The sequence below is a fragment of the Gymnogyps californianus genome, chromosome 1 (assembly GCF_018139145.2).
Source record: "Gymnogyps californianus isolate 813 chromosome 1, ASM1813914v2, whole genome shotgun sequence".
NCBI lineage: Eukaryota > Metazoa > Chordata > Aves > Accipitriformes > Cathartidae > Gymnogyps > Gymnogyps californianus.
In genome coordinates this window covers 11,783,094-11,853,266 of record NC_059471.1, presented here as the reverse complement: position 1 = coordinate 11,853,266, position 70,173 = coordinate 11,783,094, and the positions used below count along the sequence as shown (strand labels likewise).

The 70,173-nt window shown below is 42.8% G+C and overlaps 5 protein-coding genes across 8 annotated transcripts in view; 2 read left to right on the top strand and 3 right to left on the bottom strand.

The window, feature by feature from the left end:
• Window positions 1-16,948: 16,948 nt before the first annotated feature.
• Window positions 16,949-18,196, bottom strand: FUT4 (fucosyltransferase 4). The gene has a single exon (XM_050913868.1). It carries the CDS (start codon window positions 18,038-18,040, stop codon window positions 16,949-16,951), a length of 1,092 nt encoding a protein of 363 aa, XP_050769825.1. The 5' UTR covers window positions 18,041-18,196.
• Window positions 18,197-26,355: 8,159 nt separating this feature from the next.
• On the bottom strand, window positions 26,356-33,113 carry C1H11orf97 (chromosome 1 C11orf97 homolog). Its single transcript, XM_050914062.1, has 4 exons — window positions 33,023-33,113; window positions 32,224-32,328; window positions 29,199-29,324; window positions 26,356-27,220 (listed from the first exon to the last, which is right to left on the bottom strand). Exons 1-4 carry the CDS (start codon window positions 33,111-33,113, stop codon window positions 27,216-27,218), a joined length of 327 nt encoding a protein of 108 aa, XP_050770019.1. The 3' UTR covers window positions 26,356-27,215.
• Window positions 33,114-35,857: 2,744 nt separating this feature from the next.
• ANKRD49 (ankyrin repeat domain 49) lies at window positions 35,858-38,696 on the bottom strand. Its single transcript, XM_050906627.1, has 3 exons — window positions 38,640-38,696; window positions 37,640-37,910; window positions 35,858-36,806 (listed from the first exon to the last, which is right to left on the bottom strand). The coding sequence occupies exons 2-3, from the start codon at window positions 37,895-37,897 to the stop codon at window positions 36,348-36,350; spliced, it is 717 nt and encodes a 238-aa protein (XP_050762584.1). The 5' UTR covers window positions 37,898-37,910; window positions 38,640-38,696; the 3' UTR covers window positions 35,858-36,347.
• Window positions 38,697-38,765: 69 nt separating this feature from the next.
• MRE11 (MRE11 homolog, double strand break repair nuclease) lies at window positions 38,766-63,355 on the top strand. 4 transcript variants are annotated; one of them, XM_050913096.1, is made up of 20 exons: window positions 38,766-38,829; window positions 39,530-39,644; window positions 40,153-40,285; window positions 44,959-45,119; window positions 45,754-45,841; window positions 46,778-46,919; window positions 48,625-48,739; window positions 49,789-49,974; window positions 50,444-50,615; window positions 51,353-51,433; window positions 51,997-52,123; window positions 53,993-54,096; window positions 56,258-56,431; window positions 57,619-57,681; window positions 58,700-58,916; window positions 59,858-59,941; window positions 60,977-61,032; window positions 61,490-61,557; window positions 61,950-62,028; window positions 63,173-63,355. In XM_050913096.1, exons 2-20 carry the CDS (start codon window positions 39,625-39,627, stop codon window positions 63,221-63,223), a joined length of 2,121 nt encoding a protein of 706 aa, XP_050769053.1. In that variant the 5' UTR covers window positions 38,766-38,829; window positions 39,530-39,624; the 3' UTR covers window positions 63,224-63,355. The 4 variants fall into 4 exon arrangements, with proteins under 4 accessions (XP_050769053.1, XP_050769061.1, XP_050769068.1 ...); XM_050913104.1 differs by lacking the exon at window positions 38,766-38,829 and adding an exon at window positions 38,948-38,960; XM_050913111.1 differs by lacking the exon at window positions 38,766-38,829 and having other exon boundaries at window positions 39,399-39,644.
• Window positions 63,356-66,993: 3,638 nt separating this feature from the next.
• GPR83 (G protein-coupled receptor 83) overlaps window positions 66,994-70,173 on the top strand; it is a 3,865-nt gene continuing 685 nt past the window's right edge. Inside the window, exons 1-3 of the mRNA XM_050914421.1 lie at window positions 66,994-67,380; window positions 68,139-68,264; window positions 69,298-69,431. Of these exons, the coding sequence (XP_050770378.1) occupies window positions 66,994-67,380; window positions 68,139-68,264; window positions 69,298-69,431 (647 nt within the window). The remainder of the gene's footprint in view (window positions 67,381-68,138; window positions 68,265-69,297; window positions 69,432-70,173) is intronic.

Genomic DNA, 70,173 nt, shown 5'->3' with positions numbered 1-70,173 from the left:
ATTACACCAAAAATATTGGAGGCTAGATGAAGATTTGGCAAAAAAACCCCAAACAGTTGTCAAACCTCTTGATCTCAGTCTCTTTGGGCATGTTCTAAGGAAAAAAGGTTGTCAGTGAACAGCGATCTGATTATTTGCTCCTTGTCTGACCCAAGGAAGGGCAGTGGAACAAAGGATTCAGTGTTCAGCTGAGTCCTGGCCTCGGGTGAGAGCCACCTGGCAATGCCTCGGCGCGGCGAGGACTGAGATAACCTACCTCATTTCTGGAAAGGAACCAGAAGCAAAAGTGACAATTATATCCGTGTACCCGACTGATGGGACTCAGCTACCACTTGTAATCTAAGTACCTAACAAAACAGAAGCATTGTGATAGCCTGACCTGCTCCTGGAGAAAGAGGAGTGTTCGGCGTACCTAGGCATTTTTCCAACCACGCCTTTTTCTATGCAGGCTTTGTCTCAGTTATCTGTGCTTATCTTACATTAGGACTGGATCACAGCAACAGAAGGTAATACATAGCCAGGCCAGAAAACTGCTCTCAAATAAGGCCAACGGTATGAAAACCAGGTCAACTGAGATGTAGGGTGGTCTCCAAACTTTTCCCAAGGTGACCCCATGGGTCTGGATTTCACTTCTGTAATTGAATTTCACCTGTGTCTTTGACCCCTCTGTTCTAGGAGACACTGACCATTTCAAGTCATAGATAAAATCCAAGATGCTGATTTTAACTCAAAACGTCCAGAATGGTCTTTGGGACCTGGTATGGGCTACCAAAGAGCCTGTGATTCTTCTTGTTCAATGCTGTCTTTTTTAAAATTGGTAGTAGCTTTTGAGCAAGAAGCCCACCCTTCCTATAAAAGAAGGACATTGCCAGCAGTAAGTTTCATTAGCTAGTATATCTATTACTCTTCAGGGCACTTTTATCTCCAAAGCTGGGCTGAGGATTAAGGAAAGTTGTTCTTCACTTTGTAGGTCAAGTTTCTTCTGTTCACTTTAGCCCGTTATTTTGAGGTTTTACTCTGGATACCCATGCATGGGAGAGTAAATTAATTCTCTACTAAACTTCAAAGAGAATAGGGAACACCATCTTCAGAGATGAAGAAAATCACTTCATTTTACCCACAATATGTAGTAGCCTGGCCAAGGATGGGTGACAATGGCTGCCACCGGCACCGAGCAGCTCACTGCATCGCTGTTTGCTCTGAGAGGCAAGGGCCCACTGTTCTGATCCAGCACCTCCTCTTCCCCGTGGCCCCCGAGATCGTACATGCTTTGCTGTGTGCGGACACAAACACATCCTCCATTGCCAGAGTGTGTTCCCGGGGTGGCAAATGAAATGTAGCAGATGATGGGTAGAGCATCAGGTCATTGAAAATCTTGGTGTGTCCCCTGAAAATCAGAACACGATGAGACACGACCAACTGACACCTCTTTTTATACAGGGTGTATCTAAGTGGTGAAGAATAGAAACCTTCTGCTCTGGGGCTATGGGTTTCTCTGGCACTTTGAGCTTCTTTGCTTCATTAGTTTCAAGGAAAATTCCCTAAAATTTTGCTAAGAACCTATGGTGACTTATATTGCTCCTGTTAAGAATCAGCTTGAGGTATTGAAGAAAAGTTGCCTTTTAAATGCAGGACAAAGCTTATTTTACAGCCCAGAATCCCACAGTATTGTATTTGTGATGTTAAGTACTTTGACTACATTTTTCATGATTCAAAGTTTGCCTAAAATACCTTGCCACATGCCCTTTGTAGGACATTCCACTGGAAAATAGCAGAGCAAGTTGTTTTACTATTTTTATTCTGCAGTACCCGTTTCTCAACACAGCCAAGGTTCTTGTATTGTAGACCCATCTGAAATGCAATCCATGAGGTCATGCTCGCTGCAAACAAAGGCACACATCACAGTATTATTTCCTGCAGACCCTGTTCTGTTCGTGCTGTAACTTGTGCGATTGCAAAGATCAAAGAGATGCAAAGCATTGGGAGTAGGTAAACATATTACTAAATTAATACAATGTAAACAGTGCGCATGGACAGAACAGTTTGACCTCATTTGACTTTCTGCTGCTTTCAGAACAAACATCACATCAGCGTGGTCACTCCGGTTAGTATTGGAGCAGTCCTATTGCTGTGTCCCCTGCAATAATTTCTGTGGTCATGTAGGCAAATACAGCACTTACGCGTAGGGTGATACACCAAGAAAGTCTCTGGAGAGATTTCCCTTCTGCTTTGGTGAGACTTGGGTGAATAGGCACCTTTAACTGAACCAGGTCAAGCTTACGGGGAAGCGCTGGCACGAAGGAGACGTTCCCATCTCCATCATGCCACGAGGTTCCTGTCAAAGGCAAAACGCAGGGGATGGGCATGAGGATGGGGATGGGGATGGGCATGAGGATGGGGATGAGGATAGGGATGAAGAAGGTAGCATACACTGCGCTGACAGGGCAGAAGTGACAACTCCTGTCAGAGCCTCAGCTTAGCAAAGATGCATGTGACTTATCCCAGCAGAGGTCACGGATCCAGGCTGCTTTAATACAGCACTCCTTTCTTTTTTTTTTGACTGCCATGCACTCCTTTAGTCTCTAGCATCAGCTCCCTCGTACCACCGTGGTAGCTTTTTCTTTGTAGATCTCAAAGCACTTTATTAATGGGGAAAAATATCTCACAATCCCCCTAGGAAACAAGGTTAATATTAGGTCCATTTACAAACAGAGGGGTTCTTTGCAGCTTACTGTGATCAAAGTGAGGGGAAAATAAGAACAGGGAATGCTCTGGGTAGGTCCCATCTTACTCCACTGCAGTGTTCCCGGGGGGAAGGAGCCAGCTCTCCCAAACCCACCAGCACCCCACCACCATTAATTACTACCATCTCGGAGCTCAGATAAGAACTGATCATGAGCTACATCTACCTCTTTCGAGTACAGTTTTGTGTGAAGGACAGTTGTGAGCATGCACACGGATCTGCAGTGTAAGGCTGAGTGGAGACCCTCCCCACCGCAATTCACATGCTGGGTCACCGACTGAAGCAGGAGGTTAAGTGCAGGAAAGGTACCTATCCTAGAAACTAGCACTGCTATCTCCAGGAAAGTCAGACAAGAATGACTTCCAATGAGTTAAAAATATGTAAGACTTTAGAAAAAGATGAATCTACTTGTGCCTCCTGGACTATTCTTTACAGGAGACTCTCTATACAGCTAGCTTGCCTTCTATGCTGCTGCTTCTATGCTTTTTGTGACTTGAACGAATATACTGCCTTAATGCCTTAAAGGATGTTTTAAATTAATAGGTACTTCACTTGCATTCTACTTCAATCTGGCTTGGGATAAGAATGATTTCTAGGTTACTGGCTAATGATGAGGCACTTCTCACACAAATCATGGTGAATCTGTATCCCAGAATACCAGGACACTTGAACAAAAGCCCTAGTTCCCAGCACTTTCTCCAGCGGAACAAAAGGATGAAAAATGACTGCCTTATATAAATTGCAGAGATTAGTTTAAGAGCTGTTATCATAAGACAAGAGCAGAAAAAAATGTATAACTGGCATAGAGAGAGGATCACACCTGGATCCTGTGAGTTCCCAAGGAGCTTGTCACACCCAGGGAGGCAGCAAGCAGATCCACCTTGTTGCACTGGGAAGGGCAGAAGACACAGATGAAGCTCTTTCCACTCCATTGGGCAGCTGGAGTAAGTCCAAGGATCAAATGAAATAGTTTCAAGAAGATGGTGTCCCCTTCTGCACCAGCTGTGTGTAGATAGCATGTTCATATACTCTCACGGCTTGAAGAAAATGAATTCCTGTTATCAACAACAAGCACATAGCACAAATTGCCTTTAGAGGAGACAATGAAATGTCTAGAATATGGTCTTAAGAGTCAAGGTCAGGAAAGATGCCATGGCTGGTCACAGGACTTTGAAACCCTTCAGATACCTCTCTCGTGTTTTATATCAGACTTTGTGGAGGCTGAAGCAAAGATAAATTTCTGTGACATTTTCACTAAAGCCGTACATTCTTTTAGCTTAATGCTACTACTGAGTTTTCATCATATAAACCAAGTAACCTGAGATGTAATTGAACTTATTTTCTTTTAGCAGAATGGAGAACTACCTGTAAAATCAGATGATTGACAGCCCTGGAAACTAAATAGACTGCCTCGCTGCTGTTTCTTATCCTGCTCTCGTAAAACCAGACGGGTGAGATGCCACTGAAACAAATGCATACTTTTCCTTTGATCCAGCAGTAGCATTTCAGAAGGATCAATATAGAAGGCTTTAATGTACTGTAAACACCATGAGAAACAAGATGAATCCAGGAGGCACAAGGTGGTCAGACCCCCTCAGTGAGAACAAAGCCAGTGTTCCCTTGTGGTGAGGTCTTGGGCCAGATTCAGGCTCCAGACAACCAACCAGATATTTTTTGTTCTGTTACTGACCTGTCAGTCACCCAGGCCATATTCTTTCAGCATTTACATGTGCATAAGTATATCTAGATTGCAAGTCCAAGGGAGGACTTCAGTCTTCCTAAGAACACCCTGGTGAATGCAGTAGGGATGCACGGAGACAGGACTCGAAGCGGGTGCTTCCAATCTAAATACAGATTCCTACAGACGTGCAAATCAGGTTTAATTTCAGTATCAAGTGAAACGCCCAAGTCCTTCCGGGTCCAAGTCTTAATGGTACAGCAGTCTACTTTGTCTGTGGGATCTTTGATGCTGAAGCATCTTGCAGCAAACTCACACATTTGTAAAATGTAGAAATTACATCCATGTTGCTCTTTCATAACAAACTTCAAACTAAAGCCTGTAGGTAAGCTGTAGGGAATCAACATACGCATCCATATGACACATTAAAGCTGTAAATAAATAAGCACTGGTTAGGATCTCTGGTTTCACCTGAAGAGCATCAAAAATGAGCTTGCAAGCACAAAACCTCATAACCTCCACCTCACCAGAGATGGACCTGCCATCCAGCCTAAAAATTGATAACCAGTAATGGGAAATCACAGGGTAGTGATGAAATTCATTGTCCACTTCTCACTTGTATTCTGTCACGCAAGACCTGCCTTAGCATATGGGCTCTCATCCAGCTTGAAGCTGAAAGGGTCAGATTTAAACTTGAGTGGAAGTGACAGTAGAATCACTTGAACACAAGACAGCAGGTTCCCAGTCCCAAAGTTGCCTTTTATTTATGTAACTTCAGATAAACCATTGGAAATTATCCTCTTCATTCTTAAGTTTTAACCTAAGGGTTATAAAGGGACAGTTTCATCTGAACTGATGAAATCTATTCTATTTCTTTGCTCATTTGCACGTATTTTTGTGGCAGCCTTAAAGCTGCTAGACTGTGCCAGATATGCAAAAGCAGCAGAGCACAGTACACCAGTGCAGTAATTGTGCTCTCCCAGCATGATTTAAAATACTGATCCCAATCTAGACCAAGAGAGATGGACATGACACAGAAAAGTTTATCTATTTTTAGAAGTCTCGCTCAAATTGCCGGCTTCCTACCATATAGTGTGGTCTAGACTGATAATAAGCAGGAATTTCCACAAGAGCTGACGACACTGTATATAGTCCAAAATCACTTGTGAAATCCATGGGATATGTGTATGTTGACAGAGCAATACAAGCAGCACGTGGCTGATCAATATCCCAAGCAGCCAGATTTTTTTTTGGCAGCCTGCACACACTCAAGCAGTTAACATCAGGAAAAACAGCAAACTACTTTCTCTTCGGACAATATAACACTCTGCCTTCTTAAAGTAGCCTTTGTAAAAAAAAATTAGGCCATTCATGAGCAAGCAAACAGGAGATGGCCTAAATGATAGTCTTTCTGAGGTATCTGACACCTTGTAAACGGTGTATCTAGAGATATCTGCGCTAATTTGTGGGTTTGGCTTGTGGGCTTGATTAAGGATGTGGGGCCAAGAAATGATCTGCCACTGCACTCACTGCTTTTCTGCGCAGAGCCAGCGTACCCACAAGTAACACTGCCCAAGTATTTAGACAAGCTACAAGATGCAGGTACATAGCGATGCCTGGGAGGAGCAGGCATCTCAGAGCTGAACTGTCCGGTCAGGTCTGTCTTTGCATCCCCTAGGTAGATGTGGGCATGGGATCTGAGCCGTCAGCACTCCCACACAGAGCTCACTGCCTGCTCCAGGCCCTACGCATCTGCTAGAGGAAAGCGGATGGCCTCAAGGGCAGGTTATAACAGTCCAGATCCCCTTGCAGTTAAGCAGGATCAAGCAGGTGAACAAGTTATGGGAAGAGGCACAAGATGAGGGAGTGCTCTGAGGCAGTCAAGGATCAAACCTAAATTTGTGGAGAAGCAGGTGTTCAGAAAAAAGAAACTGAGATTTCTCCATCCCTATTTCTGCTACTGTCATGAGGAACATTACAGTGCAAATACGGAGAGCTTCTTCAATTTGCCATTTAGGGACACTTGCCTCCTAGAAGCTCTTCTGTTCTTTGGGTGTGATTAGCTTTGGTTAAGGCAAGGAGATACAATGTTCAGTTGTTCATCTCACTTTCCTTCTATTCCCAGCCACTTGGTAACTCCCCAGCCTGGCTATCCACAATCCCAAAAGGCCACCAAAATAGAAAATCACATATGTGCCTGTAGTTTCATGATGCTGCTCTTCCATTGAGTATCACAACCTGCCAGACCAGACTAACCTGCCCAGGCGGCTGAGCTGGCGAGCAGTCCATTAAGAGGGAAACGAGAGCAAGATGGCCCAGCAGATGGAAGATGGCCGGCAGCGAAATGTAACAGATAAGTGCACAGGGAGACACATCAATTACTAGAGCAATAGGAAGAGAGAAAACATTTAAAACTGTAAAAAGTCTATCCAAATGCCTCCATAGCATATCTAGCTGTCCCACAGCCAGCAGACACTGTTTAAAGAGTCCATAGCTTAGCCAGCTGGAGAGGTTAGACAGTTGAGAGCTTGTAGAGTTGTAAGACCATTGGTTATACAAAAAGGTTGGTTAAAATCGCTTCTGCCCTTGAGGCAACATTGGGAAAAGGATTTTTTCCACAATATGTTGCAAGTCAGTAACCAGTGCGAAGGAAGAGGCCTATGCCTCTGTGCCTCATGCATCTACAAAAGGGAGGAGCGAGATTCACCTTTCTTCTGAAACACTGGAGATGAACCTTTACTTGTTGTTCAGTGCCCTGATGGTCCTACTAATGATACTGAACCTAGTGGTGGAGTGGATCATATATCTCATGTGTATGCTCAGGGTAAAATTACTTCCAGATGTGAGATGAAAAAGGAAACCCTCTCCAGCCCCTGCCCTGATCAGGTCACTAGGGCTGCTAGTCAGCCTCCCAGGCTCCTGCAAGCTTTTCATCGAACACATTTCTTTTACAGCCTTGGTGATGTCCTTGCTTTCTCCTGCTCTCTTCCGGCTGCTGCACATGGGAAAAAGCTTATGCAGCTGTGCTGGTTTTGGCTGGGATAGAGTTCATTTTCTTCATAGTAGCCAGTATGGGGCTATGTTTTGGATTTGTGCTGAAAACAGTGTTGATAGCACAGGGATGTTTTCGTTATTGCTGAGCAGTGCTTACACAGAGTCAAGGCCTTTTCTGCTCCTCACCCCACCCCACCAGCGAGTAGGCTGGGGGTGCACAAGAAGCTGGGAGGGGACACAGCCGGGACAGCTGACCCCAACTGACCAAAGGGATATTCCATACCATATGACATCGTGCTCAGCATATAAAGCTGGGGGAAGAAGAAGGAAGGGGGGATGTTCAGAGAGATGGCGTTTGTCTTCCCAAGTAACCGCTATGCGTGATGGAGCCCTGCTTTCCTGGAGATGGCTGAACACCTGCCTGCCGATGGGAAGCAGCAAATGAATTCCTTGTTTTGCTTTGCTTGTGTGCGTGGCTTTTGCTTTACTTATTAAACTGTCTTTATCTCAACCCACGAGTTTTCTCATTTTGACTCTTCCGATTCTCTCCCCCATCCCACTGCGGGGGGAGTTAGCGAGCGGCTGCGTGGTGCTTAGTTTGCCGGCTGGGGTTAAACCACAACAGGGGCTTTTCCGGCTTGTTTCTACAGGTTTTAGGCATGGGAACATTTTGAGGCTATGGAAAAGTCTGTGCCTGTGACCAAAAGGGTCTCCTCTTGTGTTTTGTTGTGAAGTTCCTTGCATTCCTCAAATTCTTTAGGCAAGGGGGTTCAAAGTACTTCAACAACTTAAAAAAAAAAATCTTTGGTGATATTTGTTTATCTTCTCCATCTCACACATGGAGTCCAGGCCAGGTCTCCCACTCATTCATACCACCTGCAGTGATGGTGCCCTGGGGGGTTGCTCCAGAATGACCTAAGCCAGTGGTTCAGAAGGGACCGAAGATGCCCCAAGCTTCAGCAGCTGCCTAAGTACTGTGTGGACAGAAACATGGACCAGAATCCTCCCATCACTCTGTCCCACGTGTCCCGATGCTGCCACACAGTAGAGAGCAGGCACGGGGTACGTTCCCGAAGCCCTGTACAACATTGCTGCAAGGGCTAGGCAGGATTTGTCAGCAACTTGAATGGGGTAAGAAGACAGAGTTTTGGGGTGTGTATTGGACTTTGGACCACTCCTGACAAACCAGTTATTAATGGTATCCCACTAGTGCTTCTCAGTAATCTGCAACCCACCATGAAGCAGAGCTATAATAAGAACATGGGTCTTCCTCACTCCTTGACTCTGAGCAGGAGGCCAGATTTCCTCTCCTCTGTATTGGTAGGCGCAGAAAAAAAAATGTTTCCTAAGAACTCACCAGCTCCTGTGGATTACTCCTCACTTCAATAAATTTCTAATTAGTAGAAACAGAAATGACTAAAGTGTAATGACAAACTACAACACAACTTCAGGCAAAGAATCTAAAGGGAAAACTAAATACCAAAACCAAAGGAATGATATGTTCTATAAACCTGAAGTTATTTCTTTAATGTGGCTTTCTGAAGACATAAGTAATTGGTACATAATATTCCAAGAATGAAATGAAGCACCTCAGGAGGTAAAGGTGGGCATGCTGATTTCCATCAGTTGAGAGCTTGACCTCGTATTTCTAGTTATTCGTAAACTCCAAAGCAGAAAGATACCTCCTACAGGAGAGGTTACCCACAAGGGGACTGCTAGAATCAATGAAGTTCTAGGAAGCGTCTTTCCCTCTAGGGTTAATATGGAAATAAAACAAAAGAAACAAAATAGACTCCTTGGTTTTTTCATATTAATTTGGGCTCTCCAAGTGAACATTTCAGTTGCTATCCCTGCCCCAGCTAACCTCTCCTTTTCTGGTTTTCCTGACGTGAATTGCCTCCTTTCTTTTGCTGCTGATATGCAACCTACTTCTTCCTGTGCTGAGCATGGCCATCCTAGTCCTCTCCTTCTAGCAGGTTTTACGAGATATAATGGGTATTTGATTGAAAGTTGAATATTCAGCACTGAGGACCAAAATAAAGAAAATGGTCATAACTTGTAGGATTAAGTTACCTTAATAACTTGACAAGAACTCAGCAGAATGCTCAGTTTTTACATTCTGGACAAACCATAATTTTTAGTGATTCATTTTATCCATTACTAAGGGCAGCACAAGCTGAGTGAAACCCTGTTTCCAATGAGAGCAGCGTCAAAACTCCTACTGACGTTAAGCGGAGCAATAAGCACCTTATCTTCCAACAAGTAGCCATAGTTTTAGTTGGATTAGTGCCTTCTGTGACATTTTGAAGGCTCATATTCCACAGGGCAGTTGTGCTTCACCAGAGGCAACCTCAGCCTACAAGAGGGAAGAAGGCAGGAGAAGGGATGCATTTTCTCTCCTCTCCTACAATGATCCCAGATAAACTAGCAATTCTCCAGGTGTGAAAAAGGACTGAAACTAGCCTGTGCCTTCCCTTGCCTTCAGTCATCTTTCTTCCAAAGGTTGAAGAAGGTTGTATGTTGGGAAGCATGATTAGGAAGATCTCTCTCCCTCTTTCTCTTTCCCTTCATTAACCTGCTGCACACTCAAGCTCTCTCTTGAGCTCACACATATGTTGGCTCTCATAGATGTTTCCATCTTCACCCTCCTCCAGCACTAAGAGCATTGTCCAGAACGAGGATGGGAAAGGGACAGAAGATTGCAAGAGAAGAGACAGAGGAGCTGGTGGTAGCCTTGTTCTCCTCTTTTTGTCATGCAGGGGCAGATGTTGAAACAAGCAGATAAAGCCCAGGATGCACGCAGCTGACTGCAGCAGTGTATGCCTGGAGTACCTCTGGAAATCAAGGGTGCTCCTGCAAAAGCGAGGATCAGTCCCAGAGAACCGAAAGTGAAGTCTGCAGAAGACAGGACCCAGTGCTTCAGACCAGCCCTATATTCACAAATAACTTGTTCACAACTACAGCAGAAACTTCTACAGCAAAAACCTCCTGGTTCTTAGCTCAGTGCTATAAATCCACGAACAACTTCCTTTTCCCAGTTACATCAGTGAAATATATTTTTTAATTCTTGTTATTATTTCAAAGTACTTTTGTAAAATGGTAGAATACATTTAATATCTCTATTTAAGAATAAAATCTAGGTTTGACGTAATGGCAGCACAATGGAATAAAATGCCACTCTGAATTATGAGGAAGAGTAATTCAGCGTCATGCATGCTCTAGCTTTTCTCCAAAGATTCAGTGCAGAAAACATTCCTCTCCACGGTTACTGTAACAGACAGGGTGGTGAACCTGTGTTTTTTCATAAATATGCCTGATGGTACTTTATCAGAGCCTGAACCCAGCACAAATTCTGCTCTAATTAACTCATTTTTTCACAGCACAGGCATACTGAATGAAGTCTTTGTGTTCATAGTCCATCTCTATGATTCTATGATTCTGAGATAATATAGCAGTGGGAATCTTCAGGGGTACCTGGTAAAATAATCTTCACCAATAAATAGAAATCTCACAGCATAAAGTCTCAGCCTTAAAATCTGATGAGATGTTTCACTCCAGGCTGGGGTCTCGGACAAAATACTACCACAAAACCTGCCTCTCTATTTTGTCTTCAGCCTCTACCACTTACTTGCATTTATCCCAGGACTACTGCAAAAGCCGACCAAAATTCTCAGCAAACATCCATATATTAACTTTTCTCTTCTTAGCTCTGCTTCTCCAAAGTGAGAAGCTCTGCTCTCCAAAGTGAGAATCCATCAGAGCCACAGGCCTGTGCACATTTGAGGAGCAACGTGTGAATGACAGAGAAGGGAAACTAGCATTAAGCCAAGCAAAATGCAGGTTTGGGACTGGAAGGGAAATAAAAATGTTCAGAGCTCTGCCTTAATCTCAGGAGGCCATTCCTATTCAGAAACAGATGTAAGCATGAGCACAAGCATGACTCTGAACCCACGTTCTCTGTTTTTAATTGGGGCTACAGTCAGCATCTCCAAGAAAATTCTCTTTGTTCACAGTTAAGAATTTAAAATGTATATCCATGCTTTCCTGCAATTGCAAGCCTTTTTTTTTTTTTTTTTTAATTTCAGTATCATTTTTCCATTTTAAATCCAACTTTGCCTTTAGGACAATTACTTCACTGTATTTCACGTAGTCCTGTTGTGCTTGCTTCAAATAAATCAATCATCTTTAACACTGCACAAAATTATTTGGCAGCATTACGAATACACCAAAATATATCCACAATCCGATAATCTACGCTTTCTATTTGCAATCATCTTTCTGCTTTCTGCTCATAAACAAGATGGCCAATTTCCAGTCATAGGCACTTTTGTGATCAGGATCTCAGAGCCATAGTATGCCACAACTTGGGCATTGCTAGTGCTGTTTCTTCCTGGACTGAGCCTCCCATCATCCAAAATACCTAGAGCGTCTTTTACACCAGTAGCAAATTTGAGGATGCAAATGCAGAATTGTCTTCCATAATGCATATAACGAACCCGTGGGCTGATTAACTTCAAAAGATAGTTTAATAAATAGAGAGAAATGCAAGTTTCAAATTTTGGACTATCTTTTGATAGTTATTAAAAGAATATTATTAAAATATTGAGCGTTACTGAAATAAAGTCCAATTTTAACTCTGTTTGCAAAATTCAAACCCTTGCAATTATAATTCCAAGGACGTAAAATCATTGAAGGACTTTAGAGAAGTATTTACTCCTTAAGAGAAGATTTTCCAGTTAGAAGGGGCTCATAGCTTCAGGATGCTTCCTGAACACACTGAACACCTTACCGCCGGCGGTGCCAAATGCCTGCAGCTCTCAAAGCACTCCTGAAAACCAGGCTTTGTCTTATTCCTCTCAGATATTCTTTGGGGTGAGACTCTCAGGAATAGCCGCCACTGTGTCAAATTTAGGCTTAAGTAATTAGCTCAAGATCATAAAGCAAAACATCTGCAGAATGTAGAGTAGACATAGATACTCTGGCCTCAAGTATTGGTTTTAAACTGACCATACAGAAGAAAATACAGAATTATACAGATCATAATTGTTAAACCGAGTTGGTTACAAGCGATACCTGAGTTATTCAAATAACGACTTTTTTTACTGACTAGAAATAGGCTTTTATACTTGGATCCTGATTTATCTTTAGTTAAATACCACTTAAATCCATGTTAAGTCATTGTGTTCTCATCAACAGATTTTAGATTGAGTCAGCTCTAAGCTCCCTACAAAGGACTGTTTACACTCTTAAAACAAATACCATTGTACATGACTGTTGGATAGAGAGCTGTGCAAATGAGTTTAATCAGGCATAACTCACTTCTCAAGAGTCACCAAACAAGCTTGAACAAATGGTACCCAATGTTTGGCAGCAAAATATTTCCACCAGTTTCCCCAACCCAGAGTTCAATCACAAAGCAAAAAAACGTTTCCCCTCTCAGGCACGAGTAAACAAGCAGTCAGTTTAAGCTCTACTTACAAAAGTTAAATGTGATGGTGATACAACATCAGTCACCTGAGGGGGAAAAGTGAGGACTGTAGCACTTACCCCATCCTGGCTGGGCAGGAAGTTTCAGAAATGCTGAAATTTCTCAATACTATGCACCAAGCAGTACAGAAGATGAGTAAAGAGAGAGGTAAGCAATCGCCTGTGCTGCAATCGGTGTCAACAAAAGCTTAGGGAAAAGAGCTTTGGGCCCTTTGCCATTTGTTGCTCAGTTGAAGACAATGAACAAGCATGAAAAAAGCTGCAGCTTAAAAAGGTAGCCGTAGCACTACGTGCTGAATATCAAAATAAACACAATCTCAATTTCATTTTGAAATTTAAGGGGGAAAAAAAATCCAACCACATTCAAATTCTCTGTAGGTCAAGAGAAAGTTTGTTTTTTGGTTTTGTTTGAAATTACATTTTTCCAGAAGACATCCAACTTCAATAAATGCTCCTTTTCATACAGAAAATAACTCAGCACAGCCTCTCCTATGAAAATATTTTTCTCCTGGCACAACCAGGTTTCATTCCTAACCTCAGATGGTCTGACTACTTTGAGAACAATCAGCCACTTCTATTGATTAAACAAACATGAAAAGAAATTCATTCTCTCTAAAAAGCAGTTTTCTACAGCTTTCATAACACAGAAGATGAAATAAAAATATAGGGTCATTTTGTGCTACTTCCTTTCTTTAATTTTATTGAGTGTCAATCTAAATAATCAATACAAAGTTACTTCATTCTATGAAGATTAAGAGACTTTACAGTATAAAATTCCCTGAGATACAACATGTAACTTAAAGGATCACATAATTCTCTATTCCATTTACACCATAATCAAAAAGTAATATTATTTCTTCTCCTTACAAAAACCAGAAGATGATGATCTTCCTTTCTCTCCCTCCACCCCAATATTTTAAGGCATGGAATAAAACACTGTTTCAAAATGTATTCAAAAAGACTTTTCTACTTAAAATAGAAAAATAACTTTGCTTAATTTTTACAGATGGATTATATACATCACCTGCAATATCTTGTGGTACCTGATCTACAATCCAATTTGCTCAGGCAAACTTTTTATTCATCATTGAACTTGAGCTCTACAAAGTGAATTACAAAAGCCAGTCCTTAGCTTTTAATGATACACTATTAGCCGGTGGAGTGGATGAGCCAAAAATCAAAGCAGATTTATAGAGATGCTGTATTACTGACTTCAGCAGCTGTAGACCAGGGCTGAACTTCCTCCCAAATCTAACGGGAAAAGTGTGCAACGTTCACCCAAGAACGATGAAACTAGAAAAGGCTTCTTTTCTCCCAATGCAACTGCTCTGCAATAATTATTGCAAGCCTGCAGTTTTCATTATACAATTCTTGAAAATACTCAATGCATAACTTACAAATACAGCACAATTGTGATCACCTTATTCAAACATGATGCTTTAATTATTGTATAGCTCTTTTTTGAATTTTATAAAACTCTAGTTCATCAAAGATTTCAACTGCTTTTCTTAGAGGGGCTGAGAAAAAAGTATCAGTTGCGATCTTTGGAAAATCCCATGCTCCTGTAGCCTGATCTTCTGCCTATGGCATTACTAATGATTACACAGAAGAACTGTGTGCCTGGAAACTTTCAGAAAATGCTAAAAAATTTAGGAGGACTGAAAAAAATGCACTAGTTTCAGCAGACCGATAAAAAGTAATGCAATCTTAAATATTAGTTCACCACTTTTAAGATCGGGGGTTTGTATACATTTACATGAACTGTGATAAAAACTGAACAGAAAAAAAGGATAATTCAAAGAGAGGCAGATTCTATCATCCTGACACAGCTATTACTGTTAATGCTATATTTAAATTAGATTTTTAAAACTATCAAAACTAATTTTATGGGAGTAGTTAGTAACCGTTGGTAGAGAAACAGATGAGCATGCCATGAAGAACATGCTTTTGCTTTAAACAATCACTTAAGACCTGTTCAAGTGAAAATGCAGCGTTAGGGACCATCCCTCCTACACTCCACATTGCATTGACTGTCGTCTCTCCTTTCCGAATAAAATTTCTACAGTAACTCTGGCATTAACAACAGAAAGGTTCATGAAGTACTTTCAGCCATCCTTCCTTGCACAAAAGCAGAAGGGAATAAACATAGGAGCCAGCAAGATCCAATCTGGTAAATTCGTGCAAATTATTAATATGAACTTCATTATTATTAGATTTTTTTCAATAATCCTCGGTTCCATGCTTAGCTAATCATGGGAAACATCTAATTTAAAATGAATTACAGCAGCCTGCCAGCTCATAAATCTTAAAAGCACCTACCCGACATCCCTTACTGCTCAAGTCAAATCTAATCCTTTTCTAACCCTAAATATGACTCGCAAATGCCAGCACACTCACCTGTTCTGATGCCCATCTTTTATTTGCAACTGACTTTGTTCTTTCCCCACCTGTTCTGTGCCCATGATTTTATTCCAAGTGAAGTCTCTGGGTAACTCCATGGATTATTCAGCTCCTTAAACAGGAGCTGGACGAATGTCTTAATCATTTTTTGCCACCAAAGCTTACAGTTGCAAAGAGCAGGGAGGGCTCAGCATCCTGAGGATGTGTAATTGCAATTGAAGTTTCTTTCTGGATTTCACCAAGCAAGATTACACGTAACCAAAAAGTAACCATACACTGACTGCTAGGAAGACTCCAGCAAAACGGCAGAGTCTGAAAGGGAATAACTACTGTAAATGTTCCCGGTGGCACTCAGTAGGCACTGAGAGAAAGAAGTTTTATCTTAGGAACCTATTTATAGATTAAAAAACTGAGCCGGAAAACCCCCTCAAAACCAAAGGAAAAAAAACAGTAAATCCTTCTGTTTTCATATTCTTTCCTCACACAACCTGTATTTTACCAACAGTTTAGATCTTAATCTCTACAGTAATTTTCTTTTTGAAAGGCAGTGATTTGGGACTTGAGTTTTGGGGTTGGGGTTTTTTTTGGCAATTATTATTTTACAAACAGCAAAGCAGCACTCTGAGTAGTCTGTCAGCCAGCAGAATTTTTAAGAACGCATGTCATAAACCAAAACAATTGCTACACAACAGGACTGTCTAACGATACTAGAGAAATAAATTAGCCTTTCTGTATACATATTCAATATAGTAATAAAAACCCTGTAGTTCTGAGCCTTTCCCTGCTTTTTCCTATATGGCAGTAATTTTGCAGAGAAAAACATGCAGATTCCTGTAAACATTTTCTAATTCCTGAATAAAAGGAGGGTGGAAATGTTCCAACCTTTTTTCTACAGTCTGTCTTTTCCTGTACTTAAAGTTCTTCTCCACCCTCATACAGGATAAACGTACCTATGGTTTCGGTAGGCAGTGGAAGAAATACTCTACATCATCTGAGCTGTTTGTTCCACTCGGATCCAATCCCCTCCATACACTTTTTCCTAAATGGAATTATTATTTGGCTCAAAGCATTATTAGTTGGCTGCTGCAATTTCAAACATTGCTAAAAAGTGCTACTGTATCATCACATTCTTACATTCAACACTTGCGGCTCAGAATTTGTCTGCAAATAGCTTTCACACGCATAACAATCACGGTTAAAAATATTCACTTTTGTCTTCGGAGTACAGAAAGCCAGCGCTGATCATGTACCCCCTGTAAGCAGAAGAAAGTTTCATGGTCCAGGAAGCTGTCATAGCCGACAAAATTGGTTTCAGCTGCACAGCTGAAGAATTTGGCATCAGTTATTTATGTCGAGCTGTGCACAACTGTAAACGTTTCAGATCTGTACAACTTCTGGAAATCTAACTTTGCTCTTTAAGAATCATCTTGCCTGATGTTTCTTTGTACTTTGCACTTCAATAAAAAATCTTCCTTTTGTAGGCTTCTCACAGCTTGTTTACCTGTACCTGTATGCTTCTCTCACTGATGACAGCCTTCTATGTACCACCCCGGCTAATGATCTCTGCGAGACCCATCCTTCCCTACGCCTTGATGCAGTCCACTGCTGGCACAGGCGGGCCAAGCAAGCCTCACCCGCCAGGAACATCAGCTTTCAAACCAGCTGGCCAGATTTCGTACAGTCTTGATTTGATTCCCGGCTGTCCTCACGGCCTCGCAAACTTTGCAGAAATGCTCGTCCCAGAATGAGGTGACGTGGACCTCGTACTTCTTCCTCCAGGCAAAATACCTCCTGTAGCTGGGTTTGTTTTTATCGAGGAATTTCAGGTAGGTGGCGAGCAGCCGGGGACTGGGGAAGTCGTCAACGTGGATGAAGGAGTCGGGGGGGATGAAGCGCTCATAGTTGGCCCTGCGGGGTCCGAGGACGATGGGCACGGCGCTGGCGGCGAAGGCGTTTCTCCAGAGTTTCTCAGTGATGTAGTCAGTGTGCTGGGAGTTCTCGAAGGCCAGGTAGAACTTGTAGGCCGAGACGGTCTCCACCACGCCGCCCTCGGCCAGCGCCAGCCCCCGCGCCCCGTACACGTCGATGGCGAGGTGCTCCTTCAGCTGGCGGTAGTAGCGCACCCGGGCGTGCTCCTCGTTCCAGTTGCTGATGACCCAGGCCACCAGCCGCGTCTTGCGGGGCAGGACGAAGGGCCGGGGCGCCGGCAGGGCGTAGAGGTACCCGTAGGGCACGAAGACGTCCGAGTCCCGCCGGTAGGACATGGTCCAGTTGAAGAGGCCGGCCAGCCCCCGCAAGCCGGGCGAGTGCGAGGGCGACTCGAAGTTCATCCACACCCAGAGCTGCCGCGGGGGCCGCGGCGGGGGCCCGCGGGGCAGCCCCTCAGCGCCGTGCAGCGCCAGGTCGCGGTGGTGGAAGAGCACCGCCTGCGCCTCGCCGTAGCGGCTCCGGTCGGCGCTGAGGCGGCAGCCGGTGATGTTGTAGCGCCGCCGGCAGTCGCCCATGCGCCGCGGGCGGCCGAAGGGCTCCCACCACAGCAGCACGGTCACCTCGCCGCCGGCCCGGCCTCCCGCTGCCGCCGCCGCCGCCGGCTCCGGCAGGCAGGCGTAGACGGCGAAGGCGGCGGCGGCGCCCAGCAGCCCGGCCGCCAGCGCCCACCGCCGCCCGCGCAGCGGCCGGCGCCACCGCCGCGGGCAGCCGGGCCGCCCGGCGGGCCAGCGGCACGGGGCCGCCTCCATCCAGGCCGCCAGCTGCCGCCGCTCTGCCCTCGGCGGCCGCCGCGGGGCAGCCGCGGGGCCGGGGCCGGCCGGCACATGCTGCGGCTGGGGCTGCGGCCGCCGCCGCCGCCTCTCAGCCCCCACCCCCAGCCCCGGCGGCGGGGAGGTGCCCGTGCCGCCGCCGCTCCCGGCCGTGCCCGCCCGCCCGTCCTCCGCGGGCGGCCGGCCGCCAGCCCCCGCTGCCTCCCGGCCCCGCGGCCGCCCGCCCATCGCCGCGGCGCGCCCCTGGGCGCCGCCCTGCCCCGACCGCGCTGGACCGCCGCCGCTTCCCCCGCGGCGGAGAGCGGTCCTCAGGGCCCCGGCAGGGCTCCGGCGCCTCGCAGGTGCCGCGATGGCAGCCCCGGCAGTCGCTGAGGTGGCTGCGGGCAGCGTGTGGGCAATGGCAGCCCGGGGCTCGCTGAGGTGGCTGCGGGCAGCGTGTGGGCAATGGCAGCCCCGGCAGTCGCTGAGGTGGCTGCGGGCAGCGTGCGGGCAATGGCAGCCCCGGCAGTCGCTGAGGTGGCTGCGGGCAGCGTGCGGGCAATGGCAGCCCGGGGCTCGCTGAGGTGGCTGCGGGCAGCGTGTGGGCAATGGCAGCCCCGGCAGTCGCTGAGGTGGCTGCGGGCAGCGTGTGGGCAATGGCAGCCCGGGGCTCGCTGAGGTGGCTGCGGGCAGCGTGTGGGCAATGGCAGCCCCGGCAGTCGCTGAGGTGGCTGCGGGCAGCGTGCGGGCAATGGCAGCCCGGGGCTCGCTGAGGTGGCCGCGGGCAGGTGCAGACAACGGCAGGCCTTCCTCCCTGCTCGGTTCCTCACGTGCGGCTGGGGGCTGCAGACGGAATTCGTGGCTCCACACTGGGGAAGGGGCCCCCTGCCCCAAGCCCAGACCCTGGCACACACAAGGAGGGGGGTGAGGACGGTTCGCAGGGGGCTTCGGGGCACCTGCACCCTGTGAACGCAGGTAGGAGCGTGGGGCAGAGGACCACGGGCGGAGGAGAGCCCTGCCACGCATGCCACGAAGACTGACATGGTCACGTCTTCCTGCCCTCTTGCCCAGGAGAGAGCTGGACTGCTCCACTGCTTCCCATGCGCCTTCTCACTTATTTCTTCCAGTCCACGCTTGAAAGAGTCAGAGGTTTTAAACTCCGGCAAAACGGTTTTCCCACACCAGCTGAGCTACGGGTCACATGCTGTATTCGGTGGCCTTGCAGCGAAGTACTTTAGAAGAGGCAGGGGAATTTCTTTTACAACAGTTGCAATTTAGAGAGTGAAGTTGAGAGAAGGTTTGAATAAATCACTTATTTAGCAAAAAAAAGAAGTGACAGCAGCCACAGTAGCTTTGAATTCCTGCCAAATTCAAACAGTTTCAAGCACCTTGAAAAGGATTAACAATTTGGAAAACTAGAAGAAAATAAATTAGAGGATTTTTTTTGTCCTTTTAAAACTTTCTTGGAACGTAAGTTTACATTAAAATTTTTAAATCTCACAGCTATTTAAAAACTACAAAACCTTATAGTTACCAGAAAATTACTTTTTCCAGCTGTTTCACAGAGCTGGCGTGAAAAAGTATATCAGATACGCTTGAAACTTTTTTCCCAAGTCATTTGCTTCAGTGAACTAAGAGATCATTGATTCACACAGTTCAGAGAGTGTTTGTACAGAACTGGAGAGGTTCCAGCTCTGACGCTACACATTTGCATATCCCACAGCTATAGATCCAAGGTCCTCTCATATAGATCTACTGAAGGCAGCGGACTTACACCAGGCATAAATTCTCACTGACCATTTGGATTGCAGCATAGTTTTTACATACCACATAGGTCAAGGCCCTGTGACTTGGCTCTATGTTAGTAAAAGAAGTGATTCAAGCCTGTTTACCCCCAAAAATAAAGAACAGTTGTGTGTGAGGTTGTTGTTACGTTAGTAACTAGGTCGTGTGCATCCATAAACTTACTAATTGTACATAAAAGTGCTTGCAGACTTCCATTGTCCATGTTGTAAGCACTCATAAAATACAAGAAACGCCAACAGCTGTGGTTACAGTCGGTATCTTACTGCCTCTGCTCCAACATCCAGTGTTGGTTGGAAGGGATCTCTGGAGGTCACAAATCCACCCTCCCACTCAGAGGAGCACCATTGCCAGCACTAGCCAAGGTGCCCACCTAGCTGCTGGCTGGACTAGCACCAAGGTGTCAAAAATATTCAAGGATAGAGACTCCGCAACACCTCTGGCAGCCTGTCCCAGGGCTGCGCCACCCTCTCGGTGCAGAATTTTTTCCTAATGTCCAGCTGTGAACCTCCCAACCTGTAATTTGTGGCTGTTGTCCCTTGTTGTATCCAAAGAGTCTGGCTCCATCATCTTCATAACTTACCTTCAGGTAGTTGCTGGCTCCCATTAAATCATCCAGTCACCTCCTCTTCACATGACTAAACAAGACCACCTCCCTCAACCTCTCCTCTTAGCTTGTGTGCTGTAGGGTCTCTCATCATCTTGGTAGCCTTCCACTGGACCATGTTCTCAACATCCTTCTTGAACTGGGAGGCTGGAAACTGGAGACAGTATTCCAAGTGCTGCTTCACCAGTGGGGGATAACTACTTTCCTCAACCTGCTCGACGTACTTGTGATGTTGCCCAGCACGTGGCTTGCTTTATTTTTGAGGAGAGCTCACATTCAGCCTGGTGTTCATGTAGACCCCAAGTCCTTTCCAGCATGGTTGTTTATCAGCCAGCCAGTTCCCAGCCTGTATCACTGCATGGGGGTTTTCTGCTCCACATGCAGAACTTGCTCTTTCTCCTTGCTGAACTTCCCAAGGTTTCTGTTGGCTCACTCCAAGTTTATCAAGGCCTCTCTGAATTGAAGTTGTACAAGCCAGGACGTCAACCTCGCTTTCTAATTTAGTATTGTCTGCAAAATAGTGTGCTAGCCAATAGTAGCAAAAAAATCTCTTACTGCAATAAACATAGGATCTGTCTTGACAAATAACACTGATTTTAGTGACAAAATGGGAATCTGGGAAAATTATTTTACCGCAGTAGAAAACTGCAAACAAATGTAGAAATACAACACTAAGGGAGAGTCAAATCCTCTGAGGGCATGAGCTGTATCTAGAATCAATCCAGAATCCATCCAATACAATGAACACCACCTAAAATGAGCACAATCCCCAGTCTGCCTTAATTAAGGAGTCAAAGTGGTCCAAAAGCTCTACTGTTAGTCATTTTACCCATTTCTACAGATAACGTGAGAAATTTGGGACCCATGAAAGTCAGCAGGAGAGCTCAGTTGACTTCTGTGGAATTCTGATTCACTCAATAACTTTGATCGTATCAGCTACAATGGCAGTTCTTATTTTCCTTCAGGAACTTAAATTTCAGCATTGATATATGGCTTTGGAGGAGTCTTTGTCTAGTCAAGTTTTCATTTCCTGAATTGCTTGAAGATTTGATGCTAAGCCATTCCAATTCCAAAGCCTAGCCAATTACATTGATGATGCCAGGCCTGATCCTGCAACTGGTAAAGTCAACAAAAATGTTGGCATTAATTCAGGGTTTAGGAAATGTTTCAGGACAACTCAACATGGAAGTCTTTATAAGGCAAGTAGTGACAAATTGGAGGGGGGAGGAAGCTTTCCTTGTGAAGATTAATAGCAAGAGTTGGCTAATTACTTTTGATTTTTTGCAGTCCCCCAGTGAAACTTCAGCATGACGTTAAGCTGCACTGCAATGGCATCCATTTTAGGATTATTGTCATACGGGAAAAAATGTGTTGAGTTATTCAGCATGAGATCAAAATGAGGCTTTCTGTGTTCATCAACTCACCTAGAGCTAAAGCTCTACACTGCATATTGAAGAAAGCTATTACTGAAATCCACAGTAAGTTCCAATGGTATATAAAGTATGGAAATCCAGTATTATAACATTTCCTATGTGTCTTATTATGGCAAATAAGCATTAGATCAATTCAGATGAGAGGACAGTAGCCTAAAATGTTTCTATGAGTAATACTGTCACCGTAAGTTCCTTTTTATGTTACACCTGCCTCTGTGGAGACTAAATACATGTTTACATTTACATGTTGTGAGGAGTCCACTAGTTCAGAAGTCTTTATAGAATTTGTATCTACAGCATGATGAAACCTATTTTCAAGGCATATTTTAGAATTTTTACAAATTACAGACCCAATTGTTTTGCTATTGCTATGTGTTCTTCAAACTCCTCACAATGTGGGAGATAGCACAGAAATACATTTTAGTTAGATATTCATCATAGTCACTACTGAAAGTAACGATAGGTGTGTCTTCAGCTCAGAGTCCAGCAGCCTCCTAGAAATTTTGTTGTAATAAACTTACAAGCAAGATGTGGTGTGTTGCTGTAGAGTGAGGGATACAGAGAGCGTCCTCACTGTCAGGACCAGGGTTAGAAGTCAGGTGTCCTCAGACCTGTGTGTAGGCAAGGGATTTCTCTTTCCTTTTTAATGTCTCATTTCTCTTCACGAGAAGAAATACCAGCCTGGCAGTAACCCACGTCAGCTCCAGTTTGCCTCATTTCTGCCGTAAGACACGGTGTGTCAGTGGCACGACTGTGATCAGCTACTCTGCGCTGGTAGGGTTTTGCCAAGCAGTTTTGTTCACTCTGACTTGGGAAAAACTCCACAGACGTCACTGGGAAGTACAACATGATGAAGGTTGAGTAGCATTACCAGATGCCTGCAGACCTTCCAGAGGAAACACACCTGGTTTTGTCTGCTTTGGAGGTAAACCATCCCAGGAGATAGCTGAGGGCCACACAGACTTCTTGGTACTGTATACACAAATTGGGGAACTGTGGTTTATCTGCTCTGTGGAAACCACAGTAAGCTCCACTGTTGCTTATAGTCAGGAATTTAAAATAAAATGCTGGCCGTTAGTAATGAAGCCGTTGCAAAATAAAAAATATTTTGCTTATTTGAAGGTCAAATGTTTGCCGTTTCTAACAGCAGTAAATGTTTTTGCCTAGAGCTTCCCAGCTGGCTTCCTCTTCTACTCTGACTCACTCTGTTTTGTCACACTTGAGAAGTATTTAAGCCTAGAAAAGTCTTTGAAGTTATTTGTCAACTGTCTTGCAAATGCAGCTTAAAAGGTACTGCAAGATGTGGTTGTATTTTCAGCCACAGCTATCAAGCCAGACATTCTATCAGCCAGGAAAACCCTGTGGAGTTTTTTATCCTAAGAAAATGTGATCAGCCTCAAAGAGTAGCAGGATGCTATCTGGTACCAAAACGACACTAAGAATGACTTTGAAATCTCCTCTTCATAAATAGTCCCCATGGTTTCAACAGAAGTTTTTGCTAAGTAAGAACCTAAATCCTGTACGAAAAAGAGTGATAAAAGTTCTGTTCTGTGGAAATTGCATGCTGTATTTTAGCATAAAATTTAAATGCCTGTAATTTGATTACCTAGTGTTTCATATTCAGGATTATGATCTTCCTGCTTGGAAGTTTAGAATTCTGAAATATGACGAGAGATAAAAGATTCAGTTGAAAGTTGATGCCTGCCTTGTTGGATGAACAGCTTCTGGACAGACAAGCCCACATTATTGCACATGCAGCAAATGTGATGTTAAAATATTCTGCCCGGCTACAGTTCTGCTTGTGACTGTGAGCAGGGTTGGATTAAAACTATGCAAAGTGGACATTTCCAGGTCAAGGCACAAGCATGAACAAATGTGCTGTGCACACTGTGGATGGAGAATCCTGTCCCAGAACGCTCTTTGACCTTCCATTGCAGCACACATCTTTGTTGTTCACCAGTGTAGACCAGAGCCAAAATCAGAGCAGAAAACTTTCCTACCAAAACCACATGATCCTCAGACACTTTGACATGCGTGTGTGTACCAGCCAGTCCAAATTTGGCTCCATGGATATTTGTTAGCAGTTATCATGGATTTCAATCTTCCTTGTTTTTTGGAGCACTGGACTGCATCAGTGGCAGGGGCAGTGATGTGCAACCAGCTCTGATGCTCTCATTTTACCGAGTGAGCATCCCCCAGGCCAGAGGGCAAGGGTTCGTGCTAGAGCTTTTCTTCAGATATCTTTGAACCTCAAGCATCGAGGTGACGTTTCAGTCCAGGAGACAAGACTAGCTCTAGTTTGAAATAAATCTCCTAAACCACATATAGTCTAGTTATGGGGCTCTCAATACCAATTGCTTTAATAATTTGACCCCTTCCTATTGGCCTTCATTGCTTGACAATGTAGACGTAACCTTTGAAAGATGTCAGTGTTTGAACACTGTTATTAATACATGGAAGCAATGATAACATTTGTCTTTTAAAACAGTAGTGTTTAGTTTGGAAATGAAATAATATGAAAAAGCTAAGAGAAAAGGGTAGCTGAACAGTTAGTAAAAAATCACTATGATAAAATGTGAGCACAGTTAATTTAAATTACCTGAAAGCCCATTTAATGAAATATTATAAATATTATAAATATAATAGTAATATTAATAACATTACTATAATAGTATGCAACATTATTATATTTAAACAAATTGTTTCATTTTATTCAAATGAAAGATGAAACACATAAAAAGGTCACGAACGTGAATATATCAGACTAGCTAAGAATTACCCAAGCCTTGGAACTGAAATAAAATATTCAGTAGAGAAGATCTAAAAGGCATTTCTCCGTTGTACAAGGTTGCACAAAAAGGAAGAGGGAGCAAAGGCACAAATGAGATTCACAAATCTGCCTTTGTTGCAGCAAAACTGAGCTAGTGCAGGAATCCAGGATAGACCCAGAAAGTCTTTTCATTTGGAAAATTTTAAAACAAGGTCATGGAATAAAAATTACTAAGAATGAGAAAGCAGGGGGAGGGGAGTAGAATAAAAATGAAGCAAGGAGCAGAACTGAGATGCAACAAGCTTAATCAAAGCCTCTGTCTGAAAACCCAGTGTTTTTCAAACATTATTGTGTGGTTCATGATCAAATTTGCATCTAAAAAGTGAGAATAGTGTTTCCCAAAGCAGCTACTCCTCTAGTGCCTCAGGTGCAATTTTCAGTGCCAATAATTTTTTTCATTCAGAAGTCAAATGGAAATGCTGAAAAGAGTTGGCTTGGAGCCAACTAAGGTGTGGTGGTTTTTTTCCCCTTCTCACTGACACAAAAATAAAAACAAACTTTTAGTGTCAGAGAAGAGTTCCAGACAATCAAAAAACAAACAACCCATTTCATTCACAGATAATTGTAAAAAAAGCAAAGGAAAACAAAGTCTAGCTTCACAAAGTTGTCACTGAGACTCTTCCTTTTTAACAATATTCAGCGTGGTTTAGATACTTCCTTAGGATCTGAGAGCCCCAGAAACAAATCCCATCTCTACCTCTTAGGATCACACCTCAGGAAAGATGTGAATTATCAGTCTGAGGTAGAACTGGGAATAAGGAACTCTTCAACTCCAATTTTAAATTATCCATCAGTCCTAGTTCATTTTTTTCACTGTACAATACAATTCCCTCCTTGAAAAAGACTACCGCTTGTTTATCCCACAAGTGTGCTGGAGGGATGCCTGGGAAGAATTCTGGCAATGAAAATTGTAGGGTAAGTGCAGTATTATTAATTTGGAAAAGAACATGCTACAATTATTCTAGAAATATGGTAAAGACTGAGCATCAGGTTAGATTGTTAAACATGAAGACAGGAAATATCATGCCCACCAACCTGGTCCACCACCTCCTCACTTGACTGTGGGTTGTCATCTCCCTCCCCTGTCGCTCCTACTTACAGTTCTCCCCAGGCTAGCCAGGCAAATGATCACTACTATGTATTTCTCACGTTATCACAGCACTTAGGAAACAATCATGGATCCTTCTAGCTACGGTACAAACACAGCTTTTGCCCTACTTGTTGAGGTGAATCTCATCTCATCCTAGCAGTTCTTAGTCCTCAAAGAGGGGACATCCCATAGTTATAAAAACCAACTCCCCATTTTCAGCACCAGCTGTGCAAACAATAGTTGACCTACAGGATCCATCCATTCCTCAAGCCCTATCCCCTCACCAGTAGGATTGAGGAGAAACCACCTGGGCACCTGTGTCTTTGACTCGCCCTACAGCAATGTAGTCATGCTTGATACGCTCCACATCTCCCCTGGCAGTATCGTTGGTGTCCACGTGGAAGAGGAGCAGGGAGTAAAAGTCCGAGGCCCAGACAAGACTCAGCATGCTCTCCACATCGTCCCAGATCTCAGCCCTGCAACAAACCTCCCCAGACAGCATGTTGGGGCAGCAAATGGGAGCTTCCATCTCCCGCAGAAGGGAGTCTCCAACTACTATCACTCTTCACTTCCTCCTGCATGGCTGAGGCTCAGCCAGCTCAGATGCTTTGCTGGAAAGAGCTTCCAGGCCCTCGTCTGCTACCAGAGCACTGAAGCTACTCTGTAGCTGCAAATGTCACTCCTGTCTCTGGTACCTCCTCCAATCATCCATGACGTTTCAAAGCTATCTTTTGTTCTGGTTTTATGCAGTACCTAGAAGGATCCACATTTGTTTCCTAAGTGGTGTGATAATACAAAACAAACTAGTGATCGTAATACCAAACAAGGTATTACCTCACTGTACTAATGGTTAAGAGTGAGAGTTTAGTGACAGGTTATTTCAGGTTCCATGCTGCCTCTGTGGTTCTTTGACACTATAACTCTTATATAGAGAGAGAGGATTATTTATGTTAAACTTTTACTAAATCAGGCTAGATATCAAATCACAAACTCTTGGCTTATGAACTGCTCAGTTTAATGAATGGCCTCAGCCTAAGGCATTTTAAGGCATCCCTTCAATTACATTACAATCTTCTGCTGGAACTTAGAATCACTTTGCAACAGAGAAGCCTATGAAAATGTCGAGTTTCACAGTAGCACATTTTTGTCAGCAAGAACACTTTCTTATCTTTGGATTGTGACATCTTCATCACTGGCTGAAATATGGATCAGATTTGGCTACTACAACATCTGATAAAAAAGCAGTACGAGGATATGAATAAAACAACAACACAGGAAACAGCTCCCTATCCAAGCAGAACTTTCTTCAAAGTCTTAGAAATACCGATCTACATTTCTAAAGGCAGCTAGTCATTTTGATGTTCGATTTGACACATCACAACAGGCTCAGGTCTTCACAGCACTAAAGTTCATCAATCTGTAAAAAAAACAAGATCCACTGTAAGGATGGAGTGAGCCCCCCAAACCACTAGTCACTTTTAGGGAAAGGCACTAAATGGGAGAAGCAAAAATAAATGCATTAACTTCAGTAAATTCAGCAACATGCATATATACTTTTTTCTTTTTGTCTCTTTACTTATTTCTCCTACATCTTTTTCCTTCATTTCTTTCAGTTTGTATCCCTGCATTGCTGAATTGTGTTCTCTCTCCAGTTCCCTTCAGGAATTCCCGACCTTCTGTTCTATGTCTCCTCTTTCATTCCCCTTGTCTGTGCTTCTTCCTTTTCCTTTTGGTGGTGCCTTTCCTTCTGGCACTAAACACAGTATGCTCATCTTCTCTCTTGAAACCCCTCTTCTTTTCTGTCCATTTCCATAGCCTGTACCTACTCCATCTCCCAATTAGTACATTACCACCTGATTTCTTCCCCAGATCCTTACAAAGAAGAGGGTGTGTGAATGGAAATGGTTTTGTGAGTGTAGGAGCTGAAGCCAGATTGCTTCCAGTTTTTCTCCTGTCTTGTATCTTTTCTGCCACCCCTTCTCTCATGATATCTGCCTATTCTGCTGCAAAACAGGCAGTATAGCTAGTGAGGAGAGCATCACTTGTCTCTAGCAGCAGTCCCTGGGAATGAAGGTACATCTAAATTCCCAAAGGAAAACCAACAGAGCCCATAAATTTCAGCACCTAAATCAATTTTAATAAACTGCTTTGTTTTAAAGCTGTTCTTCCCTCACAGATCTTAACGGGAAACAGAGGAGATCAGGATCTTTGAAAACTGCATGCCTTCACTAGAAGCCTCAGGTACAGGAGTTTTAAAATTATGCCAATGTCTCCAAACTCTAAGGCATTATTTGGTTGTATTTTCTATGGTGTGGCTAAAATTTTCTTGGTTTAAGTACATACCAGAAATGACTGCAGTTAATACCTGCCATAGATTAGGCCTGCTCTATAAACAAAATGTTCCTAAATTTTTTTTCTGTTCCTAAACACTCTCTCTAGAGTAAAGGCAGCGTGGCAGAAGGCTGTACTGGTTAAACGCTTCTTATACTAGCAATAACTTAATTCATGCTACTGTTGTAACTAAGATGCCACTATCTCCAGAGCTCACAAGATCAAAATAGGAAGAAAGAGTTGCTAGTCACGCAGCTAGCTGTATTTTTAAACCGCTAAACCCCGAGAACATGGGAAGGAGCTTCATTTAATGGCAAAATACGCCGAGTTCATATATTCTGCAAGCTCATGGCACAAACAATATTCCTCTTACAAAGCTAATGAACTCTGTTTCCTTAGGGTTGGAAGCTTTCACCTTCCATAAAAGTTAATACATTTCACTGAAAGAGAGAAGGTGGGCACATTGAGAAGGCTATGCTAAAATCCACCAGCTCATAAGGAACAGGTCTGCTCCACAAAAGCCACACTCCACTGACTGTCAAGAAAGAAATACCTGCCCCAGAGCACCAGCTGACCATTGCAGGCAAATGCTAAAATGCCTGAAATGATGCCTAGATCAATCTCTCTTCAGGAGGTGTGTTGGAAGGAGGGCTTTTCCAAACATTTGAATTGGTTAAGGTTGGAGGTTAAGAAAGGCAAGTAAGGTTCATTATCTACACAAAACCAACACTCACCACTCATCAGTAGGAAACAAGTGATTATTCCACATGTTTACAAAAGGTTTCAGAATATGAAAGAAGGTGATTCAAGATAGCAGTCCTAAACAGGTTTCTTATGCACAGATTTCAAGTCTGTTGGCTACTTACTAAAGGAAGAGGTGGGTTGGCTCTGCAAAGATGCCCAGTGGTGATTACCATAAGACCATATAGATAATCTGATGAAAAAATAACATTGAACAAAACAGATCTGCAGTCCTGTGAGATGTCTATGAATTATAAAATAATATTGCCCTGAAATTTTAAAATGAGGTGTTATAGTGAAAGTGTCTTATTATTGACTCTTACTTTTCATTCCTGCATGCCTTGAGTAGAATTGAGGGCGTAAAAGAAAACCATTTCTGTTCTGTGACACTGTTTTCAGGTTTCCAATGGAGAAATTCTTTTTCACACTCCAAATTCCTTCCAGAGCCACTGTTAATAATTTGTAAAAATAATACCATTATAACTGATTATTTCAACTTGTTGTAGAATTAATGTAACTTTTAAAAGACAGTCCCTTTGGTCTATACAGTAATTAGAAGTAGTTAAGCAGAACATTATAATCTTCCTCCATAGTTAATGAAAAGAGATTGACATCTTCAGAGAGCAATTCAGATTGCTAAAGGTATATGACGCTCTACTGTCTGTAGAACAGCTTAAGACTGCTAGGCTCCTAGCTGAAGCAGGATGCAGCTGATCTATAATGTATAAGAAACAGCAGTAATACCATCGATGCATCCAGCATGATTTATTGGTCATACTGGAATACCAAATGCTCTCATAAAAAGACAGCAGAACACCCCCCCCCCCCCAAAACCCCCCAAAAACCAAAACCAAACCAACACCACCAAAACAAAGCACAAAAGCTAATTTATTTTGTGGAAAGGTTACAATTTACTAACCATCCAATTTATGTAAAACAATAAACCTACTAATCATCTAAACTGTGTAAATCAGTAACCATCCAACCTGACAACTGTTGTTTGTCGAGCCCCGGCCACTGAGGGAGCATCTCTAATTCTCCAGATGTATATGGATGAAAAAGGAACTAGGTACTTGCTGAACAATCTGTACACCAACATCTATTTGACCTTATTATACATAGCGTTGTTATACTATGCATATAACATATTATGCTATACATACTATTTATACATCGAGCTTGTTATACATCCATATTATACATTCCTGTAATGAATATTTTTGTAGTGTTTCTATATTATCTTTAGTACTTTAAGCCTTTGTAACATACATTTCATTGTGGCACTCCCCAGAAATCATGAGAACATATATGGTAGCATCCATTCATACAATCAGACTCAAATATTCCAGACAATTTTGATCCCTTGGCAGATGGATGCAGTGAAATATAGTTGTGTTTGGCTCTTAGTAACATTAAACACATGAGCAGCTTGAGCAGACCAGTGTTAACATCTGCAATTCAGCTACGTGTCCAGAACTCCTTTACAGTCAATGGCAAAAGAACAGGCACTTTTAGAGCATGACACATGCAACGGTAGGTATCTAGGACAAGTCAGAAGAATTATATTTTCAAAGTGCCTTTTTCTCTCCATTTACTATAAACAGAGCCTATGCAAGTCATTCATTTGCAGGTGGGTGCTGTAATTGCCTGAGGAGCCTAATCACAGTAATGGAGTTGCAGGTTCAAATGGTCTTTACATCTGACAGGATACTGATCACATCACCCAACTTACGTACATTTTTGTCTGTGAATCCAACTGTTTTAAATTCATTTTGAGTGAGTTTAGACTTAGGTCTCAATCCTACATAAGAGAAACCAGACTTTTTTCAAAATATTCCAAATTTGGTAACAAAGGCAAAAATGCCCTTATTACATCTGTGGAGGATGTAATAATTAGGAGATATAGTGGTGGGCTTATTCCAACAAAATGCAGCTTAATATAACCAAGCAATAGCTTTACTCTACGGAAGAGAATGTGGGGCTACAGAATGGGAACTGTATATTGTGGAGCAAAAGCATCATGGATTTAGGAGTAACAGTCGACAAACAGTTCAACGTCCTAGTGCTAATGTTAGATCTAAAATAAGTAGATGATTCTCTCTCTCTACAGGCTACTAGTGATACAAATACTGAAATACCATGATCAGATTTGGTATTCACATTTTAAAAGAGAAGACAAAACAATTGGTGAGAGTACATAAAGAGCCAAAACCAAATATATGCGTATACACCTCCTCTGGAAGAAAATCCTGGGTACTAAAAAAGGCACCATTATATATCCAAGAAAAGCAAGGAGCTGAATCACGCAAATCCAAATGATTAATCAGGCTTTTTTTTTTTTTTTAATACACCAACCACTAGAACAAACTAATGAGGGAAGCTGTGGAATAACCAGGTTTACTCAATGGACTCTACAGAGAGGTACCTAATAAAATACAACGGCTTGGCTAATAAAGGCAATAAGACCTTGTAGTCAACCAGATAAGATAACCTATCCTTAAACATTACAAACTTCTGAAAGTTAATTCTCTACAATTAGATTAACAGATCTTATGGCTGCAGGAGGCCACCAGCATGATGTAAGTTTGTCCTATATGGGTCGCATGGCTTCAGGCTCATTCCTGCACCAAGACTAGCAAATGAGCTTGGACCAGGACTAATGGTTTAATTGCAAAATATTTAAAGTGTGTATTAAAAATGGTGAATCTAAGTGATCTTTGTTAAATTGTTCCAGCATTAAGTTCTCTTTTTGTTAAAAACTGCTAATTATTTCTACTCTGATCTTATCTCATTCTTATCTCCAGTTCTCAGAACTTTTAATAGTTTAGCTAGACCGAACACCTTGTTCCCTCATGGACTTCCATTTCCTCATTTGCCTCCTGTAATCAAGTCTCTCCATAACCTTTAAGCTGCCTAAACAGACTGATTTTCTAATTGCTTTCACTGTTTTCCTGTCCTTTACTTACCTTTATCATTCTTACCTCAACTCCTTCTTTCCAACACGAACTTCAGTTTTGAACAGCAGAAGGGGACAAAGTATTCTAATAACTACAGCACCTCTTTTAAAGAAAAAGGTAACAAAACCTCCCTACTGCTTGGCATTTGTTTCTGTTTTATTAAACTGATAGATCATATAGAATTATCCATGTTTTCTATGGTCCTGTAATTTCAGACAAAAAAAAAAGTAATAAAGACTATATGCAATTCTTCTGTTTCTAAATGTTCCCCAGGCTATTACATAAATGTTCTGGGCTGTTTTTTAAAAATAAGAATTTTGCCACAGTTCCTCAAAACAATTTGTATTTCATTTGCCCTGACAAACACTTGCCATTTGCGCATAAGGATTACCTGCAGCTGGATGTTTAACGTGGCATGCTTCTTTCCGAAAATAAAGCTCTTCTTCAAGTATTTCTTTAACTCTCCTAGATGGCTCAACATATAAAAATTTCTTCCCTGTTAGTAAAACATATTACAAAAGAACCAGTTATTTTAAATTCCCTGAACGCTAACGTGAATGTAATGTCATTTTATGCTGCTCTACTTCTGTCTTTAATACACTTTAAGACAAATCATTTACAAATATACAATGATATTCAGCCAGGCCCTGCTCCCCAACATCAAGCGATTCCTCATAACAGGACCACGGTGGGTAAATCCAAAAGGGGAGTGCTGGTGGGCTGGCAGCGCGGTGAGGTGGCTCTCCCATGCAGGAGCCAAGGCCACGCCAGGGCACTCGGGGAGACATGGCCACCGTGTCTCCCCATCGCGAACAACCCAAGGCAGAGCCGCGCATGGAGGAGGTCTCCAAGGAGATGTCCTCGCTAAAGGAGGTCTCCAAGGAGCTGAAGGGGGATTAGGGTACCTCATGGCGGCAGGGGAGTCCCTGCCTGCCACGGCACCACCCAGATCCCGGCGGTGGTGGGATGCACGGGGCCGGGGGAGGCGAGGGGCCACCAAACTAGGTGGCCGCGGGGGATCAGTGGGGAGCTGCGGGGGAAAGGCTGGGCTGCCCCGAAGGGACACGCCGGGGGGGGGGGGGGGGGGGGGGGGGGGGGGGGGGGGGGGCCGGGGAAGGGGAACGGAGGCCGCAACGGGCGGGGGCGGTGAGGCGGGCCCCGCCGCCGGGCCGGGGGGCCACCGCGCTCACAGGGCTGCCCGCCTCCCGCCGCCTCGCCGCGGACATCGCTGCCCGCCTCCTCAGCCGTCACCGCCAGCTGCTCCCCACTCGCCGCCCTCATGGCCGCCGCCGCGCCCGAGCAGGTAGGAGCCGGCCGGACCGGTTGCCACAGGAGCGGGGGCGGGCGGGGGCGGGCGAGGGCGGTCCGGCTCTGCCCCGCCACCGGCAGGAGGGAGCGCGGAGCGGCGGGCAGCGCCGAGTCTCAGCGCCCCAGCGCGGCGGGCCGCGGGGCAGAGCAGAGCGGTGCCGTCCTGCCCGCCCTCCGCCATGTTCGGGCTGCGCCTCGGCGGGGGCGCGAGTTCCTGAGGGAGGGAGTCCACCTCCTCCCGCAGCTTTGTGCTGAGAAGGGCAATTGGATCCGCCATTTCCAGTCACGGCTGAGGTGTTCTAGCTCTTCCACAGCACAGGGTTAACAACGGGGGGACCTCCGCGGCAGGGTGTGGCCAGTTGCCATCCCCAGGGGACAGCCACCTCACGCCCGCTTGGGGCACAGGGTGGGTGACAGCTCTAGGTATCCTCAACGGTTCTGCTCTAGGTATCAACGGCTCCTCATTTGTGTCAGTCAGCGTTACCATGCTCGGCAGCGGGCATGCACATCACAAACGTTTTGTACCCCTGTGGGGTGTTGCCATGGGCCTGCCTTATGAAAGGATGCCTTGTTGTCCTCACCCGAGGCAATGGCGGACTGATGGAAGTAAAGACGGAAGAGACCAGTTTAACTGGATGGATGATGTAGGTCTGCTAACACTCAAAAGTACTAGCTTGGTTTTAATAATGCTTTTCATAAAATGAGGCATCTTGAGACACTGTTTATAGGACTGAAGTAGACTTGACTGTCCTTGTTTTGCCACCGTTAAAAGTTTTGAGAAAGAAGAGCAGCTGGCAATTACAGTAGTCAATGGATAATGCTGCCGGCAGGCACACGGGGAAGCTGTCCTGCTCGCCTGGCCAGAAGCTTTGCCCCGCGGTAGCTTCCTTGAAATCAAGACTTTGCATACAGTAGTGAGAATTTAAAAGATACAAACCAAGTTGTTACACAAATGCATGATGTAATCCATTTCTGTATTTTTCCTTGAAGCATTTCAAGGTGTATTCGTCTTCCACAGATGTCCTGAAACCAAACTTTCAAAATAGTAAGCATTAAAAATCATCTTGTACCATTCATAGTTCAGAGGCAGTTCTCTATTTTCTAACAGAAGTGCTGAACAGGGCTTCTAGAAAGGTGGGTGACGGAGATGCCTTCCACTGTTGCTTGATCAGAGCACCAAATGTGGGCCAACATACCCCAAACCCTGCTGCTGCTACCATTACAGAAGTGCTTCAGCTCTGCTAGTGGTGTCTGGAAGGAGCTTGGGATCAGTCAGGCACGCGCATGGGACAACAAAGTGTTTTGTTACAGCTCTTATACTGAGTGACAAGTACTTCAGGTCTTACATGCAATTTTCAGTTCAATTTGATTAACACAGAGAAGCAAGTTTCTCCATTCCTGAATTATAGATGGCAAAGTTGAAGCTCAAAATCATGCAACATGCCATTACCATGGGAAAATCTTTAGTGTACTAATTCCCATGCAATACAGATCATCTGCTGGGCTGACAGCATTGCTGAAGTTCTACCAGTATCCTTCTAAACCACTATTGATCAAAAACAAATCTACCTGCTCAGAGTAATTGTTTTGAGAGGTACTGTACTGGTACTTAAAAACCCTCATTCATTAAATACTTGCATTTAGTAGTGATTTATGTCTGAAACTTACCCTTGAACCAAGGTGGTGGAAAGAAAAAAAAAGACGGGAAGTGCACATTACTGGACCTCTCACAGATGGCTAAATAACCCAGAGATGTTGATTCTCGAAAAGAAGTTGAAAGATTGAGAGACTGATACAGCTGATGTGAACAGTAACACAGGTAAATTAAACTCTCGAATCAACTCTAAAAATCATAGTTTTTCACTTGCTAGCAGAAGGCTGAACTGACAAACAGAAGCAGCAAATTATGATGTCTCTTGTGAAAATTTATAGCATTAATTAACATTTTTCTGCTAAGTTAAACCAAATAGTACTCAGTGCTAAGACCTGCTAAGAATTTCTCAGATGAAGGGTGCCAAGTGTTCACTACAGTGCCAAGTGTTCACTACAAACCAGCGAGATTCCAGCTGGCATGAATGCAGAGAGAAGCTGCACTCAAGATTTTGAGGCCTTTAGCACACACTTAAGAAACCAACCAACCAACCCACCCTCACCACTTTGGTTAAATAACAGCAGCCAAATCTCTGTCAGAACTTTTGGAAGCCCAATTCAGGTGTGAATGCCTAGGATTAGTAATACAAGCTATCACGAATCAAAAAGGCATCAAATAAGAAAATAAATGAATGGTCTGGAAATTAAGGAATTTTGAGGAAAAATACCAGTAAAGTTTTTAAACTATGCTGAATATTTGAGCTGAAATGAGGGATTCTCTTTGGGGATTCAAAAATAGAAGAGAAACACCGTCGAGTGTGTCCTGCACTAAATTAGCTGTAACTAAATGAGACACAACAGTATGTTGGCTGTTTATCCTCACGCACTTGAGGTTCATTTGTCCTAACTAATGCCATATCCATGACATTAAAACTTTACTCCTCCACTTAATTTGCAAGTGAAAAGTAAACAGGATCTTCATAGAAAGTAATTTCCTTGAAAAGTATCAGGAAAAAAACAAACCAAAACTACTTCATCATCCTATGAATAACGCTTTTGATTTATGAACAGGGATTGCATTAATAACTGAGTTTTCAACTAAAAATATGACAACAAAATACTTAGGGTTAAGTATTTTATTTTATAATAGGCCTTACACCAGGATCACTAAACATTTTGTGTATCACCCAAATAAGTTACATTCATTCTGAGCTTTCATGCAGTTTTAAAAAAGTTAAATTTCTCAAAAAATAATTTTCAAGTGACCTGTAATAAAATCTGCATAACCAAGCCATAATTCTTTCACATCAAGTAAATATTCCAGTTTTCCCTCCTGCTTTGACAGTACAGACCAATTACAAAAGCCCCTCCAAGTTTGCACTAATTAAATGGAGACTCACTGAAATTACCCGAGACTTTCTGAATACCTTGAAGAACAGTAGTAGCGCTTCAAAGTATGAGCAAGACCACTGAGCGGAGTTGCAAGAAGTGACATTTTGCCTGAGAACACTACAGTATCTTAAAACCTTGTTGCAAAGGGACAGACCACCACTGATGAGCATGCGGAACACGAACAAGAGGCAGCAAGCCTCACATTCACAAGCTTAACCACAACTTTTAAGGGGACACAGCATTTATGCAGTCTTCCACTATTTCAAAAAGGTAGTGATATATATCAGTCCTCCTAGCAATGTCAAGGGCCGTTTCATCCAAGTTGTTTTTCAGGTCTGGTTTCACGTAGCGATTCATCAGCAAGAGTTCAAGAGTTTCTCTACTGTTTTTGTTTCCCGCAGCAATATGCAATGGTGTCAGCAAACCGTTTGTCTGCGCGTTGATGTCTGCACCCTGCTGAAGTAAGAACGCGGCCACTTTTGTATTGTTCCACTTACAGGCGCTGTGCAGAGGCGTCCAGCCGTCCACTGTCTGCGCATGAATGTCTGCCCCTTGGGCAACCAATTCATGTGCAACGTCCAAGTGCCCGCTGTAGGCAGCTCGATGGAGAGGAGTGTACTGATCTTCATCACGAGCATTAACCGGAGCCAGCTTTTCGGAAAGGAGCCTCTTCACTGTACTCAGCTATTTAAAGAAAACAGGTAATTTGATATGAAACTCTGCAAACAAGATGTATGGCTTTTACTGTTCTGAAGTTTTACGGAAAAGCAATTTCTGTCAGTCTCAAAAAGGCTTAAGCGCAACAAGAAATTTTAAAATGAAACCAGTTATTGTTACTGGGGTGGGGGCTTTTTGTGGGTTTTTTGTTTGTTTTGTTTTTAAAGAGATGCAACATGAACGTTAGTTGCAGTGCCTTAGGAGCCCCTTTACCTTACACCTTCTCCCCATTCACTGTGAAGACATAAGTACCTCCACAGGACTGCAGATGGAGCTTGTGTGTGTAAGAAAGGCAACTAATGAAAATAAATGTACACAAGGGTGTAATAAGCTACGTAACAGGAATCCTGGTCGTCTCTCCCTCACTTCCAAGAATAAAAAGCTTTTTTTCTCATGAAAAGATAGGAAAACAGTCACCCGTTATCTGCATATGGAGCTTTTAAGAAAACAGAATTTCAGATACACCCTCTCCACCCCAGTTAAAAAGCTTACTCGCCATGAAGAAAGAGCCGGGCGTGCTTTCACGTTATAGAAGTTTAGGAAGAGTGCTGTTACTTTAACTTTGAGCTACATTCCAAGCTTTTGTTCTGAAAGCTGATGGATCCAGAGATACTTTAGTGTGTGGGGGCTAGAAAGGGAGATGTTTTACACACAAAAACATGGCTTGCAAAACCGGATCAAAATAGTTCAGAGAGACAAAGGAAAGCGTAGGTAAATTTTTGTTTGTGGATGAAACTGTAGATATCTGGTCAAAATAACATTTTTGTCAGTGATACATATGAACAGAATAAATGCCTTACCCGATTGTTTTCAGCTGCCCAGAGCAGCAATTTCTCTGGATTTTTTTCCATTTTTTTTTCTTGCATTTCGTACCATTCCTCACTTCTTTCTTGTTCATCATCGTCATCATCAGACTGTCCTGACCAACAGCTCTGAGTTCCTACAGGAATCAAATGCCTGTGCGTCTCCAGCAGTTCAAGTTGGTTAAAATTCTCCGTAAAGTCTTCGAACTGCTCACTGTCATCATCATCTTCATCGATTTGTTTGCCTTTATTCATTTTCAGTTAGCATCTGTAAGTAGCAGATATACAACGATATTTATAATAACTTTTACTGTTACCCGTGCACTAATTGTCAGTAAAAACACCCGATGGATGATGCAGACATCGGCAACACCACGAACAGCAGAACTCAAGAGCGAACTCAATCTTCCTCCACTACAGCGGGCTTTGCCAGCTCTGCCAGAAGCCCCAGTTAATACCCACGCAAGACAAACCCTGTGCTATCCCAGTCTAGAAACGGCGTCACCGTCGGACACTTCAGCGAGACTGAGCGGGTGTTTTGTAGAGTGCCCTCGAAACACGACGCGTTTCATAAACAAAAGATTTGGAGAAAAGGCTAGACTTCAAAGCAGTGCTGCTGCTCCTCCCCGGGGAGCCAGCCCCGCCCCGCGCTCCTCGCTGCCCTCCCTTTCCCCTCACGCCCCGAGCGAGAGCCGGGCGGGCCAAGCCAGCCCCGGCCCGGCAGCACCGGCCTCGCTCCCCTCCGCGGGGGCCGCACCACCGCGGCAGGGCCTCGACGCCCACCCCGGCGCCGCTGGCGCCCGGCAGGAGCCCGCCCCCGAGGCCGGGGCCGGCCCAACCCCCGGCCCCCCGCGTCCTCGGCCCTGCGTGCAGGCTGCCGGGCTCGCTGCTCGGCGGCCGGCCCCCGGAGGCGCCGTCCCGCCGGTCTCCCGTCCGCGCTCGCCGCCCGCCCGCCCGGCCCCGCTTCGCTCGCCGCCCGCCGCACAAGCGAACGCACCTGCCGCCTCCAGCAACGGAGCGCTCCAGGGGCGGGGCTACCAGCCGGGGCGGGGCCACCCGCCGAAGGACGCACGCCCACCACCCGCCCAAGGACTCCTTCCGGCCCGCGCCCGCCAGCGGATGTGACGCCGGCGGTTGCCGGGATCGGCCCTCGGCTGACCAACCGCGGCGGCCCCGCGGGAGAGGCGGTGAGCGAGCGCGCGCGCTTTGAGCGGGGCGGCTCTCGCGAGAGCGGCGCGTGGGCCGCGGCGGCGCGCCCCGCCCTTCTCGGCGCCATGGAAACGGCGCGCGGTGGCGGGTGGCTGCGCTAGGCCGCGGGGTGAGGGCCGGGCCGGGCCCCAGGCTGCGGGCGCCAGCTTCTACTTGGCGGCGGGACCCCGGTGGACGATCGCGGCCTCCCCCGTCGCCCTCCGTTCTGAGCAGGGCAGCGCCCCGGTGCGCTTCGCGCGCTGGCTGCTGCCCCGCACTCCTGAGGGGGAGCGGGCCGGTTGCCGCCGCCGTTACTGTGCGCCGATGCTGAACCCGATGGCGGTCGTGCTCGTCCTGGGGACCCGGTGCCGCCGTGCCCATCGGCCTTGCTTCCTGCCCAGTCACGTTTTGCGGCCGTTCCCGTGGAGTTGCCTGTTCCTTGCGTGCTTCCGCGTGGCCTTGCCGGGGAGGGAGGCGTCAGGAGCAGCGCTCCGTTCCCGGGCGGCCGGTGTGAGAGGGCTGGCGGCGCCCCACGGGGTAGCCACGCATCTTGTGCAGTAGTAAATGGTTAAACCAAGCACGGATCTTTCCTTATCCTGCGGGTTTTTGCAAGCAATAATTGCCAGTAAAAGACTGGGTCACTGATCGTTCAGCTCACTGTGCCCTTCATTCTAATTCGTTTCTATTCCTGTCTCTTAGGCTTTACGTAGCATCTATGAAGATAGAAACTGACTTCCTGACCTGACTTACTAAACTGTGTCCAGAGCCTTTTTGTGAGGAGTCTTGGCACGAGGATGAGTACCATCAACTCACAGTAAGCTACTGTTGTCTGCAGTTCTGTGCGGTTCTGTTGTATCAGATAGCCAACCTTGTGTATGTTTGGAATGAGTTAAGAAGAACTCAGATCATCATTTGTGTTTTTCCCTCAGGTCCTTATGGTCATCGTACTTGCTTTCATATATATGTAGATTACCAGCGTAAAGAGAGAAATTGAGTGTTCACCACGTCTTTTTAAAGGCAGAAAACATACAAAGGATTCTTTAGTTTTTCATTAGATACTTCAGAGAGATGGTTGCAGCCTACTGTAGAGTAGGCTGATTGGGATAACCAAATCTTCAAACTGATTGGTTTGGTGAGGTGCTATTTGCAATAAAAGTAGTGAAATGTTTTGAGAATATTAGAGGAATGATATTCTGATAGAGTTTTACACCAGATGTCCTATGTATTTAATGACTTTGGACAGAACAGCTTACCTTAATAAAGTCTGTGTTGAAATTCTTAAGTATATTGCTCTCTAACACAAATTTTTCTGTCTTATTCAGGGATGATGAAGATACTTTTAAAATACTTATTGCTACTGATATTCATCTTGGCTATTTGGAGAAGGATCCAGTGCGTGGAAATGATACATTTGTAACTTTTAATGAAATTCTGGACCATGCTCAAAAAAATGAAGTAAGTACTCCTTTTTGGAAAGTGAAGGAGTGAGACTGTGGAAAATACATTCCGACCTGCCGGAAGCTATAAAGCTTAGTCCTGGTGCAATATTTAGTAATATCCAATTAAATGACTAAACTAAACTATTTATTGCAACCAGTTGCGTTTCTGTTTTAGTAAAAGGAATGCCTATTCCTTTGTGAGAGCTTTCTTATTAAATTATGACCCTGGTTGCATTAACCATGTTTTCAGATTAGCTGTGCCAGTTCCAGTGGTATTTAGAGAGGGTTTGACACTGCAAGAAGGGAAAATAATTGGGGAGAGTGAGGCTAATGATACAAAGTCTTCAGACAACTCAGAAAGTAGAAAAAAAAGTTAGAAACTTTTAAAGTGTTGTTAAAGTGTTGAGTCGCTGAGGTGAGCAGCTCCGGTGCCGGCAGGATCCGCAGCAGAGCGCTCCAGCGCGGTGCACAGGGGGGTATCCTGAACTGGGGGAACCTCTGGGGGAGCCGAGAGAGCCACACGGAGCCTGCAGCGGAGCGCCACAGCAGCTGACAGGATCTGGGCAGGGCCAAGAGCAATGGTGGCCAGGCCCTCTCCCCCCCCCCAAATATAAAAGAAGCCCCTGGGGAGCACTAGCGACGAGGAGCACTGCGAACAGGGCATGGCGTGGCAGGTTGTGCAGGAAGGGCGCTGAAGCCCTGCCAGCTCGACCAGGGAGCAATGGTATCCACCCGGCAGAAAGCCATGGCCTCTCTAAGCTCTGCACCCGCCAGGACTGAGGCAGCTGCCCAGACAGAGCCGCGGTGGGAACACGCTGCCACCCAGGTGTCAGGCTGCGGGCTGTGCCCTGCTCTTATGCCAGTACCGGACGGCAGCAGTGAGCACCCCTGTGGGAGCTGCGCCCAGGTAGAGGAACTCCTCCGCTTAGTGACAGAGCTCCAGGAGGAGGTGAGTAGGTTGAGGAGTATCAGGGAGTGCGGGAGAGAGAGAGAGAGTACTGGAATCGCACCCTACCTCCCCTGAGACAGGCCCGACAGGCAGACAGGACGCATGATGCGGAGGATTCCCTATCCTCTCCCGGCCTGGGTGAATGCAGTGACTTCAGGGATAGCGGGCAATGGCAACAAGTTCCTGCCCGGCGCAGCAGGCGCGTCTCCTCTGTGACTGCCCCACCTTCCCGGGTGCCCTTGCATAATAGGTATGAGGTGCTGCAAGTGGAACCGAACAACGAGGACGGTGGTTCATCTAGCTTGGACATGTCGCCGAGGTTAAGTCGGCCTACGCCCTGCATCAAAACTGGTTCCATAAAGAAAAAAAGACGGGTCATTGTCATAGGAGACTCCCTTCTGAAGGGAACAGAAGGCCCAATATGCAGGCAGGACCCACTTCTTAGGGAAGTCTGCTGCCTCCCTGGAGCCCAGGTTAAAGATGTGAAGAGAAAGCTTCCCACCCTAGTACGGCCCTCAGATTATTATCCATTGTTGATTTTTCAGGTAGGCAGTGATGAAGTTGCAACAAGAAGTCTGAGGGCAATCAAGAGAGACTTCAGGGCCTTGGGACGACTGGTTAAGGGATCAGGAGCACAAGTAGTGTTCTCCTCTATCCTTCCAGTTGCAGGGAATGATGAGGGAAGAAACAGGAAGAGCCAGCAGATCAATACCTGGCTCCGAGCCTGGTGTCCCTGGCAGAATTTTGGGTTTTTTGATCATGGGTCAGTTTACACAACACCAGGCCTGCTGGCAACTGAGGGGGTACACCTGCGTCAAAGGGGGAAAAGAATCTTTGCACAGGAGTTAGCAGGGCTCCCATTAGCTGGTGAGTGAGCCAACTAGGGAAGGTGCCCCGCTGGACCTGTTGTTTGTGAACAGAGAAGGACTTGTGGGTGATGTGATGGTTGGAGGCCGTCATGGGCATAGCGATCACAAAAGGATAGTTTTCGATTCTTGGAGAAGTGAGGAGGGGGGTCAGCAGAACTGCCACCTTGGACTTCCGGAGGGCAGACTTTGGCCTGTTTGGGAGCCTGGTTGACAGAGTCCCTTGGGAGGCAGTCCTGAAGGGCAAAGGAGTCCAGGAAGGCTGGACTTTTTTCAAGAAGGAAATCTTAAAGGCGCAGGAGCAGGCCATCCCCATGTGCCAAAAGATGAGCCAGTCGGGAAGAAGACCGGCCTGGCTGAGCAGAGAGCTTTGTCGGGAACTCAGGAAAAAAAGGAGAGTTTATGACCTTTGGAAGAAGGGGCAGGCAACTCAGGAGGACTACAAGGAAGTTGTGAGGTTATGGAGGGAGAAAATTAGAAGGGCCAAAGCCCAGCTAGAACTTAATCTGGCTACTGCTGTGAAAGACAATAAAAAACATTTCTATAAATACATTAGCGACAAAAGGAGGGCTAAGGAGAGTCTCCATCCTTTCTTGGATGTGGGGGGAAACATAGTGCCAAAGGATGAGGAAAAGGCTGAGGTACTTAATGCCTTCTTTGCCTCAGTCTTTAATAGTAAGACCAGTTGTTCTCCGGGTACCCAGCCCCCTGAGCTGGAAGGCAGGGACGGGGAGCAGAATGAAGCCCCCATAATCCCAGGGGAAATGGTTAGCGACCTGCTCCACCACTTAGACACACACAAGTCTATGGGGCCAGATGGGATCCACCCAAGGGTACTGAGGGAGCTGGTGGAAGTGCTCACCAAGCCACTTGCCATCATTTATCAGCAGTCCTGGCTAACCGGGGAGGTCCCAGTTGAGTGGAGGTTAGCAAATGTGACGCCCATCTACAAGAAGGGCCGGAAGGAGGATCGGGGGAACTACAGGCCTGTCAGTCTGCCCTCAGTGCTGGGGAAGGTTATGGAGCAGATCCTCTTGCGTGCCATCACATGGCACGTACAGGACAACCAGGTGATGAGGCCCAGTCAGCATGGGTTTAGGAAAGACAGGTCCTGCTTGACTAACCTGATCTCCTTCTATGACAAGGTGACCCGCTTAGTGGATGAGGGAAAGGCTGTGGATGTTGTCTACCTAGGCTTCAGTAAGGCCTTTGACACCATTTCCCACAGCATTCTCCTGGAGAAACTGGCTGCTCATGGCTTGGACAGGCATACTCTTTGCTGGGTAAAAAACTGGCTGGATGGCCGGGCCCAAAGAGTGGTGGTGAATGGAGTTAAATCCAGTTGGTGGCCGGTCACAAGTGGTGTTCCCCAGGGCTCAGTGTTGGGGCCAGTTCTGTTTAACATCTTTATCAATGATCTGGACGAGGGGATCGAGTGCACCCTCAGTAAGTTTGCAAATGACACCAAGTTGGGCGGGAGTGTTGATCCACTTGAGGGTAGGAAGGCTCTACAGAGGGATCTGGACAGGCTGGATCGATGGGCCGAGGCCAACTGTATGAGGTTCAACAAGGCTCAGTGCTGGGTCCTGCACTTGGGTCACAACAACCCCATGCAGTGCTACAGGCTTGGGGAAGAGTGGCTGGAAAGCTGCCTGGCAGAAAAGGACTTGGGGGTATTGGTTGACAGCCGGCTGAAGATGAGCCAGCAGTGTGCCCAGGTGGCCCAGAAGGCCAACAGCATCCTGGCTTGTATCAGAACTAGTGTGGCCAGCAGGACTAGGGAAGCGATCGTCCCCCTGTACTCGGCACTGGTGAGGCCGCACCTCGAATACTGTGTTCGGTTTTGGGCCCCTCACTACAAGAAAGACATTGAGGTGCTGGAGCGTGTCCAAAGAAGGGCAACAAAGCTGGTGAAGGGTCTAGAGCACAAGTCTTATGAGGAGCAGCTGAGGGAACTGGGGTTGTTTAGCCTGGAGAAAAGGAGGCTCAGGGGAGACCTTATCGCTCTCTACAGCTACCTGAAAGGAGGTTGTAGCAAGGTGGGTGTCGGTCTCTTCTCCCGGGTAACAGGCGATAGGACAAGAGGAAATGGCCTCAAGTTGCGCCAGGGGAGGTTTAGATTGGATATTAGGAAAAATTTCTTCACCAGAAGGGTTGTCAAGCATTGGAACAGGCTGCCCAGGGAAGTGGTGGAGTCCCCATCCCTGGAGGTATTTAAGAGACATGTAGAGGTGGCACTTAGGGACGTGGTTTAGTGGTGGACTTGGCAGTGCGAGGTTAACGGTTGGAGTCAATGATCTTAAAGGTCTTTTCAAACCTAAATGGTTCTATGATTCTATTCTATGATTCTGTTTTTAAGGATTGAATGTTTCTTAGTCAAACTATTTGTAATTTTGATGAAGATGATTTTTTTTTTCCTAATGCTTTTTCAAAAGCTAAATATGTACAGAAACTGCAACTAGTACCTTCTCAAAGTAATGTGGCAATAGCTACTGATTTCTTCCTACTAGGTACCACAGCAATGAAAAGATAATGTATCTCTTCATGCCTGTCAAAGAAAATATTCAGGAGCCAATCTGAAGACCCTTATTAAAACACTTCACTGGTATTTTTTTCCAACACTATCAGTTGTTTTCTCCTATAGCTCTTCATAAAGGGGTCTTTTGGGGTTTGGTTTTGTTTTAATGAATAATTTTGTTTCATGAGGAAATCAAATACCGTGTCTGCAACTACCAACTCGTTTTACCTAGAAGTCTGGCTGTGAGGAGATATGTGGAACTCCTTCGAAGAAATAGTTTAAACAATTTGCTTAGAAGTCTTTCAAGGTAATACAAAATGTTTTATTAAAATAATAGAGCTTTTTGTTACATACAGGTGGACTTTGTTTTATTAGGTGGGGACCTTTTTCATGACAACAAGCCTTCCAGAAAAACAGTACACTCTTGTTTGGAGTCACTAAGAAAATACTGCATGGGTGATCGTCCTGTTCAGTTTGAAATTTTGAGTGATCAGGCAGTTAATTTTCATTGTAGCAAGTAAGTATGTTCCTATAAATTATGTTGTAAGGTTTGGTTTGCGTATTGGGTGAACGTGTTGTCATTTTTATGATTTATATCCTGCGTGACTGGAACCTTGACCTTTTAGGTCTGTTTGTGTGGGACAGTTTACAGGATGACTTTACCTATCACCTTTTATAATCTAAGTCTATAAAGGAATGCACACAATTTTTTGAGAAACTTCTGAATGTGTTGTGACATTTGATACATTTATGTAATGTATAGTTTCTATCCTGCAAGTACAATGCAAGTAAACCAATTTACATGAATTGCTGTGGTAAAATCAGCAGAGTTCATTGTGTGTCAACAAAGGTTGCACAGCCAAGTCCGCTGCCCTTGCACGTCCCACACAACATATTGTACAATTCTTTTATACAACTTGCTCTAAAAAAATAGGATCTTTTTGCTACCCTGTTCCCAGTGGGAAGTGCCATCCCAGTCCATGAGTAAGAATGTTCTTATGCAGTGCAGCTTAAGCTTATTCATAGCCACTTAGTACTCATTTGTGCTGCTGTCACGATGTATTTGTGATGATGTTAATTTGAAGAGAATATTGGGAATTGTCCACAAATTTGCAGATATAGTTTAACTTTTTTTTCCTCTTCTTGTTCAGGTTTCCATGGGTGAATTATCAGGATGGAAATCTCAACATTTCTATTCCAATTTTTAGTATTCATGGCAATCATGATGATCCCACAGGGGTAATTATTATCGTAATTGTACTATACTGTTATATTACAAAAATAATATTATAGAAATAGAGACTTGTATAGAAATACAGTTCTTGGAGAACAGGCTAGTTTTAGTCAGGTGCTCCACTCTTCACGTAAATATTTTGTGTGTCTTTAGGAATTCTATTAATTAGTGACAACAAGTTACTTGTGACATTAAAAAAGAGAATGGAAAGAAGTTAAGGGATCCATATGAACTATGTTTAAATTTTTAATTTACGTAGATTTCTGTCATTGAGAACAGAATGACTTTTCATGCCAAGAAATGGCAGCCTTTCAGAAAGTTTCTAAAACAAATTTTGTCTGTGGAGACTGAAAGCTTTTTTCTTAAAGAAGGGGAATTTTGATACTTTGACTTGTGCATATGCAATTGATGTACATCTTACATTTTCAAGGAAGATAATCTAATAATGATGAAATGCTAGTTTAAAAATCAACAGCTAAAAGTAAGCCAGAAAAGGACATTTAGAAAGCAGCGAAGCATGTGTGTTGAATTAGTAATTTTGCATCTTATATCAAGTAGCAGTGTATCATGGAGATGAGTGTTTTAACAACAGAAGTTTAACTTTGGACCTACTATGAAGTAGTTAGCTTAACCAGATAATTTTCTGTAGTAGTTCAGAGACTTTGGCTGTTTGGGGGTTTTTTTGTTTGTTTGTTTTTCTGAATTATTTAATGTTTAATTTCATGTTGTTCAAATGAAGCAAGACTTGTAAGGAAAAGGGATTTGCTTCTGTACCTGTGAGTACTAAAAAAAAAAGCTAATATATGTGGCGGGGTTTTTGAACTCCAGAAGTTACTTAAGGAAAGATATTCTCTCTCCCTTTTGAGACTGTTTCACTTAGACTTTAAAGACTAAATGTTCTGTTCAAAGTTTTTATATTTGTTTCTTAATATTTTCTACAGGCAGATACACTGTGTGCATTGGATATTTTAAGCTGTGCAGGATTATTGAATCACTTTGGACGTTCAACTTCCATGGAGAAAATAGATATTAGTCCCATTTTATTGCGTAAGGGTAGAACAAAAATTGCTCTGTATGGCTTGGGTAAGTATTAGTCTGCCAGACTGTGGCTAGACTGTTCATATATTACTGAAGCTCAGTAGGTCTAAATTAAGTTGGAATAAACATATAGTGCTGCAACAAACATGAAGGTCTAAGTAATGCTAAATTAAAGCGTATCAATTCTGTGACAGTGTCAGGTTTCTCCTCCTGCTGCGTTGTCACTGGCTGACAGGTTTGGGATTTTTTTTTTTGTTTTTTTTTAATTTTAAAGTGAATCCTTCAATAACTTTATTTCTGTGCTTTTATTGGTCTTAAATGAACTCTGCTTAAGTTAGCCATAGATAGTGTCTGTGTATTGAGTCAAGGCAATCACACTCTTAAATTTGCGCTGTTGTGTATTAAGTTTACTTCTTCCTGTTTAGGTAAAACTTAAACACTGTATGTGCATGTGCCATTTTGGTTATATTTAAAAACATAAACTGTCTGAGCAGAAACCTAATGTCTGACATGACTGTCTGAAGTGGTTTTTAAGTAACATTTGTCACAGGTTACCTCAGTTTCTTTAAAGAAACTTATGAAGAGTTTCATATTTTAAAGGTGTTCTGTGGTGGGTTTTCAACTTCAGTTTGTCCCTTTCTATTTTCTCCTCCACCTTCCCCTTTACCCTCACTTCTTACTTAGAATGGTTATGTTTGACTGCTTTTTGTCTAGAGAAGTTAACTATTAAGATCTTCATTTTTTCCCCTTATTTTATGTCCAGTCATGAGTGCTTAAACACTTATTTCCAAGCAACTTTTATAGTTAAGTCCTAGTTGGCCATGATTTCATGTGTTTAATGAGATACTTTAAAAGCTTGCTAGATGTTCTAAGGGTTAGTAGTGAGGGTTCTAATACCACAATATAAAAGTTTTCAAAAAGCATTTGAATTTTTAATACCCAAAATCATTACTGGGAAATGCAACAACTTTCTAAAGTATGGGTGTTGCTGCATGAAAATGTTCATGAGATGTTTCTTTGAGCTTGTGCCAGGATTATATACCCTCTTGACTTTCTCTAATTTAGAGAGCACTTGTTCTTAAACAAAATATGTAAACTCCATATGGGATTTTATTGAAATGCATCATGAACCCTGGGTAGGGATGGTTTGGGTTTTTTTTTTTCCTTGTTAAAAACATCAAGGAAATAATCAGTGACAAACAGTTCAGAAGTACTGCGGACTTTATCCTGCTGTGTGGGAAAGCACAGACTTTGCAGAATTCATGATTGGTTTCTTGTTTTGTAGAGAATTTCAAAGTATATTTAAGAACTCCATCTCTACTCAGTAGTATCTGTTTTTAGACTCCACCTTAGAACAAAATATACTTCTTACTCTGTCAACAAGAAACAAAACACCTCTTCTAATATTTTTAATTCTGCCCATAGTCAGTTGTTTGGCACAGAAAACTGGCAAGAGGTCTCAAACCAGATGTAGTTAATGAGACTGGTTTTAGCAGTTTTTTAAAGGTAGATTTCATGTTAAAATGTCTTATTTTCAGAAGTCTGTCTAGTAAAATAGCCAATTTATACTTTGATCTGTTCAAATTCATAATCATGCCTCAGACTTCTTAGGTCATGCAAATGAAGATCTGATCTTGCCACAAAGTTGTGTTCTTCATGCTCTTTTTAATAGAGTTGCTAATAAAAATGCTATAAAATAAAGAGTTGGTTTACCACAGAAAAATGATCTAATGTTTTTTGTCCACTCCAGGAGCTATTCCAGATGAGAGGTTGTATCGTATGTTTGTCAATAAACAAGTAACCATGCTGAGACCAAAGGAAGATGAAGATAGTTGGTTTAACTTGTTTGTGATTCATCAAAATAGGTAACAGTACTGAATGAATTACGGTGACTTTTAAACTTACTGTGTTACTTCATTAAACTGCCTTGAAAAGGACAGGTGAGAAAGCCAGCTATGCTAGTTGGTGCTTCTTGTGAGTAGCTGGTTTCTTAAGATTTTCCCAAATGAAAGCATTGTTTTACAGCTCTTCTTACAGAAGAATCATAAAGGAAAAGAGTTGAAATAAATGAGTTAGTTCAGAATGTTGGGAAATCTCTTCCCAAACTCTTATAGTTAGGGGCAGTGGAGGGTTTGTAGTGTAATATGCATATAATTAAGTCTTTTCTGCTTGTTAGAGCTGAAAAAGCATTAAACTTCATATTGTATTTTCTATCCTTGTTTGAACCATAATTTGACAAGTACTGTATCTTCCCTTGCACTGCTATATTTTACAGTTTCTCTTGAATGGAGGATAGGTAACGTGTTCTTTCTGCCTACACACTTCTCCTGGCAGCGGTAGTAGGAACAGGCAGAGTTCTTTTCCAAATCCTTTCTTATCATTTTTCCTGAACAAGAGTGCAGTCCTCATGTGCAAGTAACGATGAGGCAGAAGTAAACAGATATAGCTCAGATAACCCTGTGTATTGCTCTCTGTCCAGTAGGCTGAAGGAGCTTACTCCTCCATCTCCTCTGTCTTCCAGAAAGGGATGGGGGGTGGTGTGTCCCATGTCTGTTTAATTCAGTGGTTTTTACTTCACCATTTAAAAAAGCCCATGAGGTGCTATAAAAGCATTCATATGGAAAAAAAAACCTAAAGTCTTGCAAGCCAAGTAAGAAGAAAAGGGAGATCCAAATAAAAGGAGGGGAGCAGAGAAGAATGAGCTGTGTAAGTTGCCTTTTTGTTTAGCCAAACACTTTAAACAATTGCGTAAGGAATAAATGTGAAGAGTACCTGATACGTAGTGTACGTCAGATATTTTTGCTGGAGTTTCTGTATCACTTTAAATCACACTGATGTTTTTCTCCTCCTTCACTCCCTTCTTGCCCACCCATGACTGTATACATTCTAATTATTTTTCTCTTTTCTTGAGCAGAAGCAAACATGGAGCTACGAACTACATTCCAGAGCAGTTTTTAGATGACTTTATTAATCTTGTTGTGTGGGGTCACGAACATGAGTGCAAAATAGCTCCATCCCAAAATGAACAGCAACGTTTCTATGTTTCTCAGCCAGGAAGTTCAGTGGTGACATCTCTGTCCCCCGGAGAGGCTGTGAAGAAGTGTGTGATCTTTTCTTTTTGTTCTTGTTTATCCCTTGCCTTATGTGTCTTGTGTTGCGTAGAGAAAGGAAAAATACTTCTATTAAGTATGAAAGGACTTGTGTTATAGTGTGGATTAGCTTCAGAGTGTGACATAACAAATGAAGTAGGTGGCATCAGTGCCTAGAATAACTTTTGCTTTACTTAGGATTAAACCTAACATTTGAAGCAAATGGAACCTATCTAAAAGGAGTTATACCCTGATAAATTGGAATACAAGGAACTGTGTACATGTGCTTGTGTGTGGAACAAGCACAATCTAAATATAATAGAACTGAAGTTTGGCAGGGCCAACCCTGAAGTACAGATCCAAGAACTTCCTATAGCTTTTAAACTTTTGTCCCTGAAAAGTAAACATGAATTTAAAACAAATCTTTATACCATAGTTCTCTTAAGTTTATCTTCTATTAAGTTACCTTTCTCCTTCTAGACACATTGGTTTGTTGCATGTTAAAGGGAAGAAAATGAAAATGCAGAAGATTGCTCTAGAGACAGTGAGAACTTTCCACATGGAGGATATTGTTCTAGCTGATTATCCAGATCTTTTTAATCCCGACAATCCTAAAGTAACTCAGGCAATACAAGCATTCTGCATGGAAAAGGTAACTTGCAATGCTAACAGTATATGAGTAACAGTGTATGAACAGGGAGTGGGATCTGTGACTGGTTTTGAGACTGGAAGATGAGAATCCTTGTGTCTTGCCCCATATTATTTGAGACTGACTTAGACAGTGTTTCCATAGGAAGCTCATTCCATGACGTTCACTGCAGTCTTGGCTTCCAGATTTCTTGACTGGGATGACCTATTAAAGTAGGCTGGAACTGCTTTATGGGGGTCCATATCATCTTTGTACCAAAACTGCCGCCTAAGAGTGGGGCAGTGTTGGATGTGCACTTTGGAACCAGCATAAGTACATGCACCTAAACCCTGAGAGCTGGGCTGTGCAGTGTGAAGTGGCAGAAGTAACTAAGCAGGTTTATTAATTTTTCTTGATTCTTAGGTCTGTATAAGTCTCTTCCTGCTTTTTCCTGGAACTAGAAATTTAGCAAAGGATAACGGCTATAAAGTAAAATAGTGTGAGTGATCAGTGATGTAGATACTGTTTGACTACACTATATCTGAAAGATAAGCCTTTCATTGTGACTTTTTTCCTCATTCATTCTTGTGGCTTTTGGCTGGATACTGGTACATATGTGTGTTCAGGAATGAGAGCACATCCTATAATTATTTATTTTTATAGCTCCCCCCTGCAGCTGGATGTATTTTAAGTTATACTTGAAGGGTTCGGGCATCTGTAAGAGAACAAAATGGAACTGAATTTCTCATTCTGCTTCACAGGTTGAATCGATGCTGGACAATGCAGAAAGAGAACGCTTGGGAAATCCACGTCAGCCAGAGAAGCCTCTCATAAGATTACGAGTAAGAAATTGTTCCGTTTGGATTGCTTTGTTTTGAAAGGTCACTGTGAAAAGTTTCAAAGCAAAGTCATGCTTTTTGTATAAACATGTCATATATAAAATTTCTTACTGTGTACAGGCAAATATAAATTGCCTTCATACCATGATTCTGTTTACCTGTGGCATAACTAGTATTCTACAGTAAAGGATGAGATTGGTCATAAGTGTACTTCAGTGCTGGTCTGAGTAAGGGCATCAAAAGTGGCTATTTACAGAGAAGTTTTTCTTAAGTCATATTATCCTGTGTTTGTTCCTAACCTAATTTATGGAAACTTTCCTGAAGACTAGTAAATGAAACAAGTTAGGAACAAGTTGTGAATCTGGGCTGTTATCAGCTGTTCTGTTAATATTATTACTAGCTATTATTATCCATTAACTATTCTGCATAGTATGGTAAAGCATTAATTTTAGGTTGACTTATTTTTTACTTCAATTTTTCTTTGAAGGGTAACAAACTCACCTTGATTTGCGTGGCTTCTCTATGTCTGTTTGTTTCATATTTAAATTTTTCCTTTCCTCTCTTAGGTTGATTATGCAGGTGGCTTCGAACCATTCAGTGTCCATCGTTTTAGCCAGAAGTACATGGATAGGGTGGCTAACCCAAAAGACATCATACACTTTTTCAGGCATCGTGAACAAAAACAGAAAAATGGTAATTATAAAGGAAGGAATCATTGGCTTGCCTTGGTTTTCATTCTTCTTCCTTTATTTTGTTACCCAGCACTTGCAAAGGCTTGGTGTCTGCCATCTAATGTGCTAAAGGAAGAGTAAAGATGCATAGTCTCATTTAAGTATATATATTGAGCAAGTATTTCTGTTCTGTTTCTGGGTTTGTCTAAAATTCTGATATTCAGCACAGCATCTTCTGACAGTTATTCATAAATAATTCTTTTTTCTTTGGCCTCAAACCTTATTGAGTTGCTTATAGTAATACATATAGCCCCATACCAGACTGAGTTACTCCATGATTCTATAATTACCGTGAAAGGCATTAAACATCTCACTCCTGAGACTTCTCAGAATGAGGTGGTTGGTTTTAGGCACTCTGCAGGAAAAGAGATGGGTGTTGTGCTTTTTCCCTTTGTTTTTTAATTTTTTTGCTGTAGTAGTTCATTTGTTTATACCTAAAATAGTAATGGAGGGGATGGGCTTGAGAGATGTTTGTATATTTAAAAAAAAAAAAAAAAAGGTCCGAATGTACAACAGCATTTTGTTTGCCCTAATTAATCATGTGTATGAGGTGCTCTTGGCTTGTCTGTTCCAGGTATGTCTCTATTCAAGCATTTGTGCAAAACAAATAATAGCTGTTACTATTGTAGCATTTCTCACTGTGCCTAGAATTTTTAACAGATAGTTAATAGATGTTGCCCAAATACTGGATTCGTAATAGTCGCTAATGAAGATACAGCTTGCACAAGAACATACTGTGCTAAAGAACTGTTAATAATTCACATTAGTGTATTGTAAGTACTCCAATTCCATTGACAGGTTTTACTTACACTGTCAGTTTTATAAAATTCAAAACATCATGTTTCATGAATGAAAACTGCTTTTAGTGAGTTTTTTTTAATTAAGCTGTGTTGATCTTGTTTTATTTTGCTTTGCTGTTTTTTTAATAGTTGTGTAATCTCATTAACATTTTCGGAATACAAGGTAGCTACCACATCTGTCACCATGTTTCATCACTACATTTTAATTTTCCTATTTAATGTGCATCTCAGCTTCAGGAAGGGACTGTAGAAAGAATACCATGGTTCTTTGCATTGCTTTATTAGATATCCTCTAATACAAGGGAGGTGGCTAATAAAGCAGTCAAAATTTTCAGTACATGTGCACATAATGCTATGGTTCAGTACAGGTGATGTTAAGACTTCATGAGTTCAGAAGTTGTTATTATTTCTTTTTTCATAGCTGCTTATATGACAAGGCTAACAAAACAATGTTTTGTGCTTGCATGGGGCAGATATCTGGAAGCAGTCTGTAGTCACTTTATATTACTTTGCGTGGTATGTGGTAACCTCAGTAGATTATCCCTTTCCTTCTTCTGTCATTCCTACCTTGCTGCCTGAGAATGGGGGGCAGCCTTAATGAGCTATGAACATTTTCTACTGGAAATCAGTCAGCGTGGTTTGGAGGAAAATTTCTTCTCTAGTAACAGAGTTACTTATAAAAAAACCCTTGTGCTTTGATGGGTCCTTTGATTTTCTTCCATTTGTGATCTTCTAGAGTTCAATTATAATAACCTTCAGGACATAGTGTTCAATTTATAATTCCAGACATTTGGTAGTTAGAAGAACACTGCTAGAGGTAGAGTTGTCTTGTACAGTTATTGCATCCATTATGTTTACCTGTGTTTCCAGACAGTAGACTCCACAGTTAGAACAAAAAACCTTTACATACAAAAGGGACCACAATTCTTAAGAGGCCTATATTAACCTTTTTTCCTATTACTGTCAGTGGGATGATAATAATTAAAACCTGCAAACATGGGTGACAGTGCCACTGTGCCTTTCTATTCTAGACAGTGATCTTAATTTTGGAAAACTGGTTGGCAGACCTGCTTCTGAGGGGATGACACTGAGAGTGGAAGACCTTGTAAAGCAGTATTTTCAGACAGCGGAGAAGGTATCTTTCAACCTTTTATGATTTTTTTTTTTTTTTTGTGGAATATAGTTTTTTTATCTTTTTTTGCTTTCTTAATGGAAGTAGTGTGCCCTGAAAAGACTCTGACATTCACCAAGAAGTGAATTTATTCCTATAGAGCTGTATGTGAATTCCTGTATGAAGTATATGTCTTAGGTTAACAAGTAACTGTTGTATATAGGTGGTATAGGTTATATGAACACATGCTGGTTTGACAACATTATGATAACTCTTCATGTGAACTTGCAGTGTCTGCCCTGTACTAAATGAAGTGTCATGTTCTTACAGGAGGAAAATGTGAGGCAGCATGCTCTGAGTGAGAAGCTACCTTAATTTACTATAGGGTCAATGTGAGACTGTACCATTTACTATTACCAGCTGACTTGGAGTAACTTGTTACTTTGCAGTGTATTTGTGTCCTCAGACATAGTTCAATTCCACATTATATTTAAAGCAGAGCAGGGAGAAGGAAGAGAGCCCCCCAATAGTTTGCTTTCTCGTCACCCTTTCATTAAACCTGATTTATTTCCCTTTCCCAACACCAGGGCAGTAACATCTCAGAGGTGAAAAAAAAAAAATCAGTGAGTCAGACACCCAATGCTTGATCTAGATGACCAAGCATAACTTTCAGAAGCTACTTCAGAACACGCTTTATAGAAAGTCATTAGAGCAAGGATTCCTGAGGTAAAGATCCCCCAAATTATATCATCTTGCCTAACCTTAGACACAGGTTAGGTGTCAGTATTAGGATGGCATAAATCATGCCCTGGAAGGGCTATTTGCCTTCTGAATACAATAGAGAAGCCAGGGTGACTAGTTCAGAAGTAGGTACTTCTTCAAATGTATGCCACCCCTAAATCCTATGGGGAGGGGTAGCAGTGTCAAAGACAGGGCACTATGTTATTCTGTGAAAAATAAATTTTGCTTTTAATCTCTTTTCCTCCCTTATTCTGCAAAATTGTCCCTGTTACACCATCTTCCCAACTTGTTTATATGTTCTTGTATAAACAGCTCAGTTACTGGCCCCTGCATTTGAGGCCTGCTTCAGCAGCTCAACATATGTAGACCTGAAAGAATCCGTTGATGTTCTAGGAAGGCTTGCAGTAGGGGGATAATACGTTTTAAGTTAACACTGGTAACGAAAGGAGGAGGGAGGGAAAAACATATTGTGCCCCAAAATGATGATAGGGATCTTAAACATTATGTTAAGATAGCTTGTGCTTCAGGCTTTGCTAGACACCTGATCTTGTCTGATTAGGGAAACAAAAGAGTGACCCTGAGGTGGCACAGGGCTGTAGTTGAACGTTCAAAAAATGTTAGACCAAAAATGTCTAACAAGTACCAGACTGTTCAGTTCCAGTATGGCTGGTAAGGTGAGGCCTGGGAATTAAAATCACTGCTATTTGTCTCTTTAGCAAGCTTTTTATTTTTTTCCTTTGGAAGAAAGCTTAATTGCAGAAAGTCAACATGAACATTCTGCATCATTACAATCAGTCACTCTTTTGAGATGCTTATTTTTTTGTAAACTTCTTATTTTATAATGGCTGCAAAATTTATTCCTCTGCGCAGCGTTATTTCAGGGAAGGTTTTATGCTTCCGGTGCAACCCTCAAAACAGTTCCTAAAGGACACCTGGAAGGATCAAAAATCATTAATAAGCATATATAATGCTTATTACTAAGAAATTATCTGTGCTGTAGTTTACAGACAAAAGAGGCTGCTATTTAAACATTACTATCCATATGGGGGTTTTTATGTCTCTGCAAGTTGATCTTAACTTTAGTTTAAAAAAGGGAGGGGAACTAGGGAAGAATACAGTTTACCTTCTCTCAGCAATACATTTCAGACATTGTTTTAGATATGACTAGCACTGTAGTTTCTTTACTTTTTGTGAAACTTTTTTCTTTGACGAGTCTGGAAAATACTCTGTTTAGTAGGTGTAACATGCTAGTGGCAAGAGGGTTGTAACTATATTATGATGACTAACACGTTTGCTTATTGCTGTGCTTTTCTCTGAAATCTTCAATGCACGTTACTGTTTTTGGAACCAACTTAATATAATATTTATCTGAAACAGCAGGAATATTACTCACTTTCTTTGACGGCAGATGCTTCTTAACAAAATGTTTTCCCCAATTACAAAGAAAGTACAGCTTTCACTTCTAACTGAAAGAGGAATGGGAGAAGCAGTGCAAGAGTTTGTGGACAAAGAGGAAAAAGATGCCATAGAAGAGTTGGTGAAATTTCAACTAGAAAAAACACAGAGGTTTCTTAAGGAGCGTCGCACTGATGCAGAGGAGGAAAAAATAGATGAGGAGGTAATATTCTGTTAATGTTAATTCCTTAGGAGAGGTCAAGACAGATAGTAGAAAAACCAGTGCTCAAACCTGGTTTAATAGATTTGCCTGTGTGTGGAGCATTTGCAACACTGGCCTCTAGTCATTTTCTGGAATTAATAAATATGGTGATGAAGTTTCAAATACGTAGTTTAAAAGCTTGTATTGAAAATGGGGTTTAGGTATGCTTATACTGATTCTCACTTTGTTTGCACATGCATGCATAGAAAAGATCTGTCACTAATATATGTGGAACTATATATATATCTACTGTGAGAAAGATGATAGATAAAATCTCTTCTTAGCTTTTTCATATTAGCTTAGGGAAGAGTACAAAAACAGGGCAAGCATAAAGGAAACTTATCCTTCAGGTGCTCTACTGGCTTCTAACTGCTTGCAGCTCAGGGTCTCCCAGAGACAAACTTGGTTTATGTGTAACCCTTATAGACTTCTCTGTCAACTTGTTGAGCTTCCACATGAGCCCATGTATTCAGTTGTAATATTCAAGCATTGTATGACAAGTTGTTCTGCAGCTTAACTGTGCGCTGTGTAAAGAATAATTTGGTGGGAGGAGGAAGGTTACACCTACCTGTTTTCTTGCTGATTGCTTTAATTCATGAGGGCTTGAGAGAGACCATAAAGAATCAGTGCCTGTAGGCTTTCTGTGCCACTTCGGGGTTTTTTTTTTTTGTTCGTCTTTCGGACTAATATCTTCTTTCCCTTTCACCCATCATATCTTTTTCCATACTTGACAAGCTGAGCTTTCTTAGTTGTACATGTATTGCAGCATTTGTCTCTTCTCAATATCGTTGTTTTCTATCTTGCTTCTTCATCTCTATCCCTTCTTTTCCAGTTATTCATATTTCACTGTCCCTTATTGTCAAATTACGTATATTCTCCTTCTCTTGAACATAGTATCTCCTACTTTTGATCATGTGCCAAGCTTTTTTCTCCCCAGTGATGTAGCTCCAGTTATTAATAGAATGTGAGATTCTTAAACTGTAGGACAGCATGAAAAGGCTCTAAACAAACTGTTCAGTTATTCTTGCAGTCTTCTTCGCCTCTCACATGAGCTTGACTTAATAATTCAGTGATCAAGACTTCTCACTGTGTTTTGATTATTGTATGAAATGAACTGTTATTTTGATAGGAATTCTTTTGTTATTCAGGTGCGAAAATTCAGGGAGAGTAGAAAAAAGAATACGGAAGAAGAGGATGAGGAAGTTCGTGAGGTAAGTCCTTTGAATTTTGAACATAGGCTGAAGAATGGAATGGTGACTTCTGCATATAAATGAAGTCACTTAGCAATACTTCAACATTGGCCATGCCAAAAAGTGTCTGTCTGCCTAGGGAAGATTAGTAAGTCTTTTTTAAATCTTCCTTAGTATAATATGTGCCTAAGCTACTGCTTGATTGGGCTTTTGCAATCTCTTTTCTTGTGCAAATTTGTGAACCTGAATGTTCAGTTGTTCTTGCTTTGAACTGAGGTTAGACCAGGCAGGTGACCTTCAGAGATCTGTCAGCTTAAACCATTTGTGATCCCATCACCAGTGGACATGTGGATGGGCTGTATTGAGTGATATTACTGGAACAAATTGGTATTATTGGTAAACTTTTAGGTACTATTGTCCTCATCAGCAATCTTAGATCTTAGAGTCTTACATCTCCCAGAGATTCATATCTAGATTGCATATGTCTTTCCAAAGAGAATTGCCAACCACTAACAGCATTGGTGCTCCTTTGTCTTTGCAAGCTATGTGGGACTGGAACGAAATCTTGAGAAAAAGGACACCTGGGGTGAGATTCAGTTCTCCTAATGTGAGAGATCTTCACGTGAACTAGTTGTCTTAAGCACCCACTGTCATCAATGAAGATCAGGTCAATGGAGCCCAGAGGGTGCTTCCTCTGAGCAGATGTATATAGCTGACATAGAATAACCTGAACTGTTCACCAAACTCCACTGACAATGTTTCACATTAACTAGCTCCATTCTGTTATCAGAGCTTAGCTAACTACTTTATATGTACACATCTAAATTAAATAGACTTAAATATTATTAATAGACTATAATATTATTAAACTAAATACTCTCCTTGCTTTTTGACAGACTTCCTTGCCTTCCATAACGCTGTGGATTTGAGTCTTCTAAGCCTCAATGGTTTAGAACTATATAGCACAACTAGGATTTAAGAATGGTGTATTTCATCATTTAAGATTCTTTTTCCTATAGCACTTACTGTTCCATTTCAGGCAATGACCAGGGCTAGAGCCCACAGATCTGAGGATGCAGTTCTTGTCGCAGCCTCCAGTGATGAAGAACTCATGGATACGGGGATGAAAGGCACTGGTGATTCAGATGATGGCCTTCCTGCAACACTGAGCCGAGGAAGGCGTTCGGCAAGAGGTAGGGCAAGAGGTGGAAGAGGACAAAATTCAACAGCAAGAGGTTCATCTCGAAGGGGAAGAGGTAAGAAGAACTTCACATTCTTTGTACTGCAGTTACTGACTGTTTTTCTTTAAAAGGTGACTCTCTTCTGATGCTTCCATCAAGTGGAAATTTGTTGCTTGAGGACTCCTGCTGGAAAAAAAATTCTTCACAAATATTTTTGGTATCATATTACATACATTTGACTGCCTTACAAGGTTTAAGTTGTGACTTTTTCACAGGGTGATTAAAAGAAAAATATCTTGCTTCCCAGCTATGGAAGCATAGTAGACTCTTAAAAGATGCAATATTGGGAAGGTCTGTGCAGTGAAGTGCATGGATAAACCTTTGTTACTGGTAAAGGTAATGCTTTTGATCAGTATAGAGAAGAGGTACAGATTGTCTCTATCCTAATGCAATTTACTGGAGACTTCATTGTTTCTAGTGACTGAGAAAATGGGGAGTGATTCCTAAGGAAAATGAATTAAATAGCTCCTTGGCTATGTGTGATTGTGCACTTTACAGTGATAGCAGTACTTCCATATGTACTTCCATGACATATAAATATATATATATAAGTAAAAAAAGGAAAGATGGGGTCTTGCAGTAATATACTCCTTTGAGTTGTCTCAGTAATATGCCCCAAGGTCTAAGAGCAGGAAGAGTTGAAACAAAAGCAGTCATCTTAGGACTGATTTTGTTAGTGCCTTTAAACTAGTTCTATGAGCATGTGCTCCAACACTGTTGTGATCCCATCAAAGCAGGGGGGTGTGTGTTAAGAGGCTTTGTCTGTGGAGCTTTGAACACTTGACCCAGAGCAGTTCTTCTGCGTGTAAGGAGGGCTTTGATTCAAGGAAGAAAGTGAAGGAGTAAAGAGGAATGTAGGTTTTAAAGTGACTTCCCACTCCATAATGATAGACTAAAGGGGGAAAAAAAAAGAAACAATACTGAACAGATTTGCATATTGTTTATTATCCCTACAGGAAGCACTAGCCAAGAGTCAGCTACTAGCAGCAGAACCTACAAGCCTGTACCTGTGCCTGCCAAGAATATGTCTATCTTGGATGGTAGGCCTTCAGTCTGTCCGTTACTGTAATCTGCTCTCTCAAATTGTAATGAAGGTGTTTGTTTAATGATGAAGTGCCTTAATTGCCTTTATTTCTATTAGTCCAATGCAGCTGTGAGAGATTCTTTTGGTTCTAATGAAATAGAATAACTAACAGTGATGAGAGAAAGAAAATGGCGGGGGGGGAAAGAATAGTGATATCCTGCTGTCATGGGGTAAAATGAAATGTGACATGAACTTCTGACTAGAACTGGAAATAGGGACCATGTTACTGTATGCAATTCCTTAAGGAATAAGCATAGAAAGAATGTGACTTAACAGCATCTATTTTATGCAGAATATTCCTCAGTGGATAAAAAGTTTAAACTTGACTGATGTTTACAAGTCAGTAAGCTTTAATGCAAATCCATTTAGTCTTACATTGTAGCAAGTTTTAGAAATGCCATTTTTTACTAGGAAAGAGAAACTTATCTGCAGTTTAAGCCACATATGTGAGAGTAGCCCTTCCTTGCTACAGAGGACAGGCTCTGAGGACACAGCGTAGGTAATCTAAGTATTAAAGAAGAAAATACTGCTCACAAATCTATACGTGAATCCCACACAAAATACCCAAAGGTAGAGTGAGTTTTAAATTAATCAGCAAATTACCTAAATTTTAAATTGGTCAGCAAATGACCTAAAATACTACAGAGAAGTCAATTTTAGCAGATGTGTTGATGTCTAAACTGTCAGACATACAGGAATATCAATTATAGTAATATTTTTTTCTGCCTCTTAACCAAAGTTACTGAAGGTTTTTCAGCCAGACTGGGAAGCACCTGCTGCTGCACAGAGGGTTAGATCCCTGGGTTGTCAGACTCTAGCAAAGGCTTAATTTATGTTTTGGTTTGGGTTTGGGGGTTTTGCTTCTTTGTTTTACAGGGTATTTTGCAGAGGAAATGCATGCTAAGCAGGTCTTAAATAAAAAGAATGATATAACGTTGTTTGCATGTTATTGTGTGAGCACTTTAAAAATATTACATTTGTTTTATTCTAGCCTTTAGGTCTTTGAAACCAGAGCCCTCCTTGAATTCATCTAAATCTTACTCTGAGGTAAGAAGCATCTTGCATGAGTGAAGTTGTGCTGCATTTTGCTGTCTTCTAATTTGAAAAATAAATATATGGTCAAAACGTTAGCCTAAACCAGCAGATGTTTGCAAGCTATCAGTTCCAGCAGTAAGTTTCTGCATGTTAATTTGTAGACCTTTTGTACCCTTTTTTGGTATGGTGGTTGTCTGAGAAAAACAAAGACCATGTTTTATTTGTGACCATAGTCTAAGATACAGAGTGTATACACATGAGTATTTTGGGGTTTTCTGCAAGATCAAAGATCTGAAGAGCAAAACTTGTGCTGTATTTGCACATTGTACAGTTCTAGCTTGGAGCCCTGTCAAGGTATATAGTTGGAAAAAAACCCAAAGGTTCTATGCTATAGTACTGTAGTATTATGCACTATATCTCTGTAAGAATAAATTTTGCGAAAAAGCTTTATAATTTTTTTTTTTTTCAGGATATTCTAGATGATGACTCCGATCTAGAAGACATTTCTATTGTTCCTTCTTCCAAAGTAAATCAAAGGTCGGTATGTTTACTTCATGAATGCTACCATGACTGCCTTATTTCTGATTTCTGACTGGCAATCAGCGGAGTCCAGGGATCTGATCCACTACCTGAAGAAACAGATTTTTAAGAAAGTCATAACACTACTTAGAGAATTTATATAAATTTTTACCTATTAATGTGGATTGTCTTTCTATAACAATAAATTGGTCTACTGATTGAGATAAGCTAGGTCAGAGCTTTAGAATTAGTATGTTAGTGTGAGAATATGAATCTTTCTACTTACTGTTATTTCTGTTCATTCTTAATCTCTGTATTGGTGGTCCAAATCTAAGTTGAAGGGAAAGTTATTGGAATGTCTGGTAATTAAGAACATGCTGATGCCTTTTTTTCTCTTTGTATGTTTCAAGGTTGTCAACTACATCTTCACTTAGTAAGAGACATTCACAAAGCCAAATATCTAGAGGAGCTGATTTTGAGTCAGATGAGGTATGGTATATAGTGGTCTTTTTTTCTTTTATTTCCTGTAAGTTTCTATAGCCTACTGTTTTACAGGTATTCGAATAAAGCATTTCAGTGTAAAATTCTCCCCCCCCGCCCCAGGGCTAGATTATTGCAACCAGCTTTAATTAGAATATATACATAATCATCAAACATAAGGCTAGAACAGACCTCAGGAAAATATCCAGTCCTTTTTCCCTTCAATTCTTAATCAGTTAATTGTCATTCCTGAAATGTGTGGAATAGGTTATTTTGCCTGGGGAAGAAAATAATCGTAATCTCTTCTAGTGCTTGGCTATGTCCTTTCATTTGTTTATGTATTCTTGTAAAAAGGAAGAATTTTATTTTTTTGCTTTTAAAAATGGCTGTTTTCCAGGGCACTTTATTGTTTTATTGTTGGAAATTATGTAAATACACTTTAAAAAAAAATTAAAATGCTATCTTCAAGTTTAAGATGTCTGTTCTTGCAGTATATATTTGAACTGCTAGGAAATGATTTCTTCCATAATTAAACAAGTAGAACTTTATTCACAGTTTTGTACTGAATAGAATACACATTATACTGTTAAGCACTGTGCAGTTTGTTTTCACAGACTAGCAGGCTGTCATGTACAGTGAGGATCCTAGCCTTAACAGTGTCAGGTGTTGGCCACTTCAGAGGAAATTTTGCATTCTCGTCCCTTCTCTCCACTATGCTATCTCTTCTTCTTGTACTTGAAATACAAAACTACGTTTGCTTGATCATGCAAAAAGAAACAGTATTTTTGATTCATGCAAATCTCAGTAAATTATGATGTGTGATATGTATATGGACATAACTTCATTGAGGTATGTGCTGCTCATAATGATAACATTTTCCTAGGTCACACCTGAAATATAGATTGTTCCTCATTTCAAAGTAGCTGTTCTGATCATACTGACATAAACTCAGTTTCTATTCTCTGCACATTTGTGATCTGGACTTTTAAATCAAAGGATAATCTCTTTCATATCAAAACCAACAAAAACACGTCTGTCAGAAAACATGGAATAATGTGACCAGGCTTTCTAGTTTAATCTAAAGATGACTTTACTTTTTACCACTCAGAATGCATGCTAGTTCTAGTAATGTGTATCTCTTTACAAATTGCAGGATGAATTTGATCCATTCAAAAGCACTGCAACGTCAAGAAGAACTAAGTGATTTCTGGCTCGCTATACGAGAGAGACCGTGAAAGTTAGTGAAGAAAATGGAAAGCAGTTTGCAAGGCATTCTCTATATGACATTTCTCTGTAAATGATGGCTTGCCTTCAATTTTCACTTCTATGAAATGTTTTTGGTTTGGGGTTTTCTTTTTTCAGTGGCACTAAATTTGGTATAATTTGGGTGTTGCATTGCTTGATGCATTAGACTAGATTGTCTAATATTCTGAAGTACTGCCTGAAACTGCAAGTTCTTTCTAAAACTTCTAAAAGCCTGTTTTCTTTCTGGGATGATAATGTAAATAACAGTCATATCTTTTGTAGAAAACTCTATCTCTTGGGCTTGAATTTTGCAGAGGAGTAAATTTCTAGTAGTATGCAAATATGGATATGGACACGGACTCGGTCAGCATAACGAAACTTGTACTTATTTGCAATTTTCTACAGATACAGTTGAAAACTCTAAAGAGTAATAGTTTGACCCAAAAATACAGTTTTCAGTATTGAAGCTGGAAAATGTTCTAATACTTTCAGCTCTACTAGGAGAACTAAACCCACTACTGCACTGTTATTAAATGTCATAGTATACAGGAATGAATTCTGCTCTGTCATTGAAGAAGTGCCAGAGGGGACTCTATCTCTTAATGTTGCAGGCACATCCTAGGCAAAGATTTTAGCAAAGTATATAGGATTAATAGGAATCGTGTCGAAGGTTCTTTGTACCTTTTTCACATTTTTTTTTCAGTCAACTGTCAAATTCACAGCAGCTTTGTTTATAGTGTTAAACTGCAGCAGTTCTCGAATTCTCTTGTATAGAAGATAAAGTTGGCATCCTTCACTTCAGGGGAAAAAATGTGACCTGGTGTGTGTAGAAAGACTGTACTATAAACAGATACTTCTAATCGTTAATGTGATTTGTTATACTGGGGGGTAAGATGCTCAGAAAATCAACGTTATTTCTCAGAGATCACACTGTATAGTTTTTGAAAAGTCTCTTCTCACTCATGTAACTTCCAATCCACCTGCCCCAGGAAAGCTCAAAAATTCAGCAAAGCCACAGTAGTGAAAGAAAGATTGTTCCCAGGGAAATGGAGGGGCAGCGGCAGGGGGGAATCTACACTCTGCTGTGTATTTAAAAAGAAAAAAAGACATTGTTCCTTTTTTTTGAGTGCTTCCAAATTGCATTTTTTAGTGTGTCTGTGTGATTTTTTTTATATTCCTCTTATGACCTGTTTTTTTCACCAGGCCTGTTTTCTAATTTGTTATAGTTTTGTTAAGAGTGCTATTGCACAGATGTTTTTGATGACTTTTTTTGATTACCTGAATTCATGAGCTGTATAGCTTTATTTCAAACATTTTCTAAATACTTTTCACTTTATAAATTACATAATTTCACAGATACCTTTTACAAAAATCACATACAGCGTACCAAATCCTGACATTCCTGCGCAGCTGCTTCCTTTGCTGTCAGTGGGTGCTGGGGATGGTGGAGCAATAGTGAAGTCAGCAGGAGCAGGTACCAAGCTGACAAATCTACTACAGCCTGTTCTCTAGTTACAACCACACGTAGGTGAACTGTTTAGACAGTTTGTACTGGGGTATGTTTAAATACAAACTAAACCAGAAGTGTGATGCAAGGCAGAGGAGGGCACACGGGTGACGTGGGAGTGACATGAACCAGCGAGCTTCCACTGGACTTCTTCCGTGACCCTTTGTGGGTGTTTTGGGTGGGCCTGCCCCATGTGTGGTGGGACCACCTCCTTTGGATCACAAGATGCTGAGCCCAGCTCAGAGGAGGGTGGGCTTGGGCTGCGTGGGAGGAAATTCCCATCCTCCCCCCCAGCAGCCTGGCTGCGGAGGTGAAGAGAAGGTCTCCTGCTCTCCTGGAAGCACCTGGTCTTCAAAGGCAATGGCGGCTCTGGCTACATGTGCAAGGGTACCCTGCTAGAAATTAAGAATTGGATCAAGGGGAGTAAATAGCCAAAATTAATCATTTTTGCTGGAATATGGATATTAGTACAGGGGAGCGGGATCTGATAAATGTGGAAGAATAAGAGCTGGAATTTGAGTGTCAGAAGATAGAATACCCTTGTGCGTTGGCCAGCAGCACTGAAAAGGAGGGGGACTTGGGAGCTGCTGGAGCAGCCCAGCAAAAAGGGGGACATATGCCACCGACTGCTCTGTTCTCATCCCAAACCCGCACCAGAACACTGCCCTGTCCCACTTTCTGCCATTTCCCTGGGCCTTTATGTTACATTGTGAGGCGCTCTGTGTTTTCCTGGCAGCATCGGATCAGGGGCATCCTTGCTGGCCAAGTGCTTTGGAGCTGGACACAGATTTCTTTCTTCTCTCTGAATGTTCATAGGTGACTGCTACCTTAGCAGCTCCAGCAGGTTTGCTGGAAAACTTCCTCCGAGACAGGCAAACTGCCGAAAGAGCTTGAATTGGACAATTTTGTGGAAGAAATAGATGCTGGCAGCAGTTTGTGGAGGAGCACTGTGGGCTGGCCGTGCTGCCTGTCCTGCTGCATTCAACTCCTGAGCAGTGGTGAGGAGAAAGCAGCCTGAGTGGTTCACTAGGGGAGTCACAGGCATCTTCTGGAAGTGTTATTTTCACCAGTGAGTGACCAGCTTATAATATAAGCTTTTCAGATAATGGTCTTTTAATTGATGGTTAAATAAAGCCTTTTATGTACAAAACCTGCTCTGGCTGGGGTTAGTTGACACCACCCAAGCAGATCTGTCCCCAGCAGAGGGGCAGCACCTTACATGTGCACTCATGGAGGGGCACATCTTTCTGTGCTGGGTAGGATTTGTGGCTCTTGGTCTCCTAATACTGATTTTAGATTTCCTACTGTGTTTTTGAGGGGAAGGCACAGGGAACACACATGCTGCCGTCTTGTCAGTGCTTGGGTCCAGCATACAGCTACCTGTTGCTTTGGATACTGGACTCACTGGGCTTGGACATCCCTTCCCGTCCTCTGTCCCATATAATCACCTCTTTATAATTACCTCTGTATTTCTACAAACCCTAGAAAGCACAGTTTCACATTGGACTTTTTATTCCCTTAGCCAAGAGGAAATCCCTGCCAAGGGAAAGCTTAAGTATTTCTCTGTCTCTCTGAGGGGAAAAAAGGTCTTTGGAAAAATACTGTAAGTACAGTAAGCCAGCTTGTTATTCACAGTTCATCTGTTACCCCCCTACTCTATGCTAGTTAGTAAGTGTCATGCTGTGAAATAGGCTGAAACTTGCCTGCCAGACCTTTAAAACTGAGCTTAAATTTGAACTGTCCTGGAAGAGAGCAGAGCTGCCCCACACGCTGCTGGTTTAGAAACAGCACAGAATTTGCATGAGCTGGGCTGCTGGTAGAGAAAAAGGATGCTGATGACTGGAGAGATTGATTTGCCTTTCTCACAGATGTGCTTGTCTTGGAGTAGCGCCCGGGGGAGCATAACTGGGTGGAAAAGCGGCACGTCAGAGCAGAAATAACGTTATGCAGCCCAATGGCTGCAGAAGATCCCAGCTCGGAGCTCGCCTGGGGCTATAAAGCTGGCTGAAAGAGCAAAAGTAGCTGGGAGCCTAGCAGGAGAGAAGCACGCTGCGGGAGGCAGGAGCATCCACCCACTCCCGCTGCTTGCGCGCCGTGTTTGCAGCTCCCGAGCGCGCCTGGGCTGAGCGAGGGGAGGACGGCTCTCCCGGCACACAACGTGAGCTCTGCTCTCTTGCAAGTGAGCTATTTCCAAATTGGAGGAGCAGAGCGGCTTTTCAGTGATGTTGTCCTGTTTCGTCTGGCTCTCCCTCCCCGACCTGGTTAACCCCTTTGCGACCCCAGGAAAGTTGCCCGTTAATGGGAGCCTGGAGAAGACTTTTGTAATCCCGAACATCTCAGGTTTCTTTTCCTGGGATAACGACAGCCTGGCTGACTGGCAGAGCTTTGTGGGCAGGAGCCGGTACGGAGCGGAGTCGCAGAGCGTCACAGTGAAAGCCCTGCTCATCGCGGCGTACTCCTTCATCATTGTCTTCTCCCTCTTTGGCAACTTCCTGGTCTGTCACGTCGTCATCAAGACCAAGCGCATGCACTCCGCCACCAGCTTGTTCATTGTGAACCTGGCTGTAGCCGATATCATGATCACGCTCCTCAACACGCCTTTTACACTGGTAAGACTGAGGCAGAGATGCCATAAAGGTATCGCAGTTGCTTCGGTGGCCTTTCCTTCTTTACGCCGCGATAGGCAGTGCGTGGACGTTCTGCAGGTACCTGTCCAGTCCAAATTACAGTGATTGGAGTTATCTTTGGAAAACTCCATGTCTTTTTCTTCTCTAATTCCTGTTATCTAGTTGAAGATCTGAAATTATCCATTTGTTAAAAGTGGCCCTGATTATAGTACTTGAACAATAATAACCTCACAGTGATTACTTAGTACTTTGTAGTATCTGGTCTTTTTTTTCCTTCCCTTCTCTGAAGTATTTCCAAGGTAATACTATGAACCTCTTGAAAAAAAGATTAATGCTCACCATCATTTTACAAGCTGTGTTGAAAAGCTGTAGTTTGCTTTGAAGTAAGATAAGGCATATAGGTCAGCCCTATACTGTAAGGAGGGCTTAAAAGGGAAAAATGAATGTATTGACTCAATAGTTAGACTGCAGAAGGACACACTGTGAATAAAACAGAACAAACATCTTTGGTACTGCGCTGCTGTATTGTCCTGGAGGATATTGCTGGGCCACTGAGCAGCACTAACCTACCTCTTCAGGGTTCAGAAGCCAGAAAATTATACAATTATACAAAGAACCTGCTATTTTAAAAATGTCTTTTACATAACACAAGGAATTATCTGCCAGAGGTGTCTCGGATATCTATAAGCATGTGGAGGTGTGTGTGTGGGTTCACAAAACTAACAGTATTCTGGTTTTAGGCTCGTTTTGTGAACAGTACCTGGATATTCGGGAAGGGGATGTGCCATGTCAGTAGGTTTGTGCAGTATTGCTCCCTCCACGTCTCTGCCTTGACCCTCACAGCCATTGCCGTGGACAGGCACCAGGTGAGAGCTCTCTGAAGCAGACAGATGGAAAGCTTGGGAGGGCATAATTAAAATGAGAAAGGATGATCCCATGTCCTTTCATTCTCAGCTCCCAGATTAATGTAAGATGCATGAGGAGCTGACAGGGTAGGGGAGGAGTTCTTGCTGTGAGATGGAAAGAATAGTTTCAAGCCCGCAGCAAGGTGGGAGATGGGAGATGTCCATTGCCTTGTGATCGCTTCCAGCTGGGGAACGGGAGCTTTTCTGTGGTAGATAATCCAGCAGCTCTCAAACGAGGAGAAAGTCCAAGATCCTGATAGGAATTCACATGGGCAGCTCTCCTCTGGGGTGGTTTGTCCAGCAACATGGATGTAGGGACATCCCACTTAGCTTCCGCAGCTCTGTCTCCCTTTGCTCTAGGATGTCTCACCCCTTGTTACCCTGAATATTGGAGAGCTGGCTGTAGCACACTGGTGTTTGTCACGAGCAGAGCTGTGGCTTACTGTTGATAATGGGCTCAAAACTGGGGCAGTCAGGCATTATCAGTTTGGAGTCACCCAACAACCACACAAAACAGTTGACAGTTGACATTTTCTGCTAGAAAGTTTCTAATTTCCAGAAAATGCACTGGCTGTCAGAAGCATCCCCAGGGAGGTCTGGTTAAATCACAAACCTGTGGTGCTTTGGGTCACCGATACTGAAGAGTCTGAGACTATTTTCTCCTCTTTTTTTTTTTTTTTTTTGTGCTATTAAGTAAATTAAACCTGGAAATGAACGTGTGTGCAAGACCCTCTGGTACCCAGTTCTTCCCACCTAGATGCAAATACTGAAATGCGAGGGTAGAGCTGGGATCTGACTTTACCCGTTTCCATGGAGGAAAAATTCAGGCTTTCATGTATAGCCTACAGTCAATGGGAGCTGGGTGACAACTGTACTGCTTGCATGCTGAATTTTCGCGTTAAGTAATAGATTTAAGGCTGAAAGATCGTATGAAAAAATCATATAATTATTTCCTGAAATGTCATAAGCCTGAATATTGGTTTATTTTGCACAGGTTATAATGCACCCTCTGAAACCTCGCATATCTACTGCAAAAGGTGTTATCTACATCTCTGTAATCTGGATCATGGCAACTTGTTTTTCCCTACCACATGCTATCTACCAAAAACTCTTTACCTTTGAATACAGGTAAGGATGTGCTTTTCTTTCCTCCAGTCTCCCTGGAGACCAAACTCTCAGTGGTCATACTTTGGCATCTTGTACTGAAAGCCCTGAGCTTATGTTGAGGTCAGCCAAATATGGATCTAGTCTATAATTTTCATCAGATTCCTTTTGCAATGGCTGATATCCTGTCCTTGTTTCCATTTTTAATTATTTTATCTTTATTCTGTCACACTAATCATATGAAATAGGCTAAGAAGTTACAGCATTTGGCCTGGACCCTCTAACTCTGTACACTGGCATTTTACACTATGTACCAATATCTGACCTGTTTGGGCAGATCAGAAATGGGGAAAAATCTAAAACCTAACAGGTTTTGATCTACTTTTTAGCCCTGGGAAAGTGAAAAAATCTGCCTCAGCTGCTTGTTCCATAAAATGCTGTCATGAGCCTTGATATTTGCAAAGTGCTTTAATGAGGGAAAGGTCCTTAATATGTGCAGAGACTGTGTTTCTGTTTGCCAAAGGACAGAGAATAAAAACCTGCTTCTGTGCAGCTGGAAATTTTCTAATTGATGAAATGCATAAAATTATCAGAAGGTCATGAATGCCCACGAGAAATTATCACCACATTGCTCACAGGCTGCTCCATGGCTCAAATCCTTGGAGAGCAGAGCTCCGCTTAACTGTGACACGTGCATAAACAAAGGGTCTGCCTCCAGGCGTTATGGCAGGAGCCGCTCCCACCTACCTCCTTCTTTCTGACGTAC

What these genes read in the sequence shown, in the direction of transcription:
- FUT4 (XM_050913868.1), bottom strand. Translation starts at nt 18,040, where the DNA reads ATGGAGGCGGCCCCGTGCCGCTGGCCCGCCGGGCGGCCCGGCTGCCCG.
- C1H11orf97 (XM_050914062.1), bottom strand. Translation starts at nt 33,113, where the DNA reads ATGAGGGCGGCGAGTGGGGAGCAGCTGGCGGTGACGGCTGAGGAGGCG. An exon ending in GGCGGGAGGCGGGCAGCCCT is followed by an intron (nt 32,329 to 33,022) that starts GTGAGCGCGGTG and finishes TTTTACTAACAG; the next exon opens with GGAAGAAATTTTTATATGTT. An exon ending in CGTTAAACATCCAGCTGCAG is followed by an intron (nt 29,325 to 32,223) that starts GTAATCCTTATG and finishes AATTATTAACAG; the next exon opens with TGGCTCTGGAAGGAATTTGG.
- ANKRD49 (XM_050906627.1), bottom strand. Translation starts at nt 37,897, where the DNA reads ATGAATAAAGGCAAACAAATCGATGAAGATGATGATGACAGTGAGCAG. An exon ending in GGGCAGCTGAAAACAATCGG is followed by an intron (nt 36,807 to 37,639) that starts GTAAGGCATTTA and finishes TTCTTTAAATAG; the next exon opens with CTGAGTACAGTGAAGAGGCT.
- MRE11 (XM_050913096.1), top strand. Translation starts at nt 39,625, where the DNA reads ATGAGTACCATCAACTCACA. An exon ending in GTTAATTTTCATTGTAGCAA is followed by an intron (nt 45,120 to 45,753) that starts GTAAGTATGTTC and finishes CTTCTTGTTCAG; the next exon opens with GTTTCCATGGGTGAATTATC. An exon ending in ATCATGATGATCCCACAGGG is followed by an intron (nt 45,842 to 46,777) that starts GTAATTATTATC and finishes TATTTTCTACAG; the next exon opens with GCAGATACACTGTGTGCATT.